Raw genomic sequence first — 62,609 nt, 5'->3', positions numbered from 1 at the left:
GAATGCACTCGTGCATCATTGAGAAAAGTGCACTGAATCTGTTAGTGCATATTTGGATTAATAAACTTAATTTATAACAAAAATACAGATCTGTAAATCTCCTCCACAAAATAGGACACTTAATATGCGACAACCTAATGCAAAATTAAATAGAAATATACGCAAATGTTGTATTTAGAAATATAGTGGAATTTTAATTTCGTAAGTGCTGTACCAATCAACTTTTACCATCAACACGATTATCTTATCGAAACAAGTTACGATATTTATTTAAATACTGCAAGTAAATGTAAGTCCCAATTGAATTGTCACTAACGGACTTTTCCTTTCTCTCGAAATGCGTTGTTTTATTTTTATGGGGCGCTGAAATGGCCGCAGCTTTTCCGGTTTGAGTAACGAGCGAGTATGAGTAGTTTCCAGCAATGAAGTAAATTAGATGCAGTGTTTCTTAATTACGCGTATCCCGGCTGCGTTTTGAGACACTGAATCACCGGTTCGCTTGGTTCCGCATAATTAGTCACTGACGCCTTGAATAAATTGTTGTGCGAGGTTCGATGGAATCAATAAAACATTTCTAGGAACTCGTTGCAACCGAAAACGAGTAAAATTTGTATGGAATAATAAATAGTGCTTAAAACCAACGAATCGAAGAGCAATTTATTCCTGGTGCTTTAAATTTTCATTGGTTCCCAATGACGAATCAAAAATTACGACTCCAATTCCAACAAAACTCCAAACTTAAATTGATGCTTTTCTTTCATAGACATAGAGGGTACGAATGCTTCTTTGACTGATTGTATATTATTCTTATTTAAAATTCTATGATAACAAATTCTGCGTATCTTACTCTACAGCAACATTCCAACCAATATCGCTGAAGACGATAGATTTTCAAAATACGCAGATTTCCAAAATATTCAAGAAATACGTTTCTGTTTATATTTTGATGATCTATGTAACCATTCGTTTTTCAACGTCCACAGTCTACTTCATCCGTGGAACGACGAAGTATAGACAAAGAAAAAAATCGTGTATACTTTCTATTTCTTGTTGAACACTGGCCGGAAACATCCTGCGCGTGCAAGAAATCGTGAGTTCTATCTATAACTGCAACGAGGTTGCTTAAAGTTCGATGAAGAACCAACCCGACGCCGTTACGTAAAACAGAGCAAATATTCATTATGGGGAAGAAAAAAGAAAACTCGGGCGCAACGAGGCGAACGACGAAATGAGTCAAACTGCGCCTCGATCTGCGTACTGTTCGACGACGTCAATTTGCATCGTCCACAGCGCTGATAAAAAGAAAACAACCTCGCGTTCAAATTTAATTACCGAGTAATTATTATACTTAAGACGCAATCGAGCGTATAAACTATAACTTGTGAACTACTTTCATCAGAACTGGTTCAAAGATGAATGGCACCAGAGGTAAGTGATTTAGAATTGTAAATAGAAGATGGGAAAAAAGGAAATCATTAAGCGGAGATTAAAATTCATATAAAAATTTATATGTTCACAAAGACAGAAAGAAAATGGTAATTTTAATGGAAGCATGTCCTATCTTCTAAAAAACAAAATTGCTCAGAGTAAATTGTTGTTAAGATTGCTTGAAATAAATTCTTTTTGTTGAGTATTATTTTGAGGATTATTTCTTTCGTTAAATTTGAAATATATAAATAACGAAATAATTCGTTATTTGAAGTATCTATTATTTCAACTGAATTGATATCTTTTTCTATTTACAAATAACAGTATTGGAAGTAACCGTTCGAAATCAATTATTTCAACTAGTTATTACTTATTTTCATTTGAATTAAAATATGCCCTAACCACAACTAGGACATTACGTGTGACAAAGTAATTTCCGTGCACGATCACGCCGATTTGTAGTGATCCGAGGAACGGGTTCTTTATTTAGCGCACCTTTCATCCGCGAACGTAGATTTAAGCACAGCTTTCCGGATGCAACTGCTCATCTGCTTCGCTAACCTATTCTCGATCCCCGCCGAGTACCGCCAGAGACTACCAAAACTCCTCCAACTATTTATTACTGTACTTCATGCATGTAAAGTTTCAGGTCGCTCGTAAGAATTTAGACAGAAACGCGAATAATGTTGGCAAACTCTTGCTCGAATAAGTTGGTAATGCGTTTATTTGGATAATAAACTGGGGGATGTTGTGATCGATTAACGTGCAACTGTTTTAACAATCTGTCTGAAACATGAAATGAACATGAACATAATATGGTGATACTACATTCAATATCTAAGGCTTCACTTAACATATTACGCTACATAAATAATTAGAATCAAATGGATAAATATGTATGCTGCGTTTATTACTTTCTACTCAAAGAAATACAAATGCAGTATGTGACGTTGTTCAGGATATATATTGCATCGAATTTGATCCTGATAAATAAATAAAATTCCTTTCGATGATTTGAATTTTGGAGCCTTCGAAATTTTCCTCTAGTGGCGCCATCGGTGTGAAAACGCCCAAGTTTGTAGTGAAAATAGTTCGCACCATTACTATAAGATGGCGCTACTGATACCTGTAATAAATTATTCTTTATTTTTCATAAATGCATACATAATACGACTCCTTGCATTATAACACTGCAATCTTATTATTTATATTTAAAATTTATCATTTCTATGAACAGTTATTTAATGCATTAATAATTATCGACGGAAACTATTTTCACTACGAACTTGAACGTTTTCCCATCGATGTCGCTACTAACTAAACGGTAGATAATTACTGGTGTATTAAATAAATATTCATTAAATGATAAATTTGACATATTAACTACTGTCTTGTAGATTTATAAAGCACAAAAACGTATTAATTATGCATTTATAAAAGAAAAAAGAATAATTGATTAGAGGATATCGGTGACGCCATCTAGCAGCAATAGTAAGAACTATTTTCATTATAAACTTGGGCATTTTTTCACCGATGGCGTCACAAAATTGCAACTTTGTTGCCATCTAGAGAGAAATGCCAACATTGTTGTAAAGCAAAATTTTGAAAATTTGCCAAATAAAAAAATGTGCCATATAGTTGAAGAATGTCAGGGAATGCAACGGGATCGAATATAATTGGAACTTGCAAGTACTACCCAATATAATAATTAAACGTAATATATTGATAAATAATACAATAATACGATAAATATACATAAGTAATTATGCAATGAATTAGAGTTTTCTTACGGAGCACCACGGTTTTATTGACACAATGAAAGAATGTTACTGTATTTTTCATACGGTGTGGTTATAAACAAATTGAATATTTTTATGAAAGTTTACATAACAAACAAAAGTAACAAAATTCTATGTAATTTTTTTACAATTTACACTGTTTAATATGAAAACATGTGTTTTCATGTAATCTACAATACATTGTAGAAATTTACAGGACAATTCGATATTACATTAATTCGTAGAACGTTCTTGAAGTTCAGGAACATTCGTGGAATACCAACGCTATAGTTAGTAAATTTTGATTGCAATTTCAAGAATACAATTTTCTAATAATACATTTTGCCGAACCATACATTTTCATAATTTGCATAGGATTAAAGACTTTCAAGCGAATATACAAGCTCAGTTTCGAAAAAAGCGATCCATGTTGACATCGACATTCTTATCGTTATAAAAAATAGAAAAATGTAAATACCATTGATCATAACAGAATCAGAAAGTCTATACGCCTATTTGTACACGGCATAATAAATAACAGTTACACGTAGTTTTACAATTTCTTATTCTGAAAAATGTCCTTGTTGCGCATATTTTCCTCTCGTTAAATTTCACCTTAACAATGACTGTTCAACTAACATCTAGTACCAAGCAAAAGTTGCAAAACGAATGCTAAAGCGCATAGAGGACAAATCGTACATATCGATAAAGTAAGTAATGTTTGTCGTAAAGCTAATCTTCGAAATGGGATTCCAATACGTCGTATAATCGACTAATAATACCGGGCAATCTAAACTTCTAGTTTCGCAATTGAACGTATACAATACGAAAACAATGTCTCACCAAAATATATAGTATTAGAAACATTTGTATTTTAGACATCAACGTGTAAATGTAAGATGAACACAGCGCGTGAAAACACAAACTTCAGAGTACAAATATCAGAGGATAATTCAGTACTTATGAATTTTATAATTCAAGTTTGTATAATTATACGGCATTATATTGAACCTTCATTTTATAAGAAATACGTGGAACACATAAGTAACAGAACTACTTTAGATACACTTTTCAGAACAGAATTATAACTAATTATTCTAAAGACATATCCTAACCAAAGACTCTTGGCGTCTTCATCTTTAATATAGACAAATATTATTACATTTTCAAAACGTATGTAAAACATGGTGTTATGTAAAGTAAGAATGTAAATTTACTTAACGCGGAATACAAAAGTGATATTCACCGAACCAAATTAATGCACACTAGATATGTTCAAAGAATAGGTCTTCCGTGAACAACAAATTTTACTCGTTCTTATGATATATATACCCATGCGCATTGCACATAAATAGTATGTCTCGTTTAATACCCTTGTGCCTACAAAACATGAACAATCTTAAATCAAATGTATCATCTATAATGCAATACTTGGAAGAAGTGATCCTTCTTCATATTCTAAGCTCAATTTGTTGACAAATGCTGTACAGATAATTACAGATCCAATTTAGAGAACTTAAAAAAAAAATTTAATACCTTTTAATAGTTATGATGAGCAAATATTATTTATGGCACGTAATACGTACTTCAGGAATGTCGATTTCGTAAAAAATATCCATTTAGAAATGGAGCTTCATAAATAGTTGTACCAAAAAAGCAAAGAATTGTGCGAATGGTTTCCGCTCTCTTTTCGCGTAGTTTCTAAATATCATAGAAGTCAAAAAGCAGCGCGTATTGACACTGAGTTTTGGCAAGATACAATATATATGCATATCAAGAAAAGCCTTCAAAACAATATTAGTATCAAATACGATAGTATCGTGTTATATAGTGTGTAAATGCATTATTTTGTGGGCCACGCATGTGCATACACATTATTTAGAATTATTCCTCTAATACAAATTCATTAAAAAAATGATCAGGGATCTAGGTAATCATACAATATAATATCACAATACAAACGCTTACGAATATTTCATAATGCAAAAAAATTCTAAATATTAGAAATTAAAACTTTGTTTATATAGATCCTCTTAAGTAAATATTCTCAAACCTAACGAAAACAAATAATTATAAATATTTCGTTATGCTAACAAGGATGCTTAAATTATGATATATTTATGTTATAAGAGCTCGTAAGAGAAAATACACAAACTGACGCAAGTTATGCAACTTTTTAACTTATGATTGTATATGTGTATGTACATATAAAAATGAATTTTGTGCCGCTTAAAGTGCTTGGTAATAAGTTGATATAAAAGTACACATTGGTGCATGTGCATTTTGATATACCTCTACAGAAGTATACAGACGATGTATTATAATGTACGTACTTAGATTAAAGAGCAATGCAAAATTTACGTTGGGCGGAAGCGGTGTTGTAATAAGTCTGTCAAACCCACGGCATGGAAACAAAGTCTCTTTGGAAATCAATCTTTCAGAAAGTATTAATGCACCATTGATAAACGCAGCATTGTCATCTAGAAAGATTAGATCCCGTTTCGGAATCAATTGTCGTTGATAGAATATACGTTGGTGTATAAGAGAGCAACAGGTGTACAGCATCCTCTCTATCCAGAGCTCGCAACTGTTGTATTAGAGAACCGACAGCACAATCAGCGCCTGCAGTATTCAATAATCTGCAATGAAAAAATTCATGTAATACAAAATTTTATGTAACTTACTATTTAACATTAAATAGTTGCAAAATAATTTACCTCAACGTTGGACTGTCTACTGTACTATCTAGCTGTGCGACTCGATCTCCCAAACCAAGTCTTACGGCAAGTAAACACCAATCTCTTCCATGACGATCAGGAGGGTCGAGCATCTGCGCTAGTCTTCTTTGTATGGCAGGTTTGATGTGCTTTATGGGTTGTTTTGGTCCAGGAAGACAATTTTCCATTAAAGGTAATCCGCAACCTACTATATCCCATACAGTTTCTTCTTGACCATTCAAGGGATTTTTAAGGCTTGCTTCGTCAAGACTTTTGTCTACTAGCGCCGATATAATTGGCGCGGGCTCCCAAGAATGTACAACCTATACATGAAGTTTATTGAAAGACAATTAAATACATTTTAATCGTAGGGCTTACAATTTTTATCTTTAACTTATATCTATAGAGTAATAACTAACTTCATCATATTCACGAAGCTGACTAGGACTTAGCCAGTGCCTTTCCAGCAGCATCCCAGGAGCAACTAATTCGATAGTTGTCTCAATAGCGTCGAAAATAATGCTCAAAAGTGCAAAACACTGAGCACTTGTACCTCGTGGTCCTCGTACTCGTATCTCTATACAACCCTGGTCTTCTTCTTCAAAAGTTATTATACTTTCGCAAGGTCCGATGCATAATTTTGATCCTCGCCACCATTGGTATAAATCTGAATTCGATGGATCCCACGTTTGCGTAATTTTTCTCAACTGTGCCTATATATTAACGCATTATCATCAGTAAAATTAAGATACTAAATCAACAATTGTTTGTCATTACTACGTACTTGCAAATGTGGAAATATTGCGATCAAATGATATAAAGGAGCTTCAGCTGGGGCAAGACGAAGACCTGTATGAGGTAAGACATTGGAACACGGCTTCCATGGTTCCCATAATCCCGGTAAACGCTCGACAAAGTTCAAGCAGGGTATTTCATATTCCACTTCGTCGTCATCGACTTCACACTGACACAAGGTTAGGTAATTTTATAATAATAATATAGCATTGCTTGTTAATAAACAAACACTTCAAAGACCTACTGGAACACATAAATTTACGGCTTGCAAAGCTTGTAAAGCTTGACCTGCGGGGCAAGGACAACGAGCCTGAAAATCTTCTAAAGCATAAACTCCCGTAGTACGTCCACCAAGGCGTCCTCTTTGTTCTGAGCTTAACTGCCAATTTACAACATCTTGCCAAAACCATTCTAGACTTAGAACTACTAAATTCCCAGGAAGTAACATGCATTCTCCTAAATTCTGAAAATGAATGTTTAATTAATCAACATTAATAAACAATTATAAAAAATACATTATAATATGTAATATTAAAAGTAAAAACCTGTAATTGCAATCCAAGATGTCTACAATGTTCTAAACAGACTAGTGGATTAATTTTTCTCACTTCCTTCAAAAATTCCTCCTGCGTGAGCATTACTGGAGGTACCTCTAAAGTTTGCACATATGTTCTCCAAGATTCGGCAAGACCAGTCCAAACTAGTGCACTCTATAAGAAGATTTTTGAATCCTTAATGATAGAATACAAGCAAAAAAAGTATTAAATAATACACTGATACAGAAAATATATACAAGAGTAGTTTTTTTATTGCATTGGACAGTAGTGCATGTATGTATTAATGGGATAAAGCATTAGAGCAATTATTAAATAAATTACAGCTTCATTATACACATCACTTATCAAAGGAATTGAGAAATAGTTCGACCTGTTTATCAAGATTCGCCAAGGGCACGTACGTGGCCGCAGCCCGCGGCGTGTCGCGTCGGAGAATACTTTCTGCAACTTCCGGTCCTTCCTACATCATGCATTGCATGCAGTAAGGCTGATGTTAATAAATGTTAATGACCAAATAATCAGCAACTAAAATATATGTTGTTAGTAAATTGATTATGTGACAGAGTGACAGCAGATATAAGAAAAATTGTTCGGAACGATATTTTTCGTTGGGAGTGTGCTTGATTAAATGTCGCAAACAATTACTTTAATTGGAAATTATGAAAAATACAAAATATTACTTCCGATGAGCTCGATTACTTATACATATATAAAATCAACCATGCATCATGAGTGACCATGGATTACTGAATCATAACTTCAACAAAAATAATTGCATCGTATTTAGGAGTTAATGCTTTATTGAACAGTGTTAACATTGCAGGATTTGAAATCAAAGAGACGTGAATCGGACAAATATACTTGGCACTATGCAAAATGAAATGACCCGATTCTAATGAGAATCGTTTTGAAAATGTTAATGCACACATTTATTGCATGCTGTACAAACACTGGCGTTATTCCTGTAAAAAAATGTGGAAGTATAATTATGTACACGAAGATATTCAGCTGGACCTGAACCTTTCGATTCGTATATTCTGCATAAATATTTTAATAGTGTGTCACATCAGATTTTCTAGATTGAACGAGTCGTTTGTGTAATCAAGCATGAAATGATTAAATATTTAAGGATTTCGCGGTCATACATATTATTGATCTGAGTTGAGACTTGTGCATGTAAATCGTTATCAAAACATGTTACTTGTAATTATTTAATTGATTGATCAATAGATTTAAAATGTAATAAATTAATAACCAACACTGTATTGTATAAATCTTATTGTTTGTTGACATGATTTATATCCTAAAATTTCAATTCAGGTCAAACATAAAATGATTTTGACTTTCTTAAATCTGGTACTGTATATGCCGGCATGCAATAATTTGTTTAGTTCAGTTCATTTTAACAATTTAATACAAACATTTTTTAATGTAAATGTTATAAAAAAAATGTTATGACTGAAAAGGTAGTAGAAGTGATTACGCATTTTTATAAGAACTTAGTAAAAACTATGATAATCGCAATGATGCTCTTTTAGTACGCGTTTAGCAATCCTTGATAGAAACAAAAAAATTGTCTCGTAAGTCGCGTAAGAAAATGCGTGAAGTATAATAGTTTTTATAAATCATATAATCACTTCACCTCTAGAAAGTCCATCCTTGCATTATTCAAATATGATCTTAGAAGTTTCAGACCGGGACTAGAAGAATTAGTTGCATCCACTGCGACCATTTGAGGTTCATCTCCCAAAATTGATGTGAACTCTTTTAAGAAAGGTAAAAGTGGTGCAAGAAGGCTACCAGAATTGGAATTTGAGGCAAGAGGTTCTGGTGCATATGTCCCAACTAAGATTACTTTTACATCACTGTATTTGCCACCAAAACCTATGTTGTGAAAAAGTATTTTAAAAGTTAGTAACAGATATAATTATACTATAGCGAAGTTATAGTTAATATTTCTTACCAAAATTGATTGATGCAATACGATCTGAAATAAATCGCAGCCAAAATTTCACTTGCTGAAGTTGTACAGTAAGTGGTTCTCTGAGACTGACTGTTATAAGGTGAACTGCAGGTTGTTGAAAAGTAAGAACATAATGATATGATGCTAGAAACTCCTCGCGTCCACATAATTCCCAAAATACACATTCTCCACCTTAATAATTCAAATGATAAACGTGCGTATTTCTACTATTATGTATCGTAAAGAAAACTCAAAGTTATTTTTCTCACCTACGTTACCGCGACTCCATTCTACTCCTTGCGTACCTTCATATTCATTATCGCTATATTCAAAACTAAGCGAACCATGCTTGCTAGTTACATCTAATTCGATACTTGGTTCCCTCTGAATATAAAATGTCATTTTTAATAGAATGTTTCATTTTCGGAGTATTTCAATAAATATGCTATATCTTTGATACTATTATCGTATATTTAATATAACTACCTTTGCAGTATAATTCTGACTTCTTGACCTTCTAAAAAAGCCAAAACTAAAAATACCAGATTTTAAAGAATTTATTAAAGACGATTTTCCTGACGCGCAATGTCCTAACAGTCTAATATGTAGACGATCTATTGGTCTATGTGTTGGTTGCAACTGTTTAATGTAATTTTCACGTTGAATGGGCTAGAATTTGAATCGACATTAGTAGAAAATACACGCCATAAAATAAATGTTATTTAGTAACATACGTTTCGGAGCTTATCCAATAACGACGCAATATCCGGATATCCGTACTTAATTGCTGTCACATCCGCTCTAATTCCACGATTTGCTTTGTCAACATCACATCCAGCAAGGCACAAATGTCTAACAAGGTTAATGAAACCATGCCTAGCAGCCACGTGAAGTGGTGTTAAGCCATTCTTATTAGGTGTATCCAGATCTATTCCATTCTCTATCAAAAAAGTTACCATTCCCTCATCTCCAGCCTCGCACGCTATGTGTAAAAGTGTATCTTCTTTCTGTGCGGAGATACACGACGTTTATATCCTACTTATATTGCATTTGAAAGATATTCATAAAAGCAAAATCTTACAGAATCTTTCACGTTCAATGGTGCTCCTTGTAGCAATAACTGAGACACAGCCTCCACACAGCCACGTTTGACAGCGCTAATCATGGCTCCACCAAGACCTTGAGAAGCTTCCGATTCCTACAGAATAACAAAAAGATACAGCTGTTCAATGTTTTATTTTTAATTATATTATGATGTATGATTTAAACTTTATATATTTGTATTATTAAAAATATTTAAATATTCAACCAAAAATTATTAACACGCGAAACATCTTTCAATAATACTACCTGCAACTATGTAAGAAATATTAAATTATTATATTTTGGAAAATATAATTCAAGGTATAAATGTTCAGTAAAAAAATATATAGAGTTTAACTTAATAATGTATATTCTGTGAGAAGTAATTTGTATGTATGATGCAACTGTACAGATGATACTAACACCAGTCACATGATGTACATAAATAAACATTATTTCATAAAAAAATCAAAAAAGTTATGCGAGCGATTAAAAACAAAAGTTAAAAATCAGCTCTGACAGTTATAATGTAAATTATAATTATTGCAATCAGGAACAGACCGTGAGGATCCAAGGATGTTTAAGGCACGATTCTGCAGTTCCTCTTTCTCTGAAAATTAAATTTATTGTTATTACTTCGTTACACTGTAAGATGTGCTCATAAGTCTCAAAGATGAGACCTTTAATATAAGTTACAAATTTTGTTCACTTACTTTGGATCCTTGATCAACAAGGATCTTATGAAATCTTTGGCAATTTCTGATACAGTACTGAAATACTCGTTGTCAAATTGATATTGACAAGCAGCTACGTTCGCATAAGTTTCTTGTTTATCTTCACCTAGGAATGGTGATGCACCACTTAAAAGTATATACGTCAATACACCAACTGCCCAAAGATCAGTTCCCAAACTGAGTGGTTCGTAATTCACAATTTCAGGAGCAACAAATTCAGGTGTACCAAACAATGCTCTGTGTTCTGACCCTGGTACTAATCGGTGTGAAAGACCTAGATCTTTATAATAATAGAATTACACACATTTTCTTTACACTCACAAGTCAGCTTTGATAGTAAATATTTGTGTATTACCTATTAACTTTATGTTTGGCATTGGCGGTGGAGTTGATAAAAGGATATTTTCAGGTTTGATATCTAAATGAGCAACTTGATGAGAATGTAAATGACTAAGTGCCATTAAAACTTGACGGACCTATAAAAGAATACAATTGATACCAGGTTTATAATATGAATTCCAGCATACTTTCTTCATGTGAACTATTTTATAGTACAAACCACATGAGCAGCCTCTAATTCACCAGATGGTACCCAGTGAAATAGTTCTCCTCCAGAAATTAATTCTAAAAGTAAAACAACAGTTGTGCCTGTGTCTACAACTTTGTACAGCGAAACAATATTTGGATGCCTTAGACGTGCTAATAAACCAGCTTCTCGAGCTAAAACAAACAGTAGCTAATTATGTATAAAATAATTACAAATGTATAGTTAAAGATATCTACCAATGTCTGCAGCTGCAACACCTCTGGCAACTCGTCTTTTTCTCATAATTTTGGCAGCGTATAACTCTCCAGTCTTTATGTCCATACATTTTCGTACTATTGCAAATTGTCCTCTACAATTTACAAAAGAAAAATTGTTTAAAACATATTTATATTTTTATTATTAATAAAATGTATGACTTGATAAATACTTACTTGCCAATTTCTTCCAGCAACTTAAAATTTTTCTCAATCGGTTCATGATGAACCTCCATCAATGTGTCCCACTCGGGGCCTAATTGCAGAGGCAAAATTGTATTTTGCTTAAATCTCTTTACCATGTAAACAATTCTATTTGTTCACTTAATGATAGAAAATATATAAATTATGAAAACACAGTTTGTAATTAACAAGTAATATTTTTCTAAACACTAATAATATCTACTATAATTTCAAGAACAGATCCTCTCTATAAATACTTTTTAATACAAATAAACAAAAAAAAAAACAGAGATGATATTTTCATTAAAACACGATTCTTGATAATCCAAAAGAGTTATTTATTAATAACTCGGCTTAGAAATCAACAGAACATAGACACCTGTCAATCTCGTAGTAAACAGATATGAAAATCACTTCCGTATACACGTAACCACGTGGATACATTCTTATTAATACAATAACAAATGTGTGTGAAAAAATGTTAAGAGTACGGCTCGCATCCCTCGTTCGCATCGAGTCGCGGAAAAATATTAAACATCTGCCAGCCTTGACAGAAATATCGACACGGTATCGTATAAAAAAAATTAAAAAACAATCCAAAGGAAATCGGTTTTTACCACCGTTCGAAGTTCCCAGTTGGCGAGACGTGCCTGGCATCATCTCACGTTCATTCTCATCGTTCAGTCAAACCGGACAGTTTTCAGTTTCGCAAAGAGCCGTTACGAAAATTGTGTCCCATTCGTCGGCCTTCACTCATGCCGGCCACCCCACACACACAATCGATATACCTGTGTCGCGTGAAACGCCACCTTCCTTAAAGTACATTGCGATCTCATAGAACAGCGTTTCTCAAACTGTCCATGGGGTCCATGAGTATTCAACGTTTTCATAACAAAACTTTCATGTCTGGAAAGGTTCGTAGCAGTTCGTTGTTTGAGAAACACTGTCATGGAACATTCTAATCTTTCGAAGCTCCCGGTCTATGCATCGCTGATTAACATTATTAATTATGCGATACTTAAATCATTGAAAGGATACTTGTCTTATTATTAAGAAGTTTCGATAATTGTTATAGCAGAATGTGAAACGTAATACACTGTCATTCAATTCCTAAACAAAGTTTTAATTCAAATAGTATTTGTTAATATTTTTTGATAAAATTCACTTGTTACAAAACTTTAGCAAATTTATGACCTTTGATAATTTAAAATGTTATCTGTGTTTTTAACGTTAATCACAAAATAGCACCTATTATGCACATTGTTTCGACGGAATGGAATGCAAATGGAGGCATTTGAAAGTTCAGAAGATAACATTTCAGCAGTATTGTATTATTTCATGGTATATTAAACATGCAGTGAAACAGTACTACGTATAAACCATGGCCAATATACGTGTACATATATCGGTTTTGTAAAATACTTTTTTACTTTTATTAGAATTTCGTATAAATATGCTATCAAGGCAGTGTTCAGTAAAATGATTACTTTGCACTAATTATCAAAGGTTCGCATTGTTAGCTCATTATAACGAAAAGTCGGTTGAAAATAATATGTAGATAAATGCGACACGTGCTTTAATAACTTATCAAAGTATTTTTATTATGTGAAAATGCATACAGATAAGCAAATAATGCCTTTCATGAACATGAATCGAGTTCGAATAAAATTATCGTGGACATGAGTTATTAAATGTTAACACAAATATAAAAGCATTTCGAGCGCAACCAAATTTAGTAATTTTATTCTTTCATAGATTCTTCTGTGACTTGTGCAGGTGCTGTAGACTCATTATCTTTCTTCTTCTTGCTTCCTGAGACAATGTCATCGATTCGTAACAAGAAAATAGCAGTTTCGATAGCTGTTTTATATGTTTGTAACTTAACAGACAAAGGCTCCCAAATGCCGCGTTCTTTCATGTCTACTAATTGACCAGTTTCTCCGTCGATACCCCATGTCATTCCTTCAGTGGCGTGTTTTGCACGTAACGCGGTCAACGTTCTAATCGTATTAGCTCCGCAGTTCTGTGCAAGAGTTCTTGGAATTATTTCCAAGGCTTGCGCTAAAGCTTTATAAGGCAATTGTTCCGCGCCATCCAATTTTTCCGCTTGTTCTGTCAAAAGTCTTGATACTGCCATTTCCACAGCTCCTCCACCTTTAATAAACAATACAATTGTAATATTAATAGAATGTTGTAAAATCCATTGTATATAATTCAAATACGAAACAGTACATACCTGGTACTAATTTGGGTTCAATGAGAAGATTTCTTGCAACATGAAGAGCATCTTGCAAATTCCTTTCGATTTCATTTAATACATCTTTACTAGCACCTCTCAAGATTATAGTACATGCTTTAGGGTCTTTACATTCCGTAATAAAGCAGAAGTAATCGTCTCCAATTTTTTTAATTTCGAAAAGACCAGCTTTGGTACCGACATCTTCATTTTGCAATTCTTCCGTACGATTAACGACGGTTGCGCCACAAGCTCTTGCGATTCTGTTAATATCGCTTTTTCTCAATCTACGAATAGCAGAAATTCCAGCTTTCACGAGATAATGTTGGGCCAAATCTGATACTCCTTTCTCGGTAATGACTACATCTGGTTTTACAGATATAATCTCTTCGCATATTTTTTTAACGTGTTCTTCCTCCAATTCCAAAATCCTAGTGAAATCAGTATCTCTCATTATCTCGATATTAGTTTGCGATTCGCCCTTTTTATATTCTAAAGGACAATCCAGCAAAACTATTCTAGGATTCTTAATGTATCGTCTCATTTTCGGATGCGTCACATCTTTATTAATCATCACCCCTTTAAGAACAGTACTTTCTTCTATAGTACCGCCAGGAATTTTTTCCACCTTTGCATAACGCTTTATATCTATTTCTCGTCTACCATTTTCCTCAAGTTTAACAGTATTAACTGCATCCAAAGCAATCTGGCATGCTAATTCAGGCCAACGACCAATGAATTTAGTTCCTACGCAAGCATTTATCACTTGAATCAATTTCTCTCTGTCGTTACAATCCAAGTCTATGCTAACTTTCTCATTGAGGATGATCACCATGTCTTCCAAAGCTTCACGAAATGCTCTTATGATAACTGTTGGATGCATATTTTGCTCCAAGAAAGGTTCTGCGGTAGCTAAAATTTCTCCTGCCAGTACAATAACCGATGTGGTACCGTCTCCAACTTCTTCATCTTGAGTTCTAGCAATTTCAATCATTGACTTTCCAGCTGGATGTTGGACAGTGATTTCGCGTAAAATAGCATTTCCATCGTTAGTCATAACAATGCCTCCCATTGGATCCATCAACATTTTTAACATTGCTTGTGGTCCAAGACATGTTCTAATGACATCTGCAATCGCCTTTACAAAATAATATAGTTATGATGAAATTATGATTTAAGTTTATAAGTATAAAGACTATATAAATTTAATTACAAAAGTGTCTGTAATGCAACTGTAAAGAATTCATTTTAGAACTAAGTACAACATGGTGCAACAATTATTTGAAAAAAATCTTTAAAATTTTCTTTACAATTGGCATTACTGGGTAGAATTATAAATAGTATTAACGAAAAATTCCGCAAAGTAAAATACACGTGGGCGTGCCGACGATTGGGTACCATAAAAGGTAAATGTGCAAATCGGTTATGAAGCTCACCTTGCCGGCTTCGATATTTTCTCTCTGAACTTTTCGGCCGGAATCCCGTTTGGTATTCTGACCTGCAATAATCAGAGCACACGACATCGTAAAAAAGGAAATGTTCTGTTTAATTTCTAAACAAACGAAAATCATTAGCCGTCATTTTTCTTCAACTTACTTAAAACTATGATCGAACCAGTCCCTGGTCTGAACATGATTTTTCAGTTACTTTAACAGTAAAATATCCTGACAGAAAATGATGTTTAAGTACACACTTGATTTTTCTAGAAGAAAACGAAAGACGAGTCACAGAAGAATATCGAAGAATACTCTGTGTTACAATAATTATACGTGTGACAACTGTCATATAGTACTAAAACGAAATACACTTTATCAAAGTATACGTTACCAACGAAAGTATGAAATATCCCTATAGCTACATCTACTTTAATAAGTTTGAAATACATTCATATTATTGTACCAAGGCATGTACTTAAGATTAATATTAATACCAAAGTAAAAGAATAATTGAAGATTTTTGCGCATAAATCGAACGTTTCTATTTTCGATCATTTGTAGGTTAGAATGTATTCGGCCAATTAAGAAAGAAGAACAATACTTTTATTTACTGATAAATCTTCATTTTTGAAGACAACCAGTTCTTGCACCACAATCTTCAATTACTCTATGAATTATAATTGAAAAATAAAGATTAAAATAAAATTGTTCGTTTAGGACATGTGCTTCCGTTGCAGCTACTTACCTTCTCTGTAGGTAAAATATTTAAAATTTGAAAAATAATATTACCTCAAGTCTTAAGGTTATAATAGACTTTATAGTTAAATATTCACTGATTCAAATGTGTAAATTGTAAATTAAATGTGTATATTACAAAAGTACACCCTGAACTCGTTGTTCTTGTCGAAACGCCCCTAGCAACAGGCAACCCGACGTACTTGTGAGTCAATACTTTACGCTTGTACATGGGCACGTTTACTAAATAAGATTTTGTTTTTTAATAAAAGATACCTAAATGGTATGAAATACATATTAAATGGATAACAATGTACAGAGCTTTGAATATTGTACCCTAATGTAGCAATATGTATCCAAACAAAACGACAAACATTGAATTAGGAAAGAAAGATTCTTATACTAGTTTTCATATAAAATAAAAAAGTACTTTTACAATCATCTGATGAAAAAAGAAATTGTAGTATATGTTTCACGTTTCAATTTATTGTTGACAAATCTTCGATCGAATTGTAATACTATCAATAACTTGAAAACTATAGAATAGGAATATTTTTCTACATATTTGTATTTATACAAACACAATATGTTAGTTTATTAGTTTCGAGAGATGTGTAGTACTGATGAGTAACTTGGATCGTTGCATTTACGATTACCATAAATCATCTTTAACGTTAGCAATAAAAGATTCTGTGTACATTTCCATAATGTATCTATCAATTACACTCTATTAAGCGAATCTTCCATTAGAGTAGACGCGTCGATTAAATTAATGATTTTTATAAAGGTCTATGATACTATATCCGTGTCAGTAAATAAGATATATAGCTGAACGACACTTTCAATATCTGAAACGATAGTAAATGAGATTCACAGATGCGAGGAAGAACGAGAACGAGAACGTACGCGAAGGATACGTCTTACGTTGCAAAATGTCAGCATCGTCAGAGGAAATATTTTTCCTGCTGTAACGTAAAGCGGTCTCCGAGCTCTCGCCATGATCAACATCAAATTTTTCGCTTCCTTCACCTTCAGGTTGAGCCATTCGCATTCGTAGGCAGCGTCGAACACTCCCTCCGACTTTAGATAAATATTCGCAATAAAATCGAAAGAATCGAGCATCAAACATTTAAAAATTTTAAATTCTATTTACTTGACTTGCCAAAATCTGACCCACGGTACAGTAAAGGGCCGTCTGAACAAAGGTATTCGTAAAAGAACTTAGCGAAAAGAACAGTTCCAACGATGAAAAAGTGCCTTCTCCAGTGATCATCTAGGCAAAAATAATCACATATCTGGATGGTCAATTTACATTCTATGTATGGACTGTGCTTCGAGTTCGTTTACTTACGTTCACTAAAATTAATCCGTAGATACAAATAAACACACCGAAGTAAAGAAATAGGACAAAAAGCAACATCGTGTACGTGTCTTCGATTGTATCGACTGCCCTGGAGATCATTGTCAAACTTATAGTAATTTCTAGGAGGTACATAAATGGACATCGTACGAACTAAGCCTTCCAGGTGTAAGGCACGTCTTTTGGATAAGATATTGCGATTATAGCCCTTCAGAGGTCAAATGACAAACTTGTATTGGTGTTTGTCGTGTAGTGGTGGTCATTAGTGGTACCCGTGCTCATGTCAGGGTTCATTGACAACCAATCATCGAGCTCAAAGCACGGTTCACTGGTCACCAATAGAAGTTATTCTGATTGCTCGGTTGAATGATCTCTAAAATGACTGTCGATACACGAACCACGGCAATATCGAAATGTCAGTTGACCCCTGAAGAAGCTATCTGCAGTGTTGGCGAAACCGTCGAGGTATCTTATCCAATAAGACACGGCGTACAACCGGAAACCTCAATTGGTATCGACCCAGCTTATTTCTTATTCTACTTTATTCTATCTAGATGAGAATTCGACTCATCTCTGCAAGATACCTGATAAGCTGATTGTGATTCAATACGATGGTCATTAAGTTGTAATCAAAATTGTCGGAATTTTTCATATTCGACAAACGAGTTCGAAGAATTTCCAGTTGGCCGCAAATATGCAGAATCAATAGTCCAAAGAAATGGTCAACTCCGATGTAACAACATGATGCGGTCACTATGGTAATTACTTGAACGGCGAATATTATCTCGTAATACGGACTTTGCGAAACGTCGTACACGAAATAAGTCGGAATAGGAAATAAATCGGATTCCTCGGTTGAGAGTCGAAACGAGTTACCCAATTGTGGCATGGTAATCATACATAACGCTGCCAAAGCTGTATTTGCATAGGCAAATATCATGAACGCTCGTGAAATACGACCTTGACGTATCATTATGCCTTTTTCCGCATCCGTTTTCGATTTTGCCCAGTCTTCGGCGATCATACGTAGAACAGGCAACAGAACTTAAAATAAGAAAGCAAAAAACGATTTATGTCGATATTAAAACGGTGCCTGATACACAAACTTACTTCTCCTTTTGCTGTATATCACAAAATACTTCAGATAGATGATCAGGAAAGGTATACAAAATCCTAAACATTTCATGCACGCCATAGTGTTATCGCATTTCATGATCAATCCACAGAAACACGGAATCGTACAGACCAATGTAAACGCTATAAGAAGCACTATTATGTGCAGCTTTGCCAATAATGAACCGACACCATGATTCACTTGCGGCCAAAGACCATTTATCTTCAAGCAGTAGCGATTCAGGCTAACTGCCCATTCGTAGTCTAAGGGGGTAAAAACAACGATTGAACATCAACTGGATAGACATTTCTCAAATAGGTAGAAATGAAATTATACCTGCGTGTTTCACGAACCCAAGCGATGAGTTATTCATGGCTAAACTCGTCCGTGCGCGATCCAACCCTATCGTTTTCTCTTGTCCACAAGATCGTAGTAAAAAACGACAACGTTAAATTGCTACTATTATACCTCCGCGAGAAGTATGTACAAAAAAACGGACCAAGTAGAGGTAGAAAGCGATTTAATATTCCATCGCGCGACGTCGCGGGCAGTGAAATTTTTCCACGTTGCAGTTGCGTCGCATGATTTTTTCAGTAGACAGCATAGTTACAAACGAGTACAATGAAACGTTATTCTAACGAAAGTTTCGAAGATAGGGTGAAAGAGTTTATCCTTCCTCGTACATTTTTTAATATCGCGTTAGGACTGGGGGGTCCGATCGCCCGAAGACTCATTTTCAACAGCAGAACACATTCGTCACGCGCGTAGATCACGTCGAGTGTTTCATTTACGCAAGTTCTCTGGTCTCCGGTGATAATATCTATCATCTTCGTTTACTTCCAGTGAATATTTGTTACGTATTATTTCTTTCATTTGTGAAGCTAGCGTAAGTCCAGAGTACTTACGGCACTTTTCGGAACCGATGAACAATTGATGTGATACCCCTTAACATTTTGGAGCCATCGACGTAACCGGATCAAAATAGAAGACTATAACTAATGCGCTAATGTTTACACACGTAAGATTTGTAATAAACATACGATACTTATGCACCCGAAATATTTAATTATTAATGAAACATATGCAAAATGTAAGAGTATTACATTATATTATTACATGTATGTTAAGTGTCTGATACAGGCTCTGACCCGCTAAACTAATGATTGATGTATTGATTATGGATGAGAAGTCGATAACGTAGAGGTGTCGGTAAATGATAAGCTCTAAAGTTAACACTTTACCGATCGGTAACAAAGTGTAGAGAAGCATTTGGTCGATAAATGCTTAACACTTTGCCGACTGAAAGCGGTTGGGTATATAATTAAATTCGACAATTTTTTTCAATTTTTGCAACATCAGTATTATACAATATTTATTAAAATCGTTTTTTGATTAACGTTTATATAACATTTTATAATTCATACAATGATTTCAAAAGTACTCGTAACGAACATGTATTCACTGTGTGGTTAAAGTAATACTATAACCGAGTTACGTAATCAACATGTGCTGTAAACAAGTGGTCGGAGTCGCGATAGAATTAGATCTACTCGACTGAATACCAAAAAAGTATTGCGATAACTGTTTGCCATATTATCGATTCCGTCCGAAGCTATTTAATTGTCCACGAGCCTTCAGAGGCGTAAGTACATGCATATCGTACATTTGATTTTATTTCTTATCGGTTTTAAGTACTTTCGTCATCATCAAGCGATTGTCATTTTTTTAACAATATTTTATAACAGAAAAACATTTTTCTTGTTTTATTTTAATCTTTTAATATGCTGTACCATATTGCACATAACAAGAACATTGTTCAACTTTTTAACAACGATCGCGACGACAATGTTCATGTTGATGCTGTTGTATATGCGGACGATGATGTTCATGACCATGACGGTGACCGTGTCCGTGATCGTGACCGTGATCGTGACCGTGACCGTGATGATGACCATGACCATGATCATGATGATGATCATGACCATGATGATGATCATGACCATGATGATGATCATGATCATGATGATGATCATGACCATGGTGATGATCATGACCATGATGATGACCATGACCAGGTCCATGACCATGACCATGGCCATCATGAGAATGAAGACGATTTAAATATAGATGAAGTGGCATTGGTAACCCACTATCTTTTAAAGATGTAGGCGAATTACAAATTGGACCCATTTTCTGAAAGGATGTGTTACACAATTTGGTGGCCTCTACAGCAGAAATTGGTGGAATTGTATCCAATCCGATTGAACAGTTATTCAGTTAAGCTTTTACTCGTTGAACCTGAAACATAATTTGATTGTCTAATTCATATTTCAATTTTTACCGAAAACATAATATATCAAAAGGAGATAACAGAATTCTTGTTAGTCCTATGACTAATATCTTTGTTGATATTATCTGAAGTTTCATAGTACAAGCCATAAAAAGCTAATATCTTATCAACAAGCAAACAATGGGAAATTGCGTTTAATTGCATTACTATTTTCGCTTTTCCACAATTTCGAAAATTTATATAAACTTTCAAGGTTTTAATTTCTATATTTATTATTTGGGACTTTTCAGACATATTAACGTCAAATAAAGCGAATTTATAATAAGATATGTTTATTTTATTTTTCAGCTATTATATAAAATGACATGACGTTTTACTTACGTATAACAATTAAAAATAATTGGATTATGACGTACCGTTTAATAATTTCACACTCGTGAATTATTCTAGATTTTATAATATATAATAATATATAAACGCTTTACAAAGTCACTCCTCAAATTATCAGCACCAATCTGCAATTCTGCACTGATTTCCACTATCTGTTTTGATCTCTCCGCTACTATCAATATTTGAGTACGAAAGAAAGGAAATGGAAGCTACTTGTGGGAGTTTACGGAAATTAGTGGTGTCATCAGACGGCACAACTAGAAACTATCGATTCATTAGCAACTAAACGACTATATAATTGCAGTAGCAATTTTCTTTTTAAATAATATTAAAGTAAATAAAAATGCAAGGTCGTTTTGTTTCTGATTCTCTGAGATCTATTATGCAAAATTCTAAACAGCTCTAGGAACTAGATTAATACCATCATTCATTATTTATTAAAAATGTACTATTGCGTTTCAGCCTTATTACCTATACATGGCGAGTGCTATGAAATAAAAACTTTTAGCAACTTAAAATGCATTTATACGTATTGAATAAATAATAATCTTTTTGCAGATACGATAATCTATTGCAAAGTTTAAATAACACCATCTAACGTTTCATTGACGCAACGGTGAAAGCTTGCAGAAAAGGAGGGGATACGTTTCATGTGCCGTATTCCCCTCAAACGGCAAGAATTAATGAACACGTGTTTGTTTCAACACGGTAGACGCTGTAGAATGACGGCAAATATAAAGTAGAGAAATGTGTTGAGTTTATAATTTCGTAAAATAATCATGGAAGATGTTAATGATAAGTTTTTCTATGTGTACAGTTCTTCTTTAGACATCAGAATACAAATTAAAATGTAAGATTTCATTGTAAATGACTTAGATATAATAAACGTCAGTATCAGCTGGTATCAGGTTACCATAATAAATTCTTTCTGGTGTACATTTCCGACGACGACAAGTGAACGAATGACAGTATTGTTAGATATGAAATAATCCGATTATAATATCTAATTCGGATAAGAAACGGACTACCAAATATTTAATTGAAAAATATGTTGCTCTAGAAATTCTATTAACTAATGTACCATCACGCTCCAATGGAAATTATCTTAACACATCATACTTTTTTTGCAGAGGAACTTTAGAAGGTAAAAGACAACGACCTGAATATGATAAATTACTCATCGACCCTATGTTAAAATACTCTGGTCTCTATGGAGCCAATGGAGGACGTGGAGACTTAGTAGCTTCTCTGCAAGTGTGGGCTGGAGGAAGACCGCTTGCTTTACCTGTTCATACAGCTTATAAACACTTTACATCACGTTGGAAGTATGTATAAATTTGGATTTTATATTAACAATGTAATTGATGTTTAGTATAAAACATTAAAGGTTATGAGGCATTTTGTACCTAAGATATTGCAACAATTTTTATGCATCTTTGGAAAGCTCTTATAGAGAGGAATTAAATGGTATGCTTTTCAATTTTTAATTTTTAATTGTTGTCAAGCATAGGTATAAACTTTTTAAAAATTCCTTGCTTTTAAACTAAAATCTACGTAATGGTTTATGTGGAAAGTTACACAGAGATATGACAATCATGTTTCCCTGATTAATTGTTTTAATTTATCTTTTTCTCTTTCTTGTTCAAACAATCAGAGTGCAGCGTTTGGTTTCATATACAGCCAGTCCTATGTATGTCTGTACACCAGACTTGTGTGGTAATAATAATTAGATTGAAAGCAATGCTATTTGATATTTCTCAACAAGAGCTTTCTACATATGTGTAGAAGGTGTTCCACATTTGTAAGTTCAAAGTATCACATATAGATTAATATTGTTTTTTTTTTTTTTTGTAATCTTTGCAGTTGGAATCAATGGGTTACTCTTCCTATTTCTTATTCCGACTTACCACGAGATGCTCAATTATGCATAAGCTTGTATGATTGTGCTGGGCCTGGTAGACGACTGCCAGTTGGCGGTACAACAATATCTTTATTTGGAAAACATGGAGTCTTTCGTCAGGGAATGTTAGATCTTAGAGTTTGGCCTGGAGTAGAAGCAGATGGTAGTATATCTACCAGTACTCCAGGAAAAACTAGAGATCATGGAAAAGAACAAATGCAGAGATTAGCAAAACTTGTTAAAAAGCACAGAAATGGTCAGATGAACAAAGTTGATTGGTTGGATAGATTAACATTCAGAGAAATCGAATTAATTAATGAAAGAGAGAAAAGAGCATCTGAATATTTATATTTAATGATTGAGTTTCCAGAAATTACTATGGATGGAATACCGGTATGAAGAACTCCATATTTAATAAATTCGTTTTTTTCTAGTATTATTTTTCTTGTTGTTACCCTATATATGAGATAAGGAAGAAGTTTTAATTTTAATTTTTATTCTCTTTATCTTACACATAAAGTAAAAGGGACTGATTTATTAGTATTAGATATAAACGTATAGGTTATGATCTAATCAATTTCTATTGTATTGATACACTGTCTTTGTTGTAGTACTCAGTAGTATATTATGAGAGAGATGGGGATGAAGTTGTTCAACATAGATCCCAACCAGATGTTGTAACTCTTCCTGATTATGAGATTTTACAAGTAAGTGTGATTATAAATTATTATATTTTCTCATACAATTCACAAAACACGAATGATTACCCCAACACATGTACTTCTAATTTGGTTTATCGTCATCTTTAAAGGTAAAATATACACAAACATTTTATGTTTCAGAAAAACGAAACTTTGCTTTTTTCTGTTTTACCTGTACAATTCAAGATAAATTGAAAAATATTTATAATCTTGACAAAAAAGTATGATACAATCTAAAACTTTTGTTTGATGTATTAATTGACATACATATTACTTAATCTGAAGCAATATGCTTGTAACGAAAGTAAGTAAGATTTATAAATGGCTGGTTAGTGTATGCTACATTTTTGATTGATTTAAAAAGAAATCCATATATCGTAAATTTTCGCTATATGTAACATAGAAAAGAAATTCAACAGGTAAAACAAGAAGTACATAACAATTATTTTTATTTATCTATGAACAATACATATCTCAAATAATTTAAAAGATACAAAGTACACTCTTTGTTATTTTAAAGTAATGTCATAACAAAATACATACACAAACACTTAATTATTAAGCGAATATATCTGTGTTTTCATTTTATGGACATTTAATTATTTTTAGGAAAATCTTGTGGAAGCAAAGCATCATAAATTAGCTCGAAGTTTACGTAGTGGGGATCACACACGAGAATTAAAGCCAACTTCAAATGTACGCGATGCTTTGAATATAATATTAAGTTATCCGCCAACGACGGCACTTTCTACCGAGGAACAAGATTTAATTTGGAAATACAGATTTTATTTGTCAAGTCAAAAGAAAGCTTTAACAAAGTTCGTAAAATGCGTGAATTGGAAAGTTGCCGGAGAAGAACGGCAAGCTTTAGAAATGTTAACATTATGGGCACCACCTGATCCCGAAGATGCATTAGAACTACTTGGTCCAGCATTCACGCATCCAGCTGTTAGAAGATACGCTATAGGTCGGCTTAATCAAGCACCCGACGATGACTTAATGTTATACTTGTTACAGTTAGTGCAAGCTTTAAAATATGAAGATTTTGAAGGCATTAAAAGAGCACATCATACATTAATGAAGGACAAGGAATCTGAAAAAATCGATAGATTAGATAGAGACATACAGATCAACGATTCTTCATCTACGCCTATTACAAATGTAAGTAATTCTGTGGTAGTAATATTAAGGTTATAAATGATTACAAATAGTAAACATAATTTGCAGTCCTGTGAATCCGAAAACGGGCAGTCCTTGACAAATCAAGAGTCTCTTATGGATTTAGCATCTTTCCTGATTACTCGTGCATGTCAAAATACCACATTGGCTAACTATTTTTACTGGTATCTTTCTATCGAATGCGAAGAGCAAAATGACCCAGCTATAAGTGCAAAACAAGATACGCGTGTTAAGGAAATGTATATTACCGTAATGACAATGTTTTCGGCAATACTGGCTCAAGGAAACGCTATTTGGCAAAAGAGAAGAGCGTTTCTTCTACGTCAAAAGATATTTATTGACCAATTAGTAGCGCTCGTGAAAGCAGTCGCTAGAGAAAGTGGAAATCGTAAAAAAAAGACTGACAGGCTTAGAGCATTACTGGCAGATCCAGACCCAGCATTCAAAATTAATTTCTCCAATTTTGAACCAATACCTTTTCCCTTAGATCCAGAAATTTGTATCAAAGGAATTATTCCCGAAAAGTACGAATTACTTTTATTCCGTATAGAGCGAGTCTGATTTATCGATTTTAGGTTAAACTGGTTTATGTGAAACATGTTGTATTCGATTAGGCTCATCACATGTAGATATTTTATTTTATTTTATGACTATTTGCCACATTAAATACAACAAATAAAGCAATGTATATCTAATTAATTATGTTATGTCGCTATAAGATTCAGAGAATGAAACCATTTAATTAATCCAATCAAGGCGATATCAAGATTGTATTGTATCGTAAATGTGTGAAATGCTTCTAGCCGAATAAACTCTCGAATATAACATATTTTACGTAAAGCAGTTTTTCCAAAAATCAATACATAAAAATCGTTGGATAGCAACTGTTATAGACTCGTTCTGTATATTAAATGTATTTACGTTTCGTATACTTGGTATTAAAAAAAAATTATTCTTTTCAGAGCAAGTCTCTTTAAATCAGCTCTTATGCCATCCAAATTAACCTTTTTGATGACGGATAACAGTGAATACATTGCAATTTTTAAACATGGCGACGACCTAAGACAAGATCAATTAATTTTACAAACGATAGCACTTATGGACAAATTATTAAGAAGGGAAAATTTGGATTTAAAACTTACTCCTTACAGGTAAATATTGTTAGACTGATCCATGTAATGTAATGTTTTATTTAAAATGTAAATTAATTTTTTTTCTAGGGTCCTTGCAACGAGTACTAGACATGGTTTTTTACAATTCATCGAATCTACGACAGTCGCAGAAGTTTTAGCTAGCGAGGGTTCTATATTAAGTTTTTTTCGTAAACATCATCCTTCCGAGAATGGTCCTTATGGCGTTGTACCTGAAGTTATGGACACTTACATTAGAAGTTGTGGTAAGTGTACACAATAATAATTTTTAGTAATACAAATTAAATAAACTTTAACTTTTCAGCTGGCTATTGTATTATTACATATGTACTTGGCGTTGGGGATCGGCATTTAGATAATTTGCTCTTGACAACATCAGGTAAATTTCTTTGCAAAATCGTAAATATAAAACGTGACATAAGTACAATATTACTATCGAAAAAAGAATAAAAGGACGTAATTGCAAGGACATTTATATTACAGGGAAACTTTTCCACATAGACTTTGGTTACATTCTCGGCAGAGATCCAAAGCCTTTACCGCCGCCTATGAAATTGAGCAAAGAAATGGTTGAAGCTATGGGAGGCGTAGGATCGGAACATTATCACGAATTTCGAAAACAGTGTTATACCGCATTTTTGCATTTACGCAGACATGCAAATTTGATGTTAAATCTATTTTCGTTGATGGTGGATGCTAGCGTACCAGATATAGCGTTAGAACCGGATAAAGCTGTAAAAAAAGTTCAAGATAAATTGCGATTGGATTTGAGCGACGAAGAAGCGGTGCATTATGTTCAGAATCTTTTGGATTTATCGGTAACAGCTGTAATGGCAGCATTAGTAGAACAATTGCACAAATTTGCACAGTATTGGCGGAAATAAACCCAAATCAATCGAAATAATGATCACAAAGACTGTGTTCCTTTTTAACTATTGCAAATATTACTATATTGTATATAAATGACCATACGTCTATAAATGTAACATAATTTATTGTATTTTGAGATTATTTTAGCTAATAAATCTTTGATAATAACGAAGGATTGTACTTCTTGCGTGTTTGCAAATTCCACGGAAAAAAATTTTACTTCTTAGCATGTTATACTAAGATATAATATATTATCAAAAAACTAAGACAAACGATATTTGTTAATAATTTTTTAAAACAAATTTTAAATATAAATTTCTTATACATATTTACTTGCAAGTTTCTTCGTTATGACGATAGACTAAAAGGAAATGAAATATTCTTTTACAGAGAAAAGTTTATTGTAATGGGAAATTTTCAAATAATAAAACAACTAAAAGCATTCATTGTACATACATATAATCTGTTACGTAAATATTCATATATTTATATTATCTCTTAGTTACAATCGTGTATGTGGTGCACACTGTAGAAATAAAAAGATAATATTGTTAGTGATGAAAGTATCAAATTGTTATTGATATAAGAACGCAGTAATGGTAATTTATTCGGTATCACTTTATGCCACTTAGATTTGGTTACTTCAACGAAGCAACACACATATCCCAACTTACGATTGTATCAGAAAGTTTTATTAGAAAATGTAACTATATCTTTACCCCCATCTCACAGTATTATATACTATTTATAGGTACAGAAATTTTTGTAGTGTACCTCTTTCGAGTGGAAGATATATATGCATGTATATTTACGGAGGTACATATATGCATGCATAAATATATACATATCGATTCAATTGTAAGAGCAATTAAAGAATATTAACAATTCAGTTCATCTTAGAAAATTTATCTGGCCCAATTTATCCAGAACATTTGATCAACTTTGTGTTTTCTTTTTAGTGCGACATTAATAACTTTAATTAATAACTTTCTTCTCCTGACGATAACATAATACATAATATGTACACACGTGACCGTAATTGAAAACGCCACGAGAAATAAAAACAGATTTATTTTTGATAACATGAGTTTATAAAGAATATAATATAATCATTTCTATTAGGATATGTTGGTAAATCTGTCTTGTTTAAGATCTAATAAGACTTCTTTAAAAACCATAAAAATGTACTTTCAGTCGATCATTATGTATCTAAATTGGTTTACGCGTAAAATATGCGATGTTTTGGGTAAGTTAATTCGACAGAAATTGAATTCTCAGAATATTTTCAATTAAAAATCACTCCTTGTAGGTATAAACTTATCTCAAACACGACAGATTTCCTAATAAATCGTTTTTATCCTTTACACTTCAACACACAGATTACACATCACTATATTTGAAATAATAGGCTTCTTTATTTCTCATAATGTAAGCTATTATCTATAAAGTAAACGCTGTATGTCTAATAACACGATCCTCGATTCGCTCAACCATTCGTACCTGTGATTAGTTACAACATTAAAAAATTTCTATCAGCAGGCGACGCATCGAGCGAAAGAGAAGGATGGTGAAAAACTTATCTGAAAAATTAAGTCTTCAAATGAGAGCCCAAAAAGTCTTTACTTGTATTTTACAAATATTTTGAGGCGTAGATTACTGGTACTTTATTGAAGATATATTGTGCATTTATTTTTATACAATCACTCGAGCTGATGTTCTTCGGGTGTCAGACGAAAAATCGCTCGTTACGACTCGACACTACGGAGTAGTAGTAAACTCATGTAACCCCAACCATCTTTAATAAGAATGTATAGCAACGTATAAGTATTTTACGATCAATTTATGTTTATTCATTCAAGATGATTGTAAAACAGATTATTCATAGGACAAACATATTTCTCATACGACAATCACATCATGAAAACATAATTGGTAGATCTTACTACTACTCCAATGATCCATAGTAAAATTTTACAACATACACATTACATGTGCAAAGTGTTTGAAAATGCACAATAGCAATGAAATAATTAGATGACAAAATATTAACGTGTTCACTTTCAAGAATTAAATGAAATCATGGGTATATTATATTGAAAAGACGATACTAGTTCAGTATATGAAAAAAACAATAATTAGATCATAGTGTCTTTGTAATGAAACCATATTTCTTTATAATTACATTGCTTACGTACCGAGTTCTATCTACGGATTGCATCCGTTGTCGATATATATGTATATATATATAAATATATCGACATATATAAATATATATATATATACATACATTGTGTTAACATGTACGTATGTATATACATTTAGTAGACATAATATATGTATATATTTTTTATATATAGATATAAATTATAGTAAGAATCTAATTTTAATCTTACGTCTAGTCACTTATCATCTTAATATTATATGTACACTTGAAAATAGATTCGAGTTTATCTATCAATGGCTGTAATGTCTGATAGTCTATGAAAACAAGGAGTTTCCCCGTAGCACAATGCTATTTCCTATCATAATGTATTACCTTTCTGTAGGCTTGGTGGCTGGTACAGAACTTTCTACAAGATCATGCCTTTCTATAGGTGAATTCTCCAATGTGTAATCGACTGGGTATCTTTCCGTGTATGTAGGAGTAGCTTCTCCTTGTTGCCTTAATTTTAATTCGTCCGACTGTTCTTGATAAAAGCTTTGCGAGGCTTCAATATTTTGCGAGGACTGCTCCGTCTTTTCTATATCGTCCGTAGAGTAGTAACTTTGACTTGCCTCACTTTCTGGTCTGTGATCGTAATAACTAGGAGAAACATTATGACTGGAATAGCTCGGTGTAGCTTCTTCTGGATTAAAATAGCTCTGACTTGCTTCTTGCGGGTTACCCTCGTAATAACTGGGTGTGACCTCCTCCTGTGGATCTTCATCCAACCTAGAATTTGTTTCTTGGCCTACCGATTCATAATAGCTCGCTGTCACTTCCTGGTGATGAGCATAGTAGCTGGAAGGCTCGTTTCTATGATCCGTGCTCTCGGTAACGAAATTCTGGGAGGGAGCCTCTTCTAGGCCAGGCATCGAGATCGGCACTTCGTAAGAGGTTGATACATTCTGCTCTTCGTAACTAGAAGTTGGTACAGAATCCACGTGGGTTGACGAAATGTCTGGGTTCAAATTGTACGAAGATGTAGGTATTTCAGGTACTCCATTGTCATGGATACTCGTGTGCTCTGCGCTGGACGACGCAATGTTCAGTTCCGCGCAGGGTGGAATCTCGCAAGACGACGTACTTATTGCACTTTCTTGGTCTGGATCTCTTTCTTGGTTCTCAGGAGTTTCTGGAACGTAAGACGAACTGGCAGTTTCGTCCTCGTTGAGACCAGAATTATTCGTAGAAACCGAAGAGGTACCGATACCGTCAGCACCAATGTCGTTCGACTGAGACGGCATGTTTCCCTCCTGGCTAATTTCAGTGTCAGTCTCTAGATTTTCCGAAATATTTTCCGCTTTACCGACTTCGTAGCTCTGCGTTGGAAACGTTTGATCGTCGATCGCCTCGTCCATAGTCGTTCTCTCCTCTTGACTCTGCATAAGTTCGTTAAACGATTGCGTAGGCGCATTTGTACTTGCTTCCGCGGAAGTCTCGTACGACTGAGAGGCTTCGTTAATTTTCGAATGTTCAAACGATTGACTCGGTGGTTCCGTAACGATTGCTTCTTCGTCCGTTTCCATTGGCTCGTATGTTATCGACTGCGACGGCTCCCTCGAATTCTCGGACTTCGTAGCAGATTGACTAGGTAAATCGGTAGAATCGGTAGTCACTGCTACTCCAAATTGCTCGTACGATTGCGACGGCGTTTCGTGATTAGTCTCTAAATTCGTATCTTCGAAATGTAACTCTAAATTTCTTTGCACCGGTTCTGATTCACCCTGAGACGACGGCTCGTCTCTTTGGCAGTCATCTTTAATTGTACTCGCAGCATACATTTTCGAATCGATAGCCTCGTCTACATCCATACTTTGCTCGTCTAAACGATTCAGTGACTCCGCAGGTACAATTTGCGCTGACTCTGGAACAGATTCTACTTCGTTAGATGTTGCAGCTTGCTCTTCGATTACTGGAGAGGAGGCTATAGTACTAGTTTCTCGAGTCAAATTCAGTTCTTTAAGTTTCTCTGTGTTTTTTGATTGTTGCGAAGTATCCGTTTCCATTACGTTCGAATCGGAAACTTCAAAACTCGTGTGTTCCGCAGGCGACATTTTTGAACTGGATTCAGATGTAACTAAGGCAGTCTCATCTATTATCGACGAACTATTTGTCGTCGACTCATCTGGTTGCTTCGCAATTTGCACATGTGCTATATCATCATTATTGCTAACTTCTTCGCTTTGACTACCCGCTGCAATGATTGAACTGCTATCTTCTTTAACAATCGTATCCTGTAAAACTATCTCTTCCGATTTAATGGGTATTTCTTGAGAAGAGATCTCTTCCTGCAAAGATATTTCTACACTGTTCAAATCTTGGTGTTCGTGTAAAGTGGAAGGTTCATTTGTTGATACGATAGATTCTTCAGAGGATGCAGGAACATCGTCGCATACTATCATTTCTGATGTTACAGTAATATCTTGCGATTGTATAGTTTCCGTGGAAATAGCAGGCTTCGAAACAAGCATCTCAGAAACAGGTATATCCACAAAAGATTGCTCGGTTGTTATCGATGGTTCAATGGTAGATGTAAATTGTACATTTTCAGTATAGGTGTCATCTATTATAGGCATCGAAGGAGTCGTTTGAACTTGGGAACTTTGTAAAACCATGTTGTTTGGTATTGAAACTGAATATGAAACGCTAGGTATTGATATTGCGTCGTTTTGAACATTTTGAGCATCCACAGCGATATTACTTTCCAAATTCGGTAACACTAGGTACTGTGTACTCGCAGGAATTTCTGTTCGAGCAATTTCCGCTGTACTTGAACTTTCCATGATTTCTCCAATATCTGGCATGGAATTACCAGGAATCTGAATTTGTGCTTCACCAGTTGAAATGTAAGAAATGTTAGGATTCGTTATGGTTATTGGTAGTTCGAGAGAAGATGGAATAGTTGCTATAGTAGAAGTCGAAGTTGATTCCGTTTGTATAGGTAAACTACTGGGCACCTCTAGTGGAGTCATTATAGGCTGATTCAAGGTTAACGATGTTTCAAGTACAGAGGCAGAAGATATTGGCTCGGTAGGTGGGATGATAGTTGACTGTAAAATAGTCTGATTGATCAAACTTGTTTGAGTCAAACCAGTAGTCATTACGCTTCCTGCTGGATTATCCGATAAGCTAATTTCTTGTTGGAAATCCGTATTAGCCAGAGCCGCTGCCAGAATATCTTGATTCGACGTTTGTATCACTTCTGAAGTAGGAAAACTTTCAGATATAATTGTCTGAGTGGGTTCTGTAACAGTGGTTTGTATACTTGGCATGACACCATTGTCAAATTGTAGAACAATGTTATCCAATGTGCCTGCTTCTCCTAATGAACTAGGATCTATGTACAAAGTTCTCGTGCCATCTGGATTCTGTGTAGTGCCTTCCAATGACATAAGAGTATTATTATCGAGTGGTTGTATTTGTCCCTGGTCATCGATAGTTACTAAAACATAAGTTTGCGTTCCGTCGCTGCTCTCCGTTGGTAAAGCCATTATTTGCGGCTGTGTTGCTACTTTTGGTTCTTCCACTTTTTCTACCTCGCTGCCTTTTTCAACACTAAACTTTTCTATTTTAGGTTGCTCTTTCTGCACAGTCTCAGTTAGTACGTTTTCCACTTTTAATTTCTTTTCAGGCTCGATAGGCTCCAGCGGTGGAAGAGATAACGATGCAGAGAGATTCGTATTAACGTTACTCGCGGATGCTGAATTCATCGCAATATTTAATAAATTTTTCTGCTGTTGGGTAGCTTTACTTATCGCGTGACCTTTTGTAGAAGCCTTTGTGATTGTAGCACTTGCTTGCTTCTGATCCGTTGTTATCTTAGACATACTTGGCACACTTGTCAGTGCTGTTTGTTTTGTATGAATACTTTGTACTGTCGTGATTGCAGGTTCTTGTACTTTTTGAACAACTATCTTTTGTTGCGATTTTGAGTGTCGGCTACCACGAGGAACGATGACTTTTTGTATAGTCGATGTAGATCCTGCTTTTCCTTTTTGTTGAATTTGTGGATTTATACCTATTACCTGTTGCGTGCTGCCTTGAGATGAAATATTTTGAAGTGAACCTTGCTGAACAACTGTTTGTTTTATTCCTCTCTTTCCTTGATGTACAGTCTTTTGTGTGGGCATAGTATTCTGCAATACTACCGTATTAGCTGTAGCTTTTAATTGTCCAGATCTACCTTGCGAAGACAATGAAACTTTTTGCGATTTTTGTAATATGGGTAACTGCACCTTTTGTTGTACAGATTGATAGTGCACCTTACTTGTGCCTTTGGATGGACTTTTTGCCGCAATGGCTTTTACTTGTTGCCCTGTTATTGGTGTCAAAACAGTAGCTTTGTTACTTACGATACCTTGAGGACTTAAAAGTGTTTTCGTCGTGAGAGCTTGAGATATAGGAGTTAAAATAGCTTTCGAAGTTCCTAAGTTCTGAGGAGACAAAATAGTAGTACCTTTTGTTACTAAAGCCTTTGATCCAATAATCGTTTTCCCGCTTAAAGTAGCAGTACTTATCGGAGTATAAATTCCACCTTTTGTAAGAATTCCCTGAGATAAGGTTCCCAACAAAGCTGTCTTAGCAATTGTTCCTGAAATAGGAGTTAATACTCCTTTCGACGCTATTATACTTTGGGTATTAAGAATTTTATGTCCCGCAGGAAGCTTAGATGTCGTTGGTGAGACACCATCTCCCTTTGGGGCAATTATTGTTTTTGAATTTACGATACCCTGTGGACTGATAGGACAGAGTACTTGGCCTTTATTGGTCATAATTCTTTGAACTTTACCACCTAATGTTTTAGAGATATTTAAAGGTAACATTTTCGTTTGACCAGATTGAGCTGACGTTAATATAACCACTTTTCCTCCTTGTTGAACTATTTGTGCATTTCCAGCACTTTTACCAGATGGTATAGCAATTTTTTGTTGCGTTCCCGTTTTACCTTGAACGCTATAACGTAATTGCTGTCCTCCAGAAGTTTGAACAACTACATATTTACCTGGTGTTCCCTTCTGTGTTAGAAGAGGAGGAACTTTGCTTGTTGCTGGAGCACTTTGAAACTTTAAACCTTTTACGCCACCGGTAAGTGGTGGTACTAACGTTTTTATACTCGTGATCGTAGGTTTCGTTTTACTTTTGTTTTTCAAGATTGCGGGTGTACCACTCTTCTTCTTCGAAGGCGATAATTCGCTTGTACTTTCATTTAATTTAAAATGGGTTTGAGTGGGTGACACTATTTGTGTGGTAGGCGTGAATGACAAAGTTGCCGGTATCGTACTGGATGCAGGTATGATGGATGATATAACAACAGGCATTTGTTCAATACTTTCTGGAGTTAAAACATCTTCGCTCAAGACAAATGGCATCGAGTTTATATCCAGTTCCATATCCGCCAGGCTTTGTGAACTTTGTTGAATATATTTCTCTGTTGTGGTTGTTGCGGTAGCAGTTTTCGATGTTTTCAGATTTAACTGTTCATTTTGTGCTTCCATCATTGCGGCAGTTTCTGCTTCCTCAGCTTTCAGCACTTGTAATTTTTTAGTCAGAGACAGATTAGGAGATGTAACTTTTAGACCAGTTTTCATTTTGGCGTTCGACGACGTAGACTCGAGTTTCATTATTTTTGCCTTTGAACTACCTTTTTGATCACCTTTTTTTGTACTATCTGTTTCTAATTTATGCTTCAGTCCTTTCTGTGGTAACTTATCCAGTAATTTTGATTTTAAAATCTGCATAGGTTCAGTCAACGTAACATTTTCAATTATTCGCGGCATTTCACGTTTCTTTACTGGTACTGTAATGTCCGATGATGGCGAAGGTGTGGACGTAGACATTCTTGAAGATTCGTCAAACTTTTGTATGTCTAAGCTGATGGTTTTAGGCCTGTCCTCAATAGAAGGGTACTGTGCTATTGACTTGGTCATAATGCCTAATTCACTTGATGACGATGCTAGCTGATCAATGTTTTGAAACATACTATCGTCCATTTTTGTATCAACTTCAAGATTTTGATCAACTACAATTTCAATACCTTCAAAATTACTTGTAACTGCGATTTGAGAATTATTTTCCTGAGACTGATTGTTAGGAAAGGTTTCTAAGCCTTTATTTAACTCATCATCAGTTTTTACATCTTGGGTTGTCACAGACAAAATGTTTGTGTCTTCTTCATCTTCAAGTTTCTTTTTAACTGATTTCTTACCTCTTCTTCCTTTTCCAGGTGACTCAGAATCATCTACTGTACCTTTTTTCTTATCTATGTGTAAAGTTTTCAAAAAAGCTTCCTGGAATGTGTTCGTTGATTTATCGTCTATCGATTCTTTATCTTTTTTAGACTTAGCACCTGTCTCTGGTGTAAATTTCCCTTTGTACCTTGTTTGCATAGATGATCTCTTTTGAACTTGTTCGCTTAAAACAGTTGGGGCATCTTTGGACAGTTGTTCTGAACTTTCTAATGTAAGTTCTAATTCTTGGGTCTCTGGTGTTTCCATTTCTACTTTATGAACTTCCTGATTTGTTGATATAATTTCTTCTTTATCCTGAATTTTCTTCTCTTCTTTTAATGCATCTTTTCCAATATCCTCATCTGTTGGTTTGATAGTATTCTGTCCAAGTTTTTCCGTAGAATTGTCTTCTTTTTGTTTCAAAGGACTGATTGCATTTGCATCCACACTGGTTTCAACTATTTCATTATTCACATCCTCCAATTTTTCTTGTCCCCTATCTAATTCAGGCTGTGTAATAGTTTTATTGGTGGAGGCATTGGTGTCAAAAAAATCAATTTGTGATAGCTCAAACTTTTTGATTTGAGACTTTTTAGGTGGAAGCATGTCGACTGTTTTCAAAGTATCCAATTTTTTAGGAGTTGTTTCCTTCTCTGGCAAAGGTTCTAACTGAAATGTACTTGAAGATTCCGTTTTCATATCTTTTAAAGTTTCTTGTTGAGGATCACTTGAAGGTAATATATTTTCAGTTTCCATTTCATTACCTTTTCCTTTCTCAAGGTCATGTGTTATACTCTGACTTTTTGAAATATTTTCTGTTATTGACATTTTTGTATCTTCAGAAACTACACGTATATCAGATTTTTCTGGGGAACATCTTTCCTCCGAAGACACTTGTAATTTTTCAGAAGTTTTAATAGGAGGTTGATTGTCACTTACTTCTTTATCTACCTCCAATAACATTTCATTTTTGCATGCACTATTATCAGTCAAATCATGCTTCACTTCTGTACTTGAAGCAGGAACATTATTTTCTGATGAATTCAATACACTACAAGAAATTTCCAATTCTTTTTGCTCTTCCAAAACGATGCCCTCATTTCTTTTCTTGTCCATTTCTATCCCTTTTTTATTTCTCCTTGATTTACTTTTCACTTTTTCAAAACTAATTTCTTCACTTTCGGATTGACTTTCATCAGTTCTATATAGTTTTTGTTCCACATCTTGCACATATATATCAGATTCCAAATATTTTTTATTTGGTTTTCGTTTTCTGCCACTGTACGAACGTTCGCTGTCGGATTCGGATGTTCTTCTCGATAACTCAAATTTTTCAAACAATTTTTTGTTGTACTTCCTATCCTTTATTTTTGGACTTTCAGTTCCGCTTGTATTTCCACTAGTACTGGTATGAGCTGATTCTGATTTTTTTGGCCTACCTCTGCGCTTTCGAACTTGCGGAGTAAAAGTCAATTTATCGTTATTTAATACAATTTTCGTAGTGTCAGATTGAAGAACTCGATCTTGATCCAACATATCTACATCTGAATTTTCGCTTTGTTCAGGAAGTGTGTCAGCGGATTCAGAAATCGTTTCGTCCTCCGTTTCTGTCGTACACTGTTCAGACAAAATGTCGTCAACTTCTTTTGAAGACTTCTGCTTCGTCGGTTCCATATTTTCATCATCGTTAACTGAATCTTTAGATTCTACTTGTTTATTGTCGGTAGGTACACTTTGTGTATCTAATTTTTTATTTTCCATTAATTCTTTGTCAGAATTTATTGCTCGAGTATCTTGTACTTCTAAAGGTTTCGAAGCCTTTATAGCTTTTTCATTCTTACTCTCAACCTTTTCAACCTCGACTATTTCTACAATTTCTAATTCCGTACTAGAACCACCAGAATCAGATTTTTGCACATCTGGTACTTTTTCAACTTCGCTCTTTTCTTTCGATCGTTTAACTTCATTATTTGTCTGCTTACCTTGATCGATATCTTTATTTTTGCCAAATTTATCCGAATCTTGCGCACTCAAAGACAATTGTGCATCTAAGTTTTCAGACTCTTTTGGTTTCGTATCATCTTTACCACTAGCTTTATTATTTTCTGCTTCTTTTTCTTGTTCCGTTTTTAAAGCTTGACTCATTTCGAATTCTTTTATAATTTCTTTCTTTTGATGAAACACGCGAACTTTTTTCCTTACAGGAGGTATGGATGGCTCCTCTTCATGAAAATCAAAACAAGATAATAGGGATTTTTTGTCGTCCTTCTTAGGGACATTAACTTTACTTTCATTGTCAACACTGAAAATTTCCTTCTCTTTCTGTGATTTATCGATTGATTTGTTAATATCAGTATCCAATATTTTCGCATCTTTCTCTTGTTCTGACTTATTATCAGATAGATTTGATTGCAAACTTTTCGAAATGTTAATAGTACCGCCAACAGAATCCTTTATTACGTCGATCGATGTTAATTTCTCAGTTTCTTTAAGCAATTTTTCGGTTTCTGCAATAATTTCATTGGTATCTGGCACTGTATCGTTCTTTTGATTAGAATCTTCTGATTTTTCAAGGTCAAATTGACTTTTCGTTGTCGAGCTACTTTCACTCTGAATTAAAGTAATTTCCTCGTCTGATTCATCTTCCCAATCCGCTAATATAGTATCACGAATTTGAGGATCTGTCTTTTTCTTTTTAGCAGCTTTCTCACTTTGTTTAGATTGCTTTCGTTTGCTTGATTCACTATTACTTTTACTTCTGTTCGACTGAATTTTCTCTTTTTTGACGTATTTTCTTTTAGGAGTATCTACATCTGAAATTCTTCCTTTATACTGGGAATAAGTTTTTACTTTTGATTTTGCCATTGGCGAGCCACCCGACCTATGACTTTTTATATGACAAATAATAACGTTAACGCGGGAAGAAGTGAAATTGCACAAATGACAGGGATATTGCGGAGAAGTGGCACTATTTGGCGTAGACGGTAAACTAGTAGGTTGGTGACGAATTCGAACTTCATGATCACTTTCCTTTAAAAATCGCGGATGCGTAATTTTGCGTACTACTTCAATGCTATCGCTTCTTCTAGGATTTTCCTCGCGCTCTCGTTTTTTCTTAGGAATTTTCTTCTCTCCGAATAGTGCCGATATGTTTGGCTTTTCTTCTGGACAGAATTTATCTTGGCTTAATATGTCTGGATCGCCTCCTGTTAACTTTTCAGCCATTTCAACATCTCCAGGGAATTTATCCATGTACCTAGAGCCATCCTTACTTTTGCTTCTGTATTTATCTGTAAACAATTGTTTAAAAAAACAATCACGTTGGAAATGTTTTCTTAAATGTAAAATTATATACAATTTTTTAGATATTAAACCATTTACATGATTAAATGGTTACACATGTGCAAACAGCATACCTAATCCTTTTTTGATGAAGTCATCTTTTTGCGTGCAATTGTACTTGTAAATCTGTTGATAATTCTTGACAAATTCGCTGAAAAAAGGAAAACATTTACAAGATGTTATTATATGTATTTATAGAATAAATATGCAGATATACCAAGAAACTGAAAACATTGCTAAATGTAAGTAATAAATATATATAAATTGCTTACTATGTATCCTCTTGAAAGAACTTTACAGCAGCTATTAAAGGCTTTTTTTTAAATTCATGTTGAATATCTTCTGGCAAATTATGAAACCCGGTAACTTGTCCTGGCCACCAACAAGCCCCGAGTTTCACCCAGACAATGTCTCCATCCAAGTAATTGATTTCTGTTTGTTCGCACATCTTTGAAAGATATTTGGCTTTATCTTTCACAATATCAGCATTGAAAATGAAAATAGATCCGTTGTCTTACATTTGTCTTTCAATGCGTACCTCTAATACTATCTGCCCCTGTATATAATAATACAGAACAAATATTTATAGTTTTGGTACAAGGCAATGACAAATGTTTTTATTTCATTGAAAAAGTAACATGATTAATATGCAAAGAAATAAATAATTTTCTTAAAATTTTGGGTACTTTGCAATTACATGCCTTTCATTTTAATATGTACACAGTATTGAAATATTGTTTGTTGTTCCATGTATATTTTCATTTACTAGCATAAGTACAAAAGATAATGTGGTTCCTATTGAATCTTTAATAGAAATCATATACCAAGCCTTAATTAATTTATAACTTTCCAGATCTATAGAACGCACCGTAAACATTTCCTTTGAAATATTTCTCGGATCGCATCACACGTTACATTCTTCCATAGAGGCAAGCAAAGCGAATAATGGGTTAATAAGTGATCGTTGTTTTTACACTGTTATCTCAAAATGGAATAGCAACCATCCAATGCGACTGAGTAGAACACAAATATTCTCTTGAACCAGCCAATGTATTCAATTTATGCAAGCACTGTCAGATGTTCCAAAGTATGACAAGATTATTAAAACACTTTTAGTTATTCCACGTAGACATTCATTGACCAGTGTAAACACAGAAAAGTAACACAGTCACTACCGAATACTTTCAAGAAACCATTTACCCAGCTTTAATTAATATACGTCCTTTCAAATCTATCTGCACCATAAACAAAATATTTTTCTGCTCACATAACGCACGACATACTTCCTCGAACGTGAACGAGGAGCAAAATACCGCGGTAGTAAATAGTCGTTGTTTCTATGTTGTTATTGTTAAAACCGTGTAGCAACAAATCCAGTGCATCGAGCACGAAATTCTTTCGAAACAGTTAATTCGCCAAAGCACTGGCGTTTCAAAATACGAGAAACTGTTGGCCCATATGCACGGGTATGCGTAAAAATGAAATCGGCGGTGTATTCGCGGGAAACCAGGAGCGAGCGTCGTTCCCTTCGTCGTGCACCTCTTCGTTGATCCTGGTCTCGATGCCGACGTTGTCCACAGGAGCCACGTCGGGCATCTTAGCCCGCGAATTCCGTGATTGGATGCCTCTACACACGGATGCACAGTTTGTGAACTTTGCGGTATACTCCCGGCTGTTTGTTAGAACGACGCCGCAATAGGAGTCGGTGCACCTCCAGAATTGGCGAGCGTCCCAGGGAACGAACAAGTTTCACTTTTCAACCTCGCCTCTTATCAACCAGTCCACGATACGCTAGAAGGCTTCGCGACACCCTCGATCGCCGACCACGCGACGTTGCTGCGCGCACATACAACCGCGAAAAGTCCAAGCCAACCCCGAACGCAATCGACACATTCAACGCTCTACGTCGCTCGTACGACGTACGTGCATGTTCAGTGTTCCCGACGTGCAACGGGGCTCAGTACGGTGGATGGATGGATGTGTAGATGGATACTTCCTTCTCTCTCGTTGATCGAGATTCTCGATCCGGCAGGATTGCCAACTATCGCGAGTTAATAACCTTTCGCGATGCTCATTTTATTACTTTTTTTTTTACTTTACCAAGCCGTTACCGAGTAAAACAGAAAAGGAGGTATGGAAACTTCGATCTTTTTCGCTTTTTCGAAATCTCTCAGGTTGGAAAATGAACAAAATTCGATATATTATATGTGTATATGTACAGCGTGTATGTATGTGTGTATGTTGAGCTCTCTGTTTTGCTCTATATCGCAGGAGAGGTTTATCAGAAATAGAGATCGAAAGTTTGCGATTTAAAAAAGAGATACTCGTTTATTTAAAACGTTAAGGCTTATATTTAAGTCACTTTGGTATTTGAAAATATTATGTCCACATTCATTGTCTTAAAAATGTACAAAGTTGAACGGAATTGTCTACAAAAATTTGATAGGAGAGAAGATCATTTTTTTGAAGTAAAAATCATAAATTTAAATTAAAAACTACTAACTATGATATTTTTCTGACGATTTAGGAAACGAAATATATTTCACACAATTTCAGTCAAAGCATCTAATCGATACATAATTCGACTGTGGAGTGAATACACCTATGACACGTATTAATATAAGAAAGGATATGTAAAATGTGCGCAGAATATATTTTATAAATTTATAAATACATATAAATTGCATACACTTTCCACGAGTAATTCATATTCACACCATAAATACATAGAAATTCGCAGTCTATATATAACTGCTGAAATACATTCAATATTTAATTAACTTAAATTACTTAGTTTCAAGTACATTCTTTAATCGTGAATATACAGATTCTTGTTTCTTTATTGAAATGTATATACAAAGGAACGACGTTTGATTACAAATCTTACAAATCCATCAAAAAATGATCGTACACATAAAACAATTTAAAACTTCAAAATGTAACGCGAAGGTGTTCTCATTTCTTCCGCGACAGTTGGCTGCAGTGTGTCGCCGGGCGGGTTAAGCGAAATATCGACAATATTTTCCGCCAGGGGCGCTCGTGTTTTGCAAGAACGTTTACTATTCGTTTCCGGTTTATGTCGTAGTTGAACAACGTTCTTCATTTTCCGTTCTACATCCCTTTGCATCCCTTTTCACGCGATAAGTGTTCACACGCGTAAGTTGTAAACGTTACGTTAGGCCATTTTCTGTGAGATATACGATAGAGTAGCGAGGGGCACCACGAATATAACAAGTATTGCGACCATAACGATACCGGAAGTTCTGTAGTTTCGTTATCAATACGTACATTCACAGTTCACAGAAATGGCGACCGCTGTTCCTTCGAGATTTGCAGTGCTCAGCATCGATGATGACGATTGTAAGCCGAAGAAAACGGCGAAGAACATTACCACTGGCAAGCTGAATCAAAAAACCAAAAACGACAAATCGAAGCAACAGCAACAATCAAAGAAGGATGACAAAAAAAAACAGAACAAGGTACAACGCGTGTAGTCTTTGTTGTTTTTTTGTTGTTGTTGTTTTTGATTAGCCGGGAAACGTCACAGTACTTACAAAACCACTGGCGGGAATGTTAAATGAGAAATGCTCGACTCTTAATCGATTTTCTAGAAAATCGAGCTTGATATGACAATCTTCGATTTTGTATATTTATTCTTCTGTGTTCGATATTTTCAAATAAAATCAAATCAGAAGTAGCAAAAATTTTATTCGAACAATGAATAACAAGTAACAAACAACAATATAGCGATTTATTCATGACAACGATACATGAATATAATTTGTCAAAGTACTTGTACAATAACATTTTCATTTACTTTTTACTATGTTAATTTATAATTATCTTTTTTGTTTGTAGGGAAAAAAGAAAAAGACTAACAATAATAACAATGAAAATCAGCAGTGGGAACAATGGAAACAGAAAGATACAATGGTAATGTATAAATTGTTTTTATAATTGTAAGTTCATTTCATGATAGCTTTGTAAATGATTTCATTCTAATCTAACACATTGGCTTCGAGTGACGCACGTACGCGTCCTTGAGATTTTCATACATCTGTTTTAAAATAAATGTATAAAACACTATAAATAGTTCAGTTTCTTTTTATATAAATGTCATCAAAGATGTTTCACAAATTAAAACAATTATGTATGTTTTAAACTTTTACTTTTATTTTAAGGTTATTCACACTGAAATTGTGTAATAACTGTATATTTATAATAAATATTTTTGTATAGAAGAGATCTAAATGAAAGACGAAACATTTATTAAATAAATAAACTATATTCGTTCTAATCTCCTAAGCTTCTTTCATATGTAATATAGTACTTGTTTTACAACGGGTATTTATACAATGCCTTCCATCGAGTTGTCTATAATTAGGACAGCACAGACTTGACTAATAAGTGTGAAAATCATCGTTTAGTTTCAAATATAAATTTTTAAATCTGAGGTTTTGTTTCAGTAGTGACATATTTATATGTGTTGTGTGTTATCACGTCCAATTGTGATTTCCTTAAGGCTGTCGAGGAAACGTTTGAGCAAGAGTTGCATCAAGCCATCTTACTGTCGAAACTGGCTTATGAAGAACAACTAGTAAGTGCAGCAAAGTCAGACAAAGAGCAAGAACCTAATAAAAAGTCAGGGAAAAAATCGAAAAAGGCCACCATGTCGTTAGAGGAATTCAATAATATGGGATCAAATGCTGTTCAAAATACAGCTCCACCACCTGACTGTGGAGAAATTAAATCAAAAGGTAATATTTCCTTGTAATTGCAAATCTTTTGCAAGGGAAACACGTGAAATAAAATAATATGTGATTAGTTCATACGAATTTTGTAGAAGAGGATGCAGAATTTTTTGAAAGGGTTGAAAAAGAAACAAAAGACGAAATAACAAAGGGAAAGGAAAAAGATATGTTGAAAGCAAGACTAAAGAAAATTGATGATGATATTACATCTGCTCAGCTAAGGGTTGAAGTGGAAAAACGAGATGAAATTATTAATCAATTAAGGACTCAGGTTGGGAGCTTGAAAGAAGAATTGACACAAGTTAAAGAGAGAAATAAAAAGCTTTATCAAATATTATCTCACGGTGAAAGTAAGTTGATATTGCTTTGTTAATAATATTGTAATATTGTGGTAAATATGATTCATAGTGTTAATTATGACTCTTAGTGAAGGATAAAGCATCGGTATTAGCAGAAGTAGCAAAATTACAAGAAATACGAGATGAATTAACATCAGAAGTAACATCTTTACACGCACAGTTGGAACAAGAAAGGTCCAAGACACGTATTTCTAGCGCGGATGTCAAACCATCTAAACAAACTGTGAGATTTTTTTAAAAATTAAATTGAATATTTAATATTTTTGTACCCACGATCGCTTAATAATGAAAATAAAATGTTTACTTTTTAGAACAAGAAGAGGCCTGCTAGTGAAAATGCCTAAGTTACAAAATAATTTTGTTGAACGTAAAATACTGAAACATTGTGATCTGCAAAGCTTAATTTACTGCTATTGATTATTCTATTAATCAGTTAACAGTCTCAAGACTGATGTCTAATTATTAAAACCTAAGATCTCATGGCAATGTATCTCATACTCAACTTGCAAGCATATCGAGCATTTTTTTAAACTACATATTTTTTAGATACGTATAAGATTCATTTAATGGAGACATAGCCATGTTAATATTTTTCTAAACCATGCATTTTCGTTTATAATTCAATTTCTTTACAATATGTTTTCACAAATCATGCAAGGATATTACTTATCCTTTTATCCAAACTCTTCTGCATAATAATCATTGAATCTGTACAAATGAGCGTTGCAGTAAAGTTTAGATATAAATCTTCTGCGATACTACTTCCAACGTAAAAACATCGCGATGTGAATTATACACAGTATCGTTATCTTCCAAATTTTTTTAGAATCTACATCAGTGAGTACAATACACATTATCTAACATATTTTGTAATAAAAATATTCTACAGTATGCTTGTTGATATTAATGATTTCCTTGATATTCTGTTAAATCGGTTAGAGAAATTAATATATTTTGAAAAGACTATTATATATTTTAAAAGTGACAATGTTTCATCGTATAAAGAGCACTTTGTAGAAGTTAAACATTGAAAGATGATTAAATTTTTCCTTCTATGAGACTGACACAGAACTATATACATTACAGAAACAAAATTTCAGGTCCTAAATGTAAGCCATATTTATATACAACCTATCATAAATGTATCAAAATAAACAATAAAATAAATATATATTTTCACAAAATGGTTTGGGTGTTTTAACATTATTTGGCAAACTGAACCACATATGTTAATACTAATATTTTGTTAGCATTCTCGTGTAGTATTTCTACAATTATTTATAGAATTCATTGTATTCATAGTCATGAGTTTCGTTCCAAGTTCACAGGTTTACTTAAATTTAGTAAATATAAACTTTATCGAACTAAAGTCATCATGTACACCCTCAGGGGCTGTAGCTACATGTTTGATTGCAGCTACAGTACGGGTTTTGCAATCCCGAGGTACCCGAGCTATAGGGAACCCAATGGGGCCCAAAAAAACCCTGTCATCCCTAATGGGAAAATTACGAAGAGAGCTTTATTTAAGTAAAGCAAATGCAAGCCTGGTACAATAGATGTTATTGTCAAGTTATACGGCTTATCACCTTCGTAAATAGAACTCACTCATTCTATAAGAGTTTGTTATCTCCCAACTAAGATAGTTGCGATGAAAACTCTTACGATACTAAAATATAATTCTTTTTGATCCAAACTGGTCGTACGATATTACCCTTCGCGAGTCTTTTTAGTCTCCGATTGCCATCATCTCTACGTACCAATTTTGTGCTTTTTCAGCCATTCCCATCGGTAACATACCATTTCGCGCGATGCTAAGCTTCATCCGGATTATACGCGTGCGGGTCCATTTTTATGGAAATTTTTTGTTCACTTTTTTTTCCTGCCTCGAGTTATTCCTGGCGAAATTTTTTTTTCGTGCTCCCTCACTCGCTCTGCTTCAACATTCGGTTCCGATATGTTACACCTCACGTTCCAATTCTTTTTGCCGGCTTTGCTCCATTCGTTCCCGAGTTCACGTAAAAAAAAGAACCAGAGAGAGAGAGAGAGAGAGAGAAAAAAAAGCAGCAAAGAGGATTTGCACGTACCATGATAAATTTAAATACGCATTATACTTTTCATTAAAGAGTGTCATCGGCTTATAGCCGTAAGCGGATAAATGAATGATTTACGTCATACGTAAAACGCTGATGTATCGTTAATAATAGGATAACTGAAAAAAAGTGGGAAAACATGCGTAAATAGCAGTATCGGTAAAAAGTCAGGCGTTTTTAAGGTGCTGATTGCAGGATTAATTGTTCGAATGTTTCATGCTTTATTTCAAGATTTATGACATGAACTATGAGAAAAATTGTAGAGGGTCAAGTGTTATCAATTTTAGAGCGACGACTGTAACCCCATCAATTTTTTATTTCATTAACACTTTACCGACCGTTAGCGATTTTTTTTATTTTGGCAATATTAGCGTTATTCAATCTCTATTTTATTTATTAGAATTGTAGGGCCCCTGCAAACCTTGAGGGGAGGCAGTAATTAAATACAATACTATTAGAATTGTATTTTGATTAATACTAATATTTATACAAGGTGAGACAGGTAAATTGTTACTAAGCGATAATGCCTAAACTGTGTATGTATCTCGTATGTATCGAGGGAGGAAAGGACAAACAACAAACGCGTTACGGTCTATTCGAGGTCTCGTTGGATCCACCGAGAAAACAGTTCGCGAAACATAAACATTATAGCAAAATTATATTACCCACAACTGCTTCAACAAGTATTGTTAATTATTAATTTAACTATTGTCAGAAATTAATTTTTATTTATTACAACCAATAGATATCAAAATATCGACTTTCCCACGATTAATGTCTTCAAAGTGAATACTTATTCTGAACCGTGATTGTTATTAATATTTAACCGAATACTACGCATTACTATATACATTTGTGTAATTTTTATTACTTTTACTACCCTCGAGAAACAAATAGATAGTATAATATCTCTCCTACAATAGAATCGAATAAATTTAAAACTTCGAAATACTGATTTCTGGGCAATGTGGCGACCAACGCGTTAAACTGATCTTCGACAGACGAATGCAATATTTGCAAACAGGGTTGAATCGATAGCTTCGTTTAATTTTTCGGGGAAGCTGATGCGGAAGAACGAGCCGGGCGGGCATCTATTCAGCTTTTGACTGAAATCTTGACCAATAAAAGGGGCATTAGCGCTAAGTGGACGCCTCGCCTACTCGGTCATAGTCCTGTTTGGTACAAGAGCTGAGGGTGGAAAGTACAAGGGTACGGTTAGCGATAGGTACAACTGCAACCTAAGTAAAAGTCTCTCCCTAAAAGTATCTAAGAAGCTAAAATTTTGTTTCTATACAATTAGAAACTACACAATCCAATATTTGTGGCACCATTCATTTTTTCGATCTCTTCGAAATTTACCAAGATATTTTCAGTCAGATATTTTTCTTTAACGCCTCACCTTTAGAATAAATTGATTTAATTCTTTAGTGAAAATTCTTGTCACCCATACGCGGGCGACGCGACGTCCGATGTATCAAATATGCTCTTTTTCATCGATTTCGAGTACCCCGATTCAAGATCGAATTTTTACCATTGCCACGGGCGTCGCTGGCGGAGCAATTAGCGCGACGGATTCGATTAGTCCAATTTTGGAAAGCGGAAAAGTTTGTTCTCCGCGGGTGAAAGTTGCCAGTTTCGAAGCCGTCGCTGCCGCGAGAGAAGCGACTCTGGAGAGGAAGGGAAAACGCGAGCAAGGGAGAACACGAGAGAGGGTGGGTTTTAGGGCGTGGGATGGTAAAGGGGGTGACAGTGGGGATTCATTATCTGACAGTCTATTGTCATTCCTCCGGGCTGAGATTTTGCTCGGGCCAAGAGCAGCATCTCTGTTATATGTCTGTGTACATTCATACTGCGACGTATATGTGCGGTGATACGCGATATCTCCCTTTAGAAACGCGTTTGGAATGTCAGACATCTTCGATTCCCTTTTTTTCTTCCTTCGAATACGTTACATACGTCTCGGTCGAAGATCTTTCAACGGGACCAACCGTGATTCTTCGACGTTACTACTGGAAACGATCCTTTAACGCGTTGACTGTCAGATTGATACTCGTAAAAATGTGTAAAGGTTTCTTTCAAGACCATTGGAAACTACATAATTTAACATTTGTGGTAGTTGAAAGAATAATATATTTATTTAGAATATAATAAATGGTAAAATAAAGACTGACATATTCTGTACATCCGTACTCGCACCTTGTCGCAGGAAAAAGAAGCATAAAAAACAAAAACGCAAATACGTTTAACGGTTTAGCCACTAGTTATTATTATGTGACACACACATAATAAAAATGTACCTACATTCCAACAGTAGTACTCAATTTTCCAGCATCATCTTGTTTACGAATTGACGCCAAATTTTTCTACGTAACGTCTTTTAGTATCCTTTAGTTTTAGAAATCAATTAAAAGAAGTAGCAAATTTACGTAAAATATTCTCAAAGTTAAAATAAAAAATTAGAAAAATTGTTCTCCGTATAAATAATCACGAAGTCACTTAATATTCGGCCTTCTAATGTGGTTTCCTCCCTTAACCCTTTCGCAATTGTTGGGACACATATGTCACCGTAATTGTTGTCGACGGAATTTTATATTTCACGTTTTAAACGAGTTCCTTCTGTCTCGTACCGTCAATTAAGCCTTACACGGTATTAAGTTTCTGGAGTACTTAGCGCGCAATGTTCAATTACTCGGCGTATACAAAAGCGCGTACCGAGTTAGCGAAGCTATTTATGCGTAATTTCTACTTTTTTTTTTTTTTTTTTTGTAGATTTAGAAATAGTTAATAATAATTCACACGGTGGCTCGATACTTTCGCACGTAACTGTATACAATGCGCAATTCTACGCGTAAATTCTCGCTCTCGTCGCACGAGCGAAAGGAATTTCATTTTCAGACGACCACGACGACGACAACGGCCTACATTCTTTGTTTCGTTCCACAAAAGTAAATACGCGACGCGAAAAAGACGAACGGAAAATTAATCCAAACATTAGGCAGGAAAATTAAGGGGGCCCGTGCAAACAACGGTTGGCACTCGTTATTACGATCTTATTCATCGTGTGCATCCACGGTGTCATTAACGCTCCCACGGATGTACTGTCGTTCGCCTGTATGAAGTGTCAGCCGATGTCGGTCCGCTGGAAAATTAAGACTAACGAGGAAAGCGTTTCTGTATCGTCGGACGGGGTGGTTCTTCTTCCTCCAACCGCGGAAAGAAGTTCCGCGAGATCTCGTCTTTCCTCCTCGAATAATGAGATCCCACCGTCCCCGTGGCTCGATCGCACCCTATCATTTTTCACTACTGATCCAAGAAAGTATCTAACTCCGCTCGAAACATCGTGATCCCACGTTTACCGTTCTATGTCCCCTTATCTGTCACAACAGACAAGTCAACAATTTCTACGCTTATCTTTCGTATGTCTGTTTAGAAATGCTTAGTCCGTATAGATAGAGTAGGTTACATTGTCGGTTGGGAATTTTGTAAAGTTTTCGAACCTACACGTGCACGATTTGTCCGTGGAATTTCTGTTTATCGTGTGTATGTGTCGTGCAGTAAAGATCTTTTAATATGAGAAATTTCGTTATGTAAGTATTCGTACGAATGCTCTATTCTTGCGAGAATTTGTCAGCTGATATGAGTACGCATTTGTGGATTTTTCATTTGTCAAAATATACTCTAGCAGAGAATTCTAAATACTTTTTGTGTGTACTGGATGAGGCATTTAAAACAGACCACCAGAATAATTCGTTTGCTTTTAACGATAGAAAATAGAGCGTCGAATAGGAAAGAACACTTGATTTGAAGGGGTACATAATCTGGAGCTAATAACTTTTTTTATCAGTGGAAGCACAGAGAAGATGTGAAACTTAACTGTAATTTTTTAAATGTAGTATCTTCTATGTGCATCATAAAAAGTAAGAGAGAACTAAGAATAAAATATGTACAGACATTGATCACAAATTATAAAATAAGTAAGTAAAGGAGCTTGACTTTGTGATAAATTGAAAGCAGAAAAATTGTTCATGTATTACAACAAAGATCTGTTTCGGTACTAGATTAAAATCTAAGAAATTCCGAGAAATATACAAGGCCATTCGTTCTTGGAAAATGTTTACGTATCGTTTCGTGGTAATTCGTCCCCGGAAAATTGTTTATATCGTACAGCGAAGCGTGAACAAGACGCGTAGCGCATTCTTGGGCGTACGGGGATAGGACATTTTTTACCATGGTCGCGAACGTGGTAATCCCATACAGGTCACGATTCAGTTTCTGCGGATCCTTCGGTCGATGAGGACGTCGCTATTTCGTGCGCGAATTTCCTCGTTGTGTAATTGGAAGAGGGTGACCACTACTAGCGACTACTGGTGACTACTGTCCACCACTGTCCACCACTGTCCACCACTGCTCACCAGTGGTGAGTGTTATCGAAAACTGACTTTCCTCGCTCTCTATTTATGATTTAAATCTACTTTCATTTAATTTTCCTTAACCGCGGCTTTGGTTTTATTTTCTCAATATCATGAATTTTGTATCACTCGACCGAAATAACGATTAACGTTCACTTCAATTGAAGACCAAGGGGGAAAAATTCGTTATGTCCAAAAATTAAAAATGGAGAAAATCGTGATTATACTTTACGTAACTCCTAGGGGCATTAATAGTGGTTTAAAAATTCGGCAAAAATACGTATTTCGAAGTTTAATGTATCCAGTTTAAGAATCAGGTGAAAAAAAGTTACCCTGGTAACCTTTTATTAAAAAACAAACAAAAACGGATTTCTATTTATCGTGGACCGTTTTCTGTCAAAACGGTTGATTATATCGATTTTTCGATTGCGTAAATCGATTCCTTGCTTCTTTTTCCGCATACATGTTTCAATTTCGGTAAGAATTGGACACAATAAGTTTTTTCCCCTTGGTCTTCAATGAATATCAGCTAATTTAAATCTTTCCATGTTTTCGAAACTTTCTTCATAAACAGAATAAACAGTACTTTACCCTCATTTTTTTTTTTTTCAACTTTTTAAAAGTGACAGAGAAACAGGCAAGGTACCGCCGTTTTCTTTCTCTTTGTATCCGTTGCGTGGTCGCAGATCTGACTCCCCTGTAATATCTCCATGCTTTAACCTTCGTATACATTGTTTTTATTTTCTCATCGCAACTAGAATTCGGTTTACGATCACGTTTAACCCCATTTACACCTTTTACCCAAAATGCGTCCGCACGTTAGAATCTCGTCAACGACGATCATCGACGTCCCCGCCGTTTCGCGATCTTCGATATCGTCTCCCTATCCGGCGTCTCGCGAGATACTTTTTCACGTCGGCTTCACCGCGAAAGCATGTCACTCATACGTGAAACGATTAAAGTTTTAGAAGTATCGATTCCGTTGGCGTTACCGTTGACAGACAGAGGGATCGTCAAAGAGCATAATAATTACTGCGCCTGCAGTGAAGAGGCTCAACCCTTTGTTCTATAGTCACTTTGCGAAAGGGGCTGCGCGAGGAGCGCGCGGGGGATGCTCCTGGGTGGTGGACCGAGGGTACGGGCGGCTGGCGGGCCAAGGGGGCTCCGGGGGCGGTGGTTGAAGAGCATCCGTTTCAGTCGCGCCATTATGTAATTGATCTGGGCTTTTCCGTACGCGATGATCGTGTAATGCGTTTCGCGTACTCGACGCCCGCGATTCCACACTCGATCTTTCTTTCTTTCTTGCTTTCTTCTTTTTCCCTTCTTTTCCTCCACTCTTTCCACCATTGCGATTCGTAAAACCCCCGGGGGACAGAGGAACGACGATGTTCCAACGCCGATAGATTAAAAGGAACGCCCAGGCAAAGGTGAGAGAGCCGATGGATGGTCAAAGTCGATATTCCTTTTCGTATCGACACCGGTTCCGGGCTCCCGCGCGCTCCTTGAACCGTCGATAATTCCTCCTAACGCACAGTGGTCCGGAAACCGGTGTTTCACCACTGGAATTAAAGACACGTTCCTGTAGATTTTTGTCGGGAGTCATATATTCTTTATGATACAGTCGGGCCTCGTTAATTTGTGTCTTAACCCTTTATTTACGGGCAGAGACCTATATTAGATCTAGCGGAAAGTTCTGTCCGTTTTTCGAATAACACAGAATAATATATACGTTGAATAAATTTTATCGAATAATACAAGTTTTATCATTATTTATGACATCTTGCCGGCATGATTGCAGTTTGTATATCGTTTTTAATTAAAGACAGAACTTTCCGGTAGACCTAATATAAGTCCTGTCAATTTTCTCACGGCACTGTATTAATTAAACGCTTTGAAACCTACTGTGACGAAATTCGTTTTTAATTGCTGGATGGCAACACAAGTTTTTTTTTCTTTTGGAAGCTCGTTAGAGGCAACTCCATAAGACGATATAAGACCAAGATGGACGGCTAGATTTTAAAAACCTTTGAGAAATTCAGTAAATGAAGGGTTAAAGAAGTTGCAGAATAGAAGAAGTTTAACTTAACTTTATTAACTCAAACAGTCCAAAAAATATAATTCCTTTATACAAATCTTTGCAGTAGATAAAGAGAAGGTACGACTATAATATTATATTTATGGGACTGATTGTATGTATCAATATGTTTCAAGGGGTTAAAAGTTGGAAACTGGGCTTTCGTTAAATGGAAGACGTAGCAGACTTAAAATGGCACGAGACTTTATCCTTACAATAAAAGTCTGTCAATGGACATGTTAACACGTTGATCGTCTCACTGTCTTAACTTAACTCGTTGATTTTCGCTGTCAAAAACTAAAGAAATTAATTCTGAAAATGAAGCATCAAAGGAAACGAATTTAAATGAAACTTATAAATTGCGATGAACCGAAATGAAATGTTTGATTAGTAGTGTCCAATAGTCTAAATAATATTTAATCCTAGCAGAAATTTTCAAGAACATTTGTTTGCCAGTCAACGTGTCAATAGAAGCGATTATAAGCATTTTCTTCGGAGCCCACACTAATTTGTAAGATGTTCCCTCTGTGGGTCGTGCCCCCTACTTGAAAAAACACTGGTTTATAAAGTCAGTTAGGGAACTTTTTGATGTCCCCTCGTATATGAGTCCATCAACTATGGGGATGGCTTTCGTCGAACGCATATATGGGTTCATTGTTCTCAAAGGGTTAACGGACTTCCAGTCTTCGCTATCTCTGTATGCTTCCTTTATTTAAACGTCGAAAGGATACTTTTCTTCTATCCTTAAAACTATCGTTTCGATTTTGTTTATCTTAGACGTGTTTAGCCACTCTTCTGCAATGCTCTTTACTTTTTATGTACACTACACACTTCAACATGTAACGTTCATACTTCAACAACAACGTTCTTGTTACGAAGTTCTTAACCCTTAGAAGCTTGATTTTCCAAATGAAATTTTTAAAAAATATCAATATATTTATTATTTGAACAAACAGCTGACGTTTATTTTGTTAACTTTTGTTCTGAAGAACATTATGCAATGCTGACATAAATACAGCCAAATATTAAAAACAAACCAATTGCAAGTGTACAATTCGAAATTTGAAACTTAGGGCATTTAAGGGTTAAGTATTCGTGCGAGTTACCTATTAGGGCGCGATTTTCTATTATATTCCAAAAATGTTGCTAGAGGGACAGTGTGTTTACAATTTTTATCGAATCAGCCACGCGTTTCTTCATTCTCGTGTAAATTCGTTCAACTTTGTTTAGATTTGTTTAATTTCGCTTAGTTTCGCGCAGTTTTGTTCAGTTCTCTTCACTTTTGTTTATATAATCCAGTAGCCAACTTAGAGGAAGTTCAATCACCACTCAGAAGAGGAGATTTAAAAAGCAAATCAATTATACTATCCACAATAAGATAGTATTCGTTTAGATAAATTCATCGACCTATCATACAAACTTATTTATCGTATTACAACACAAATCCTGAAATCAAAGTCTGTAGTCAATTGATTGAACATAACTCACCAGGCAATCAAACAAGGATCCCTGATCCTATTCTTATAATGAGACCGTATAAATATATTATTTCTATATTTCCAAACTACAACATACATAATCGATATCCATCAGAACCATCAAGAAAATATTTCTCCTAAATCTGCCCCTTCGAATAATTTAACTTTGCTCGAAACACTTTTTTCGCATACTTACGAAGATGTCGAGGTGTTCTCATTTTAATGGCCCACCCTGTGTACTCTCTCGTTCCAGGGCGATTTCGAAGCTCGTAAAGACACGATCGACCCAGGATTATACCGGTAGCGGTCGCGTTTAACTCTCTGTTCCTCTCCTTTTCATCCCTCCCCATCGGAGCTCACCTTCTCTCCACTCTTTTCCTCTTTCGCTCTCTGTCTTAATCATTCGAGACGCACACACGCATCCATCGGTGGCAGATATTTAATTAAAGTTGTTTGCTCGGCCAAGTTCGGGAAACTTTGGGGATAACTTACCAACGGGAGGCAGCGAAAGGGGCCATTTAATTGTCCTTGCGTTTAATGCGTCGCATGGCCCCAGAGTTATGCTCGTCATCGTGTCACCGGAAGTCGGGATCGAGGCTGCTGGCTTGGCTTGGCTCCGTAACTCTTCTCTTAAATTCACCACTACCGATCGGACCGAACGTTTCTCATTTGCCAATTTTTTCCCTTCCTTTCTTTTTCAATTTCAAAGAAAATTTTTGTTCGTTCAACTTCTTTTAAATTGAAATTAATTGACCAATTTTTTTTTCCTTCCTTTCTCTTTTAATTCGAAAGAGAATTTTTGTTCATTTAGCTTCTTTGAAATTTAAATGAATTCACGATAAAGAAAACTATTTATTAATATTTACATGGTTACCCTCCCATGTTGGGATTAAGGGAAAGGATAAAGCAGATCTGGCAGCCAAATTAGCGTCGCGATGTGATACCCTGGACGAGTCCGAGAAAATCCCATTCCAGGACTACTGAAGCGAGATGAATAGAATACTAAGAAACAACTGGAACCAGAGCCTAACAAGCTTAGTCTTATCAAAACTACCTTCCAGCAAAGAGGGAAATTTCAAACCAGACATTAGTAATCTAAGCAGACGTGATCAAGTAATCATCACTCGAACATTGATCGGCCACACCAGACTCACGCATATCTACTTGTTCTTAAAAGAGAGTGCACCCGAATGTTCGGTATGCAATGAAATCCTCAGCATGAAACACGTCCTATTTATCTGCCAGCATTTCAATAGAATTAGGAAAAACCTCAAGATCCGAAACAATATAAATGAAATAATGAACTCTCGGGACAATATCAAAAACTTAATTGTATTCCTAAAAGAAACCAAAATCTATAACAAATTGTAAAATCACTGATAACATAAGTTTGTACATGTAATTAAACACACGGTAGTCCCATCGAGCAACACGATGTAAAATTATACATGATGTTAAACGTAAATGTATATAGTCGCTGATGACCAGAGTTGTTAATGCGACTTAAAACTTTAATAATAAAAAAAAAACTATTTATATATTCCTTAAAAGAATACATATTTTCGTTTGTGTAAGCATGCAAGTAATTTTTGTTTATTTCTATTTCTTAATTGTCCGTATGCATATCTGTGAAAATATGAATTTGCATGATCGTCCGCAGTCTAATAATTATTGTTATATACGAGGTGTCAAAGTTAATTCTGTCCCTTTACATTCATTCATCATAACAAAATTGCCAATAAATATTTCTATCTAAACTAGAGTTACAACGAACAATTATGTAAATATAAAGTCACAGAATTAATTTCAATACCTAACAGTTTTATTTGAACCGAGAAGAACCGAAAAGTAAATTAAAAAACAGACAGTGACGAGCCCATCTAAAAACCTGTCATACTTTGTTACGCAATTTCTAAATCCCTACCGACCCTCAATTAAAGATAGCCGGCGATCTTTAAGCGAGGCTCGCCGGTTGTATCGCCCATGAAATTCCATTGCGCGACGAAACAATCACGAACCGATCCCCGAAGCGACAGAAAGTATCTCTTGTCCTTAACCCATTTGCATCCGTCGAGTTTCTTTTGTCAACGGAATCTCGCGTCGCGGAGTCGCGTAAAATGTTAAACCTTTAATTTATTCCGATATAGTACTTTTATGTCGCAATTACAGCGGGAGATTTTTGCACGTCACGCTTTTCATATCCCACGAGCCGCCGGGATTACAATGGAGGCCTCCTCCCCCCCTTTCGCGTTTTATTTTTAATTTGCGCTGATATTGAAGCCGAATCCGTGTCCCTTGTCATAGCTTTACGTCACTCGCGATTATACGAAGGCGCACCCGCGGTTTTGCATGCGACGTTTCGTACGCGGCCGCCATTGAAATCGTCGGCTTGAAAACGCGAATACCGATACTGTTTTATCAGTAAAAAAAACCTGGATATCGTTTGATCAACGTGGAAAACGTAGGAATAAATATGAAAATGGAGGTTTCACGAAGTAGTTAAACAGGGTGATCGTAATAACAATATCTTTGTTGTGTAATGGTAATAGTAATATATATTTGTTACTAGCTGTGTTCCGTAGTTTCACGTCGCGTGGAATTCTACATATTTATTTTATGTCACACTACGTGTTCCTTCGTGAATCAGTAGGTGACTGTCTTTTGTTTTTTGTAACTCGGACGTTTCAATCGATGCTTCTCATTGCGAGTATAACGGCGGTACAACTTTATTTATACATTTTGAGATTTCAAATTGAAAACGTACTTTTATCAAAATAAAACATAGGCTATGGTGTAAAATCGGTTCAGTAGTTCAGGAGATTAGCCCCGTTTACACAGACAGGCAGACAGACACTACAATCTACTTTATATGTATAGATTCAATAATAACAATAATAACAATATCTGGATTTAACATACAGTGGTGGACAAACGAAAATTTGAAATTTATATTCGTATACACTGAAGAAAGTATTAGTTAGTTAATAATTTCAACAAAAGTTTACATACTCCGTTCATTCAATTTTTGTTAAATGAAAAATAAAACAAGTCCCGAAAGAGAATTTCGTTCTTAGAGAAACGTTTACGAATATTCACGTGATAATCGACGTGTTGATATTGTACGTCTCTCACTGTTTGAATTACAAGAAGATGGTCGATATTCTATTTTATTTCACTTCAGTCTCCTCTTACGAAACGAAAAGCCAGTTTCGCATGTTTTCGCAAGAAATATTCAAGATAAAGATCCGGAGATCGGTATCGTTTAATTTTCAGTAAAAGGCGTCCAAGTTCCCTCGTTCTGAAATAAATTCCGTACGAGACAAAGCCCGGCCGCGTTCGCGACATCGCCAGCACGAGTAATCGACGCCTCTGCCGACTCAATTGCACGTTGGCAATCGAGAAAATTCCACCGACTCGGATTAAGCCAGATGCTTTGAAGCGTGTCCGCGATTACGTAGATTACAGGCATCCTCGATGAGGACAGAATTCGTTTCTTTCAAGTCGCTCCATTTCACGCGCTAATAGGTTCGCGCGGTGTTTCGCGCACACGGACGCCCGGGCGTCGCGTTTACAGATGCAAATCGGTTAAAAACCGAGTTCTGTCGTCAGCGGATTTCCTCTTCTTTTTCATTCTCTTCTTTTTTTTTTCACCCCGTCACATTTCACCGGAGCGTACACGACTGAAGCTCGATGTCAAAAGCATTAGAGATTCAGAGACGCAATGGCGCGTTATACCACGGCGGTCCGCGAGTCTTCTCGATCTTTGTATTAGGATTTGTGCGTATGAAATGTCGTTTATACAAGTAAGATTTTAAGTGTACGAGATATTAGGCGGGGAAATTAATTCTTTCTGAGGTAAACTTGTTGTTTATTATTACTAGACTGAGGATTTGATGCATTTATGACGTATCGTAATACAGAAAGCACAATTGTCATAATCATATTATCATAGTCATTTTGCATAAGTACACATACATACATTAATATAGAAAACGTACATACAGTATGTATAATGTATGTTGAACATATTCTACAATTAATATAATACTATTATCATTTCATTTTGCATAAGTGCACATAGATACATTAATAAAGAAAACGTACATACAGTATGTATAATGTATATTGAAGATATTCTAGAATTAATACAATAACATTGTTATTTCGTTTTGCATAAATGCATATACTTTTGGTTACGTTCATCATGTATTTACTGTATTAGTTTATATCATAAATACATAAAGTTTGATATTCAGAAATAATATATGAAGTAATGTTATTTGAAAAGTGAGCGCACGTGTAAAAATAAATAACGTTATTTATAAAAACATTCTCCAGGGATAAAATTTGATCTGTCTTTGATACCAAAGATCGTAAAAAAGTTGTACGATTCTCTTTGAGGATCACTCGGGCACATCCACGTGGAAAATCTTTCCCCACGATTGGAAGAAGTGGCGGCAGGAGACTCGACGTGCCGTGGATCGGTATAAAACGCTGATAAGCGATCCGTGTCGGTGTGGACAGAGCCTTAAAGTGAGAAACGAGAGGCCAAGCGATCGCGTAAACGTATTCGTGTCAAAAGCAGCTCCGGTCGAGACCCGAGTTATCCTCTGACCCCACTCTGTCATCTCGAACTTACTTCGTCTCCTGTTCGTTGCCACGGAACCGTTATTTTCCATTTTCCTTCGGACGATCCCAAGGAAAAGTTTTCATCGCTTTGTATGCGCATCCCGAACGACGAAACGATGAATACGCGAAAAGAAAACGGCGAAAACGTGACGAAAATTGTCCTTTTTATAAGTACACGGAAGAGGAACTTTTCTCTCTATTTGTCTCTCCTGTAACTTCATTGATTTTAACCCTTTGCGGTGCGAGGCGTGACAAAACTATTTTTTCATTGAACTATTAAGTTAAAATAAAAAGATAATGCGTATACAAAATTAAAAATCTACATTCAGCCTCGTTACTAGACTCCGGATTTTTATGCATTTATAGGGGAGTTTGAACGTGCAAGAACCTACAAAATGCAAACAATATGCAAGAATATAAAAAAGATTGAAAGTAAAGTTCATATTATAATATCTGCAGAGTAAAATAAACTTCTATTTAGGTTCAATTTTCCGTAGGTACATTTACCAAAATTTTATTTTGCATAGAGATCCGCAGTCTACTCATTACGCTTTACGGTAACAAAAAAATAATGTTTCGAAAGCCCAAGAAAAAGATATCGAAACACAGTTGCTATCGATACGGGTCTGGCAAAACAGAGCGCAATGTTTATTAGCAACGAATAAATGGCCCTCCTTTGATGTAAAATCCGTCCGTTTCACGCCCGACGTTATTCCAACAAACTAGTGAAAAGAACACGAATGTTTACAGCGGTGATTAATTCGAAAAATTCGTTTGAAAAACGCCAATATCGCACTCGTTCGCGCTCCGCGGGCAGAGACTCGCGTTTCCGCGTTTGGTCTATTTAATGAAACGCCACGGTTGCCGCGGAGCATTCTTCAGTATCGAATGCACACGTAATGCGTTGCTACGAACGGCACGTTCTATTTCCGTGGATATATACACACTACACACGCACGAGCGCCGACAGGGTGCATCGGTGCACTTTAAAGCGTTGCATATTCCTCGCCGCGGAACACTTGGCGGCCTCAAGCTCGCCGCGATAAAGCGTCACGTTTCCGTCGCGTTGCTCGCTCGTCGTCGCCGCCGCGGAGACAAAAATGTTTGATTCAATGCGAACCGTCGAGCAATTAAGAGCAGACGTCTGTCGATAAACTTTGAAACGCAGGACCGCGAGCCTCGTTCCGAGAGGAGTTCGTCGCCGATTTTCGTGGCGTTCTCCGACGATAGGAACGGCGAAAATAAGTAGAGGTTTATGGATCGTCGGTAGTAATTATCGTATTAACCTTTAGAAGCTCGATTTTCCAAATTAAATTTAAAAAAATGTCATGGTATTTATTATTTGAACAATTTTGACAGCTGACGTTTATATTTTTAACTTTTGTTCGAACGAACATTATGGAATATTAAAAGACATACCAATTGCGAGTGTACAATTCGATTGAAAAGTTTGCTGTCAAATTTGAAACTTAGGGCATTTAAGGAAGGGTTAAAGGAAAAATGATTAAGTAATGTTTTACTTGAGATTGTAAGCTTTCACAGGTAATATTTATATTAAAATATATGTAAATAAATTTTACTGATAGTACCATATTATTCTCAATCTATGGGTGACTATTCTTTCTGCTTAGAATAGACGCTCGACATTCGTGACGAAACGCAACGTCTCCGCGCGTGCCGCGTTTCTCAAAATAGAACGCAAATAATGCTGAGGCGAAACTAGAATTAATAAAGAGGATTTGAATACGTGTCATTTGCTCTGAAAATTAACTGCCTTCGCAATAAGCCTCTGTAAACAACTGCCTTGACAATAAGCCTCGGATAAAAGACGATAGCAATGACTTTACGTAATAATCTAGAATCTAGATTCTAGATAGTAGGCTACCTGACAAATTTTGTAATTTATGCACAGAAGTACAATAAGTTGCTTAAATCTTTTATTTACAAAGATTGCTTTAATTTTTTCAGTATTGTCAGACATGTGAAACAAAGTATGTTAACGCATTCACAACGACGCACCACAGGGCGGCGTGGTGGTACACGCCGTCTGAAAGACACGCGAGCGCGAGCCACCGGTGGTACACGCCGCCCGTTGTAAGAGTCAAGCGCGAACCACCGGTGGTACACGCCGACACGAACGTGTTAAACAAGTTGGAAAATTCTGAAAAAAATACAGTTACGTAGCATTTTTGATGGAGAATCGAACAAAAATGTGAACAAATTCGAAACTTGAAGTGTTTTCGTGCTAGGACGAATACGATCAGAAAGTATTATACCGCGATTAGTCACATTGTCAGTTCCCTCTCAGTCGCACCCGCGTAGACCTAAATTTCCGCGACACAGCGCGGAATTAGCGTTAATTCCAAATTCGTGTCATCGATTCGACGACTCGCCAAACGAAATACCAACTTGTGTCAGAAGCAAATCTCAAACCGCTCTACGCTCCCTTTCATCCTCGCCTCGTCCTCGCTCCTTCTTCCAGCGACTCTGTTCTTACAACCCCCCGCACTATTCACCCTGATCCAATAGTACGCGTACGACAGTAGAGACGATTATCCCCAAAACGTCGTGTACGAGAGAGACGCGTGTTGGCCAGCTCCGATACATACGCACACAAATATTCGCGCATGCACTAGGACGCGTTGGACGCGCGGATAAGCAAAGCGGAGCAGTGCAGAAGCGAGAAGAGCAGAGAGGATCCGTAGGTGGATGCGCAACCTGCCGACAACAAGGCCCCAATACAGTCAACTTGGCCGGCAGTAGAAATTTACACGCGTATCGAAGCTCGTCAGAATCCATACGCGCGTATGCTCATCCACCTAACACAGTGGTTCTTAACCTTTTCAAGCTCAACGTTTAGGAAAAGATTCCTCATCCCTTTGGGCTAATGACACAGTTTACAGGAAATCTCTGACGGTTATTAATCGTTACACTGCTTAATTAGACATGTATTATGCATATTTTTTAAAAGTACATGCATGTTTATTACGTGAAATTCAATTCCCATTTTCTGATCATTTTCAATACAAATACGATATTCTCCAAAGTGATAGTGTTCATGCATTCAAATCTGAACTTTCTAGCTTACATAGTTTTCATGGTACAAGTTCCGAAAGATTAGTCTGTTTCCAAGGGTTGGGGGTAGTTAAACGAGGGTAGTTAGACGGGGGCAGTCTCGTCCAAGGAGTTGAAAAATCAACGATCTCTGTATATTCAAATGAAGCTTCTTGTGCTCGTTGATACATTTTAAAAATAAAAAAAAAGAATTCAATTAGTATTTAAAATAAATAAACAAAGAAGATTGTCACTCATCCCTGCCAGACCCCTAAATACGATTAAATAGCCATGGCTCTACAAATTTAGAGTAAAGGAAGAAAAATTACATGAAGCATTAAAAATAAATAAACAAAGAATGTCGGCCATTTCCATCGGCTCGAACGGTGGGGTAGCGCGGACACGGTGGTTAAGAATCACTGACGTAACATATGTACGCATGGGTCGCGTTAAGTGTAGCGTAGCTCTGTGATTCTCACCCGGTACCCAGCTCAGTTCTCCCACCCACACCCTCTCTCATCCTCGCGGCGCAGCTCTCGGCTCTCACCCTCGCCCTGCCACCGCCACCGTCGTCTCCATCAACCCCCGACCC

At 35.5% G+C, this 62,609-nt stretch overlaps 6 protein-coding genes and 1 long non-coding RNA gene across 13 annotated transcripts; 3 read left to right on the top strand and 4 right to left on the bottom strand.

Annotated features, from left to right (window-relative positions):
- Nucleotides 1-3,130: 3,130 nt before the first annotated feature.
- Nucleotides 3,131-13,476, bottom strand: LOC128885714 (death-associated protein kinase 1-like). 3 transcript variants are annotated; one of them, XM_054139917.1, is made up of 20 exons: nucleotides 12,657-13,476; nucleotides 12,034-12,179; nucleotides 11,839-11,951; nucleotides 11,615-11,775; nucleotides 11,411-11,531; nucleotides 11,035-11,335; nucleotides 10,883-10,931; nucleotides 10,320-10,436; nucleotides 9,973-10,245; nucleotides 9,725-9,907; nucleotides 9,508-9,622; nucleotides 9,239-9,430; nucleotides 8,918-9,159; nucleotides 7,646-7,735; nucleotides 7,264-7,428; nucleotides 6,963-7,181; nucleotides 6,708-6,887; nucleotides 6,343-6,636; nucleotides 5,924-6,246; nucleotides 3,131-5,845 (listed from the first exon to the last, which is right to left on the bottom strand). In XM_054139917.1, exons 2-20 carry the CDS (start codon nucleotides 12,156-12,158, stop codon nucleotides 5,683-5,685), a joined length of 3,426 nt encoding a protein of 1,141 aa, XP_053995892.1. In that variant the 5' UTR covers nucleotides 12,159-12,179; nucleotides 12,657-13,476; the 3' UTR covers nucleotides 3,131-5,682. The 3 variants fall into 3 exon arrangements, with proteins under 3 accessions (XP_053995892.1, XP_053995893.1, XP_053995894.1); XM_054139918.1 differs by having other exon boundaries at nucleotides 12,034-12,112; XM_054139919.1 differs by lacking the exon at nucleotides 7,646-7,735.
- Nucleotides 9,241-11,622, top strand: LOC128885716 (uncharacterized). Its single transcript, XR_008459646.1, has 3 exons — nucleotides 9,241-9,360; nucleotides 11,261-11,391; nucleotides 11,465-11,622. It is a non-coding gene; the product is annotated as an uncharacterized LOC128885716 (long non-coding RNA).
- A 135-nt stretch (nucleotides 13,477-13,611) lies between the features above and the next one.
- LOC128885715 (T-complex protein 1 subunit gamma) lies at nucleotides 13,612-16,649 on the bottom strand. 2 transcript variants are annotated; one of them, XM_054139920.1, is made up of 5 exons: nucleotides 16,501-16,649; nucleotides 15,872-15,977; nucleotides 15,712-15,773; nucleotides 14,276-15,413; nucleotides 13,612-14,193 (listed from the first exon to the last, which is right to left on the bottom strand). In XM_054139920.1, exons 2-5 carry the CDS (start codon nucleotides 15,906-15,908, stop codon nucleotides 13,781-13,783), a joined length of 1,650 nt encoding a protein of 549 aa, XP_053995895.1. In that variant the 5' UTR covers nucleotides 15,909-15,977; nucleotides 16,501-16,649; the 3' UTR covers nucleotides 13,612-13,780. The 2 variants fall into 2 exon arrangements, with proteins under 2 accessions (XP_053995895.1, XP_053995897.1); XM_054139922.1 differs by having other exon boundaries at nucleotides 16,457-16,576.
- Nucleotides 16,650-17,074: 425 nt separating this feature from the next.
- LOC128885529 (odorant receptor Or2-like) lies at nucleotides 17,075-19,868 on the bottom strand. The gene is made up of 7 exons (XM_054139617.1): nucleotides 19,257-19,868; nucleotides 18,917-19,183; nucleotides 18,391-18,850; nucleotides 17,798-17,897; nucleotides 17,600-17,719; nucleotides 17,371-17,526; nucleotides 17,075-17,294 (listed from the first exon to the last, which is right to left on the bottom strand). The coding sequence occupies exons 1-7, from the start codon at nucleotides 19,291-19,293 to the stop codon at nucleotides 17,244-17,246; spliced, it is 1,191 nt and encodes a 396-aa protein (XP_053995592.1). The 5' UTR covers nucleotides 19,294-19,868; the 3' UTR covers nucleotides 17,075-17,243.
- A 2,268-nt stretch (nucleotides 19,869-22,136) lies between these two features.
- On the top strand, nucleotides 22,137-27,569 carry LOC128885522 (phosphatidylinositol 3-kinase catalytic subunit type 3). Its single transcript, XM_054139606.1, has 10 exons — nucleotides 22,137-22,450; nucleotides 22,731-22,925; nucleotides 23,464-23,893; nucleotides 24,112-24,207; nucleotides 24,811-25,362; nucleotides 25,429-25,904; nucleotides 26,343-26,531; nucleotides 26,601-26,776; nucleotides 26,836-26,910; nucleotides 27,015-27,569. The coding sequence occupies exons 1-10, from the start codon at nucleotides 22,380-22,382 to the stop codon at nucleotides 27,413-27,415; spliced, it is 2,661 nt and encodes an 886-aa protein (XP_053995581.1). The 5' UTR covers nucleotides 22,137-22,379; the 3' UTR covers nucleotides 27,416-27,569.
- A 270-nt stretch (nucleotides 27,570-27,839) lies between these two features.
- LOC128885517 (uncharacterized) lies at nucleotides 27,840-41,829 on the bottom strand. The gene is made up of 4 exons (XM_054139598.1): nucleotides 40,042-41,829; nucleotides 39,446-39,729; nucleotides 39,248-39,324; nucleotides 27,840-39,121 (listed from the first exon to the last, which is right to left on the bottom strand). The coding sequence occupies exons 2-4, from the start codon at nucleotides 39,619-39,621 to the stop codon at nucleotides 29,934-29,936; spliced, it is 9,441 nt and encodes a 3,146-aa protein (XP_053995573.1). The 5' UTR covers nucleotides 39,622-39,729; nucleotides 40,042-41,829; the 3' UTR covers nucleotides 27,840-29,933.
- A 212-nt stretch (nucleotides 41,830-42,041) lies between these two features.
- Nucleotides 42,042-45,457, top strand: LOC128885531 (G kinase-anchoring protein 1-like). 4 transcript variants are annotated; one of them, XM_054139620.1, is made up of 7 exons: nucleotides 42,042-42,407; nucleotides 42,470-42,652; nucleotides 43,032-43,106; nucleotides 43,696-43,930; nucleotides 43,999-44,274; nucleotides 44,352-44,506; nucleotides 44,595-45,457. In XM_054139620.1, the coding sequence occupies exons 2-7, from the start codon at nucleotides 42,479-42,481 to the stop codon at nucleotides 44,625-44,627; spliced, it is 948 nt and encodes a 315-aa protein (XP_053995595.1). In that variant the 5' UTR covers nucleotides 42,042-42,407; nucleotides 42,470-42,478; the 3' UTR covers nucleotides 44,628-45,457. The 4 variants fall into 4 exon arrangements, with proteins under 4 accessions (XP_053995595.1, XP_053995594.1, XP_053995596.1 ...); XM_054139619.1 differs by having other exon boundaries at nucleotides 42,062-42,329; XM_054139621.1 differs by having other exon boundaries at nucleotides 42,091-42,329; nucleotides 44,017-44,274; nucleotides 44,595-45,455.
- The last annotated feature ends 17,152 nt before the right edge of the window (nucleotides 45,458-62,609 follow it).

This window comes from Hylaeus anthracinus, unplaced genomic scaffold (assembly GCF_026225885.1).
Source record: "Hylaeus anthracinus isolate JK02 unplaced genomic scaffold, UHH_iyHylAnth1.0_haploid 11981, whole genome shotgun sequence".
NCBI lineage: Eukaryota > Metazoa > Arthropoda > Insecta > Hymenoptera > Colletidae > Hylaeus > Hylaeus anthracinus.
The sequence above is the reverse complement of the archived record's forward strand: the minus strand, read 5'-3'. Positions and strand labels throughout refer to the sequence as shown.

Bases quoted from the DNA above. Each gene is read 5' to 3' on its own strand.
- LOC128885714 (XM_054139917.1), bottom strand. From the start codon at position 12,158: ATGGTAAAGAGATTTAAGCAAAATACAATTTTGCCTCTGCAATTAGGC. The intron at 11,532-11,614 runs GTTTGTACTATA...ATTCTTTTATAG, and splicing joins AATTAGAGGCTGCTCATGTG to GTCCGTCAAGTTTTAATGGC. The intron at 5,846-5,923 runs GTAAATTATTTT...TTTTCATTGCAG, and splicing joins GTAGACAGTCCAACGTTGAG to ATTATTGAATACTGCAGGCG.
- LOC128885715 (XM_054139920.1), bottom strand. From the start codon at position 15,908: ATGTTCAGACCAGGGACTGGTTCGATCATAGTTTTAA. The intron at 15,414-15,711 runs GTGAGCTTCATA...TATTTTGTAAAG, and splicing joins AAAATATCGAAGCCGGCAAG to GCGATTGCAGATGTCATTAG. The intron at 14,194-14,275 runs GTATGTACTGTT...TGTTTATTAAAG, and splicing joins TGAACCCAAATTAGTACCAG to GTGGAGGAGCTGTGGAAATG.
- LOC128885529 (XM_054139617.1), bottom strand. From the start codon at position 19,293: ATGAATAACTCATCGCTTGGGTTCGTGAAACACGCAG. The intron at 19,184-19,256 runs GTATAATTTCAT...TTACCCCCTTAG, and splicing joins TGGGTTCGTGAAACACGCAG to ACTACGAATGGGCAGTTAGC. The intron at 17,527-17,599 runs GTAAATAGAATT...ATTTATCTAAAG, and splicing joins GTCAGATTTTGGCAAGTCAA to TCGGAGGGAGTGTTCGACGC.
- LOC128885522 (XM_054139606.1), top strand. From the start codon at position 22,380: ATGGAAGATGTTAATGATAAGTTTTTCTATGTGTACAGTTCTTCTTTA. The intron at 24,208-24,810 runs GTAAGTGTGATT...AATTATTTTTAG, and splicing joins CTGATTATGAGATTTTACAA to GAAAATCTTGTGGAAGCAAA. The intron at 26,777-26,835 runs GTAAGTGTACAC...TTAACTTTTCAG, and splicing joins CACTTACATTAGAAGTTGTG to CTGGCTATTGTATTATTACA.
- LOC128885517 (XM_054139598.1), bottom strand. From the start codon at position 39,621: ATGTGCGAACAAACAGAAATCAATTACTTGGATGGAGACATTGTCTGG. The intron at 39,325-39,445 runs GTAAGCAATTTA...TCCTTTTTTCAG, and splicing joins TTCTTTCAAGAGGATACATA to CGAATTTGTCAAGAATTATC. The intron at 39,122-39,247 runs GTATGCTGTTTG...AATTGTTTACAG, and splicing joins CTTCATCAAAAAAGGATTAG to ATAAATACAGAAGCAAAAGT.
- LOC128885531 (XM_054139620.1), top strand. From the start codon at position 42,479: ATGGCGACCGCTGTTCCTTCGAGATTTGCAGTGCTCAGCATCGATGAT. The intron at 44,275-44,351 runs GTAAGTTGATAT...TATGACTCTTAG, and splicing joins AATATTATCTCACGGTGAAA to TGAAGGATAAAGCATCGGTA. The intron at 44,507-44,594 runs GTGAGATTTTTT...TTTACTTTTTAG, and splicing joins TCAAACCATCTAAACAAACT to AACAAGAAGAGGCCTGCTAG.